The sequence below is a fragment of the Lemur catta genome, chromosome 1 (assembly GCF_020740605.2).
Source record: "Lemur catta isolate mLemCat1 chromosome 1, mLemCat1.pri, whole genome shotgun sequence".
Classification (NCBI taxonomy): Eukaryota; Metazoa; Chordata; class Mammalia; order Primates; family Lemuridae; genus Lemur; species Lemur catta.
The window spans coordinates 260056520-260128608 of NC_059128.1; positions in this window are offsets into that span (position 1 = coordinate 260056520).

The following is a 72089-nucleotide window of genomic DNA, read 5'->3' on the forward strand; positions in this document are numbered from 1 at the left end:
CTTGTTGTTGGAAAGGATTATTCAGCATCATAAATATATCGATTTTATTCAGTTTCATATACAAATTTAGTATAATTCTAATGCAAATAACAAATTTGTTTGCTTCTTTTTCTGGACCAAGATAAATTGTTTTGAAGATCAAATGAAAAAATAAACATGCAAGAATAGCTTAGAAATCCCTAAAGAAGAGGAATTAAGGGGAATGTCTAGCTCTGATGTCTATCCCTACTAGATATTAAAATATACTACTAAAATTCTATTTAAAAGGCCTGATGCTGGCACATAATAGACAGATAGACCAATGAAACACAGTCAAAAGCCTATAAATAAGCCAAGTGCATATGAAAACAGTATAGGTAAGACCTCAAATCACTGAGGCAGACATGAACATTTAATAAATGATTTGGGGGTAATTGGATAACCATTTGAAAAAAAGATAAAATTGGATTCATACCTCACACCATACATCATAAAAAACTTCAAATGGATCTTAAATGCAAGTGTAAACAATGAGACCATATGAGTACAGAGGTAAACGTAAGCAAATTTTTTGTATTCTTGGAGTGCTGAAAGCTTTTTTAATCAGATTCAAAATTCAATTGCAATTAAAAAAAAGTCGGTAAATTTTACTGGATAGAAACAAATCGCATGACAAAGAAACCATAGCAAAAGATAAAGAAAATGACACTGTGACAAAATATTTGGTGTCACAGATAAAAGGTTGATTTCTTAAATACATAAAAAATTCTTTACTATCAAAGGGGAAAAATGTCAGAAAAATGACATTTGAACATGTGGAAAGCACTCAGCTTTACTGATAATATGAGAAACACTAATTAAATTTACTGTGTGGTACAATTTTTTACCTAACAGATTGGCAGCAATTAAAGAGCTTAACAACCCACTCTGTTGGTGAGGCTGTGGAGAAACAGGCACTCTCAAAAATTGCTGGTGTGCATGCAAAATGATACAACCCCGGTGGAAGGGAATTTGGCAATGTCTAACAAAACTACACATGCATTTACCCTTTGATGCAAGAATCCACTTCTAGGAATTTGTCTAAAGATGCACTCCCACAAATAACAAAACTGAAGTTACACAGGCATCATTATTTATAAAAGCAATATATAGAAAAACAATACAAACAGCCATTCGTGGGAGACTGAGTATGCTATAATACAACCATAAAATGAAGTATTGTGAAATCACACACACAGGTACACACACATACACATAAAGAGAGGGAGAAAGAGAGAGAGAGAGATCAACTGACAGAGTTTTTTCAAAGGTATGTGGACCAAAAGCTAAATATTTTTGGGGTAATATGCTTTCTTTTTTTGTAAGAAAGATAAGGCAACAAGAATATGTTTGTATGTGCTTATTTTTGCTAAAAAATAAAAAACACAGAAAGGACAAACCATAAGTTAATGAAAATGGGTAGGAATGTGGGGAGGGGAGAATCAAATATGCCTGGAGCTGAAAGAGAGAGAGAGAATTCTGAGTCGATATTTTCCAAGGCTCAAGCCAGCCCTAGTTTGTTGTGGTGATTTTCCCCCCATAATGTTTTTTGTTTGCTATTTTCTGGCAATGATTCTCAGATTGCTGCTTAAGTAGGTTCCTGTTTGCTGGCCTACCTGCCCAGACGGCGTAGGATACATTTCTTTTTATTTGGACTTTAAATACAAGGTAGTAACATTTATTCTTTTCAAGTCGAATTACACTGCCAAATGACCGAGGCAATTTTCCCCTTTACATTCAGCTCTTTTTCCTGCAGGTTTGTAAGCGTTGAGAAACAGCGAGACTGTCTCCTGTTGTGAGGTAAAGAAATCTAAAATAGATCTTATTCAAACCTAGTTAAGTTGAGGTAAGGGAGAGGCAGGGAGCACCTTTATTTATTTATTGGGTAGTTATAAGAAGCTAATACTAAATCATTGGCTAGGAGACAACACAACTAATTTCCTCTTTTCCTATAAATATTCCACGGGTATTTCCACACAGGCATGGCAAAATGCATTTGGAAAATGATCAGCAAATCCAGATATTTGTACATAAACTCAAAGAACATTTGCTAAGTGCTTAAATTCTGCAGGCATACTGACTGTAGCAAATTGCTGGTCTGTTAGGAATATTTCTATGGAAACATTAAAGTTACTATCAGGAACAAGGCCTGGATAAGGGGTTCTTGACAAATTTTCCTCAGCCAGAAAAGGGTGACCAGCACTTTACTTGGTGAGCAGGTCCTTTGTATTATCAAATCCTTCTCTCCCAAGGAACATCCCATGACGAAAAAGGATGGACTTTCCAAATCCTTTCATGAACCTAACTTTCTGCCACTGCCCACAAATCCCTATATGGTCAGCTCTGCTTAAATCTCTGACACCATCTTGTACCAGGCTTCCCTTTGGTCAGTGTGCTCCACTGTGACCTTTTCCTCAAACATATCACACTAATCCCAACCTTAGACCTGTGCTATAGCTGTTTCCTCGGCCTGAAATGCTCTTCTCACAGATCTTGACATTGCTAGAGACCTCTTCTAATCCAACACACAGCTCAAAAGACTTCACCTTAGATGCTACCTCACCTTACCTTGCATCACATTTTATTTTTTTCATCTTTCTTATTGCTATTTGAAATTGTCTTATTTATACATTTATTTCCTGTTTAAATCCATTTGAACTGTAAAACAAAAATACCATAAACTTGGTAGCTTATAAAAGTCAGAAGTTTCTTTCTTTCTTTTTATTTCAGAATATTATGGGGGCACAAATGTTTAAGTAACATATATTGCCTTTGCCCCACCCGAGTCACAGCTACAAGCATGTCCATCCCTCAGAGAGTGCGCACAACAGCCATTAGGTGTGAATATACCCATTCCCCTCCTCCCCCTCCCACCTGCCCAACACCCAGTGAATGTTACTACTATATGTGCACGTAAGTGTTGATCAATTAATACCAATTTGATAGTGAGTACATGTGGTGTTTTGCCATTCTTAGGATACTTCACTTAGTAGAATGGGCTCCAGCTCTATCCAGGATAATACAAGAGGTGCTAAATCACCATTGTTTTTTTTGTGGCTGAGTAGTACTCCATGGTATACATATACCACATTATTAATCCACTCTTGTTGATGGGCACTTGGGTTGTTTCCACATCTTTGCAATTGTGAATTGTGCTGCTATAAACATTCTAGTGCAGATGTCTTTTTTATAGAAAGTAGTATGGAGATACCTCAAAGAAATTTATTTCTCACAGCTCTGGAGGCTGAGAAGTCCACAATCAGAGAGCCAGCATGGTGGGATTTGGTGAAAGCCTTCTTCCTTCATAGATGGATGTCTTTTCACTATCACTTCATATGGTGGAAAGGACTAGCTAGCTTTCCCCCACCTCTTTTATAAGGGAACTAATCCAATTCATGAGAGCTCCACCTTGCAAAGGCCCCACCTCCTAATTCCATCACCTGGGGCTTAGGATTTTGACATATAAATTTTGGAGAGACACAAACATGCAGACCAGAGCATTCTTAAAATCTGTTTTGTATCTGGCCCTGTTAGATGTAAGTCCCATGAGCATGAATATCAGACTTGTTCACTGATGGCTGAAATGCCAGCCTCTGGAGCAGCACAAAGTAGTCTCAACTCGCAATATACAGTGGGCACTTAGTAAATACTTGCTGAATGAATGACTGAATGCATCACAAAATGCCAGTCTTTGTAAAAGGTCTGTGGTAGGCAGAATAATACACTCCTCCCAAGATGCCCATGGTCTAATTCCTAGAAGCTGTGAATGTCATTTCCATGGCAAAAGGGACTTTGCAGATGTGATTAAATTACAGATTTTGTGGGAAGTTATTGTGGATTATTCAGGTATGTCCACTCTAATCACAAGCGTCTTTATTAGAGAGGTAGGACAGATTCAGAGAGAGATTGGAAGATGCTATGCTGCTGGCTTTAATCCTGGAGAGAATGGCCGTGAACCAAGGAATGTAGGAGACTTCTAGAGCTGCAAAAGGCAAGAAGGCAAGATGAACACTCCCCTAGAGCCTCCAGAAGGAATGCAGCCTTATTAGCACCTGATCTTAGCCCATTGAGACCTGTATCAGATTTCTGACTGCCACAACTTAAGATAAAAGATTAGGCTGTTTTAAGCAACTAAATTTATGGTAATTTGTTACAGTGGCAAAAAAGGAACTAATACAAAGGCTAAGCTGACTCTACCCAGTGTATTAGCATCCTATCCACATATGTGTTAGGGTGCTCCAAGGAAACAGAACCAAAAGGGTGTGGGGGTGTGGCTGTGTTTGTGTGTGTGTGTGTGTGTGTGTGTGTGTGTGTGTGTGTGTGAGAGAGAGAGAGAGAGAGAGACTTCTTGCTGTAGATATATATAAAAAGAGAGAGAGAAGGAGAAATGGGGGGTGGACAGAGAGAGAGAATTAATTTTATTTTTAGGAATTGGCTCACATGATTGTAAAGGCTGGCAGGTCCAAAATCTTCAAGGTACATCAGCAGGCTGGAGACCATGGGAAGAATTGATGTTACAGCTCAATTTCAGAGAATCTGGAGGTAGAATTCCTTCTTCCTAAGGAGACTTCAGTCTTTTTCTCTTAAGGCCTTCAACCAATTGGATGAGGCCCGCCCACATTATGGATGAAAATTTTCTTTCTTCACAGTCTACCTATTTAAATGTTAATCTCATCTAAAAAATACCTTCAAGCAACATCCAATTGGGTGTTTGACCAAACATCTGAGTACTGTGGCCGAGCCAAGTTGACATATCAAATTAACTATCACAGAGCATCAGAGAGACGAGCTACACAACTACTACCATCTTAGCCACTGTGTTGTTGCTGCTCTGGTGTAAATTTTTTTTCTTCCAGATTCTCAGGGACAAAAATTATTCACAGGAACAAAGCCATAAATACAAATTATTTAGGCACTACTTTTCCCGCACTGCACTGTCTGCTGAGCTGGTTGGATTTAGATTAAACTATATATTTTCTACCTATGGCTCACTACCTTATATAGGGAATCAGGGCTTATAGATTTCTTCTCAAATGGGGAATATGAGGAAACACCAGCAATCTATTATTCTACCCACATGTTAATTAGATTTGTACAGTGGGATTTTTGTTTGTTTGTTTGTTTTATGCTACCTGGAATTGGTTTACTTTTCTGGTAACAAGATTATCTTGATTTGATTCAGAGGAACAAAACCTCTGAGGTACAATTGTGGTATGAGTTTGAAGCTACTGGTGGCTACTAGAGGGGTTCTGAGAATGGAATAGACCTGAAAGAGCAGATCAGCAGATGGAGCCTGGTACACATCTGAAATCAAGCTTTACCTGGAGCCAGTGCTAATCCTTGGACTGCTCAGTTATTATAGCAACAAATTCCCCTTTTTTCTTAAGCTGCATTGATTTGAGCTTTTTATCATTTTCAAGTAAAAGAATACTAACTGTATTTAACTTAATTCCTAGAATGGTGTATTGTGAAATCTTGAACCTAGATTCTGAAATTGGCTGAGATGAGGACATAGGTCAACAAAGGTTTCTGATCAACACCTAAAATAATCCTTAGGCTCCTGCCATATACCAAAAATGAAGTGGGCTCCAAAAGAGGTATGCCCCCCTGAAAGGGCATCCTCCCATTACCCATCTCTTAAGTAGGACAATGCACAAGGGAGATCCTTCCACAGACCAGAACCAGGAGCTATGGGAGAAAATGGTGATGGGCAATTATCTCAGAGAACAGAGCCAAGGTCAGCCACTTTGACTGATGAAAGGAGTTTGTCCTGCAGAGCAGCAGGTCAGTGCCTTTCCTGCCCATGGGCTAGGATGCAGACTGTGAACTGGGAGTCATTGTGCATTGTTTTCCAACACCCCCACCCCATCCTTTCTATACAAGTGTGTTGGTTATGGTTACTGGGTCCTTTCTCCATTGTTGCCTGTTAGATATGTTGGTGTGATTAAACCTACTCATTAGCCATGGGTCAGTAGACCACGGGGAGACATATCCTAATCTGACTGGGGACACATCACTTAAAGATTTTGAACATGAAGATGGATACATTAACTAAATGAGACCTTGAGCTACCTCCCTTTGAGGTTTCACATTTCAGATGAAACAAAGGGAACACATGGAGGTTTCATCTATTGTTCTTGACACTCATTATCTATTCTCTCTTCTTATGACCACCGTGTCCTAACTTCCCCACATGCAGCTCATGTGCTTATATGAAGCTGACTCTCTCTCAGTCTACAAGTCTGTGGGTGACCAAGGTTAAGTCAATCCATTTGTTCTACTTCCTGGTCACATTGTTTGGGTTAATGACAGGGATACAAGCCAAGTCTGTCCAATCAGAACAATGAGACACAATTCTGGGACTATTGAATGGGGAAGCAGACTCTCTTTTGTGCTGCTCGGAGCCTAAATCTTCTGGGTTACCTGTAGAGCCTGAAAATGGAGCCAACTCAGAAGAAGCAGAACTGAGAAATGAATCTGGTGACGTCATTGAACCAGAAATCAAGCTCTTATCCAAAAAGTCTCTCTCCAAACAAATATATCTCTAGATATATCAGTCATATATTACTTACGTCTTTTTGGCTTAAGTCATTTACAAACAAAAGTATTCTAACTAATATAATTCTTTTATTCTATGGGACTGACTCCTATTGGAATGGGTAAGAGAATGAAGAATTGTTGAACAAAAGAAACTTTCCTACCTGCTGTTCTAACTACTACTATTCTTTGTGATAGGAAATCCTAGTGGCTGCTTCTGTCAATGTCTTTGATTGGTGAGAGATGCATACTTTCCAGCTCCTGATAAGACTGACTCCCAGACACTCACTTTCTCATCACTTTCCCAGATGACAGTTCATGATGGGCCCTGTAGAGGTTGATGCCACCATACCAAAAGGCTCTGCAGGAAAGAATTTTTCTTTTGCTTGTTTTTTTTACTCTGTAAGTTGCTCATTAAGAACATTAAGAAAGGAAGTTTTAATGATTCTTAAAATTTTACAGTTGGAAGATAATTAGTGTTTATCTAAAAATTCAAATTCAAAATTTACAGATACAAGGTTCATGGAATAAACCACAAAAGGTGTATATCAACAAAGATGATGTTCAGCTGTGAAAAATAACGGTCCCAAATGCAATAAGTTAAACAAGACTAAAATAGATTTTTCTATCATGTGGATACAATACTAAAATCAGCAGTTTTGGTGGAGACTGCTCTTTGATCACTAGTAATCATTCTACCCTTCTATTAAAATAAAGTTGCTAGACATAGAGGCTGATTATCTAGCTGGACTACACTTCTTAGCTTTGCAAGCATTTAAATGTGCCCAAGAGAGTATGGTCTCACCAAAACAATGTGAGCAGAAGTGATGGATGCCTTCAGTCATTCGGATATGTGATTCTTTGATCTCTTTTTTTCCCATTGGCTACAAATGGCAAAGACTAACGTAATGTAATGTAGAAGCCATGTGTTGAGGATAGCAGTGACCCCTGCCGATCTGGATCCCTGAGTGGTTTGGAAGAGCACAAGCTGCCTTTCCACCTTGTGAAAGAGAAATGATTTTCTAGCTTGTTTGAACTGTCATATTGAGGGACTCTTTTTTCTACAGAAGCATGTTCCTCTACTATACCTAATACTGTAGTCCAAGGCTGGCATAGTAATTCTACAGTACCTGGAATCCCAAATCCTTCAGTTCTGTTGCTCTTCTTTTCTTGGTTTCCACCAAAGACACTTCATGATTGAAAATACCTACAGAAGTAGCTGCCATTGTATGTACATTTAAAGTGGCAGGAAAAGTACGGGAAAAATACAAAAGAAATGATGCTTCTCCTTTTTAAAGAGACTTTCCAAAAGTACTACACTACACTTCAGTTTACCTCTTATTGGCAAAAGCATAGTTTCTTGGCCTTATTTCATTGCTTTTGCAGTGAAAGATACAGAAATGTATCTTTAACTGGGTGGCAATGTGCCCAGCTATAAAAATCAGGATTGTTTTACTAAGAGGGAGGGTGACTATAGGGAATAAAGTAGCAATTTTTTATGTGAGGGGAAATGAATCTTTAATTTCTTATAAAAGGAAAAATAAAAAAACAACAATAAAGTTCAGTATAGACATGGCAGAAATGAAACTGTTTTCAAACTGTACCATCAGAAGGCCAAGAAGAGAAAGTTTCTAGAATCCTCATTAAAATTTCTATAGCTAAAAATGCTAAGCACCAGTTCCATTTCCAATATCTGCGATGTTATAAAGTGGACCTGAATAGGCTGTAAATTGGGTAGGAGCTCACTTAGGCCAATCCAAAGCTGGGAGTATGCACAGTGAAAATAAGGAGTTTCCATGAAGAGATTTTTATTTTCTGTTTGACCTAAGAGAAAGACAGGATGCAACCAAGACCATCTGCAGAGCTATTCGCCTGCTGCCCCCTCTGAGTACTTTATCTTGTTCTATGAGGAAATATGCACATCAAAATTTTAGGTTAGGTTATGTTCCGTTTTCTTGTCCTCCCTCTCCTTCCTTGAGACCTTCTCTAGGACTTCTCTTGACCCAATCAGAATGGTCTAGCAAAGTCTTTTGCAAAACAAAGGAAATATTTAAGGTCTTCAAATTGTCTTTCCTTAAACATGATCACAAATTCTTTGGGTTGCACAGTCATCAGTTTTTGTAGTTGAAAGACAGAATATTTTGATTTAATCTTCTACTAATATGACTCATTACATTCTCACCATAAAAGGTAGAAGCATTGTAATTTTTTCATTTTAAATAGAAGATTTCCTTTATATGAGAATATGAGAATCATTTTCTTTAGATATACAATGACTAACAAAAATATGTCTGTAATAATTTCTTAACAGTCTCTAATGCCTTTACCTTTATTTTCTCCTCAATAATAACAATAACAATAATAATAGTTTGGTATGTGTGGAGCTCCTGCAGGTGTCAGGTGCTTCTCTAGTACTTTGCATTTTTCATCTCATTTAATCCTCACAAGAACCGTATAAGTCGTATGTTATTGATTCCATTTTATTGGTGAGAAAATTGAGAATTGGAAAGAATAGATACTGAGATAAGGCCTGCGCTGCTGAAGTCCAGTGTGTTCCTACAGCCATGGCTTGCACTGCTCTGTCCTGCCAAGTTGCTCTGGGGTCCCACTAACTATCCTCCTGTCCCTCTCAGTCCATGGCAACTCAAAGACTGCAAGTCCGTTATCAGTACCCTATCTTCAGTTTTAGGTTACTGCAAATTTTAAACTCAGTTCCTCTCCACTCTGGCCCACACGATACAGTCATCCTTTTTCTGAGAAAGGAGTAAGTAAAAAAAAAAAAAAAATTTACCTGATCGCACCCACTCCCCCCACATGAGATGCAAACCTCCCAGGCACAACAGAGAGAAACTATTTACCCAAGTAACAGGGAGCTAGCAACAGCATTATTCTGTTTCCCGGGACTGCTTTCTGTGCCATGCTGATCCCGTATTCCACGGCTGTTCTGGTAGGAGTATAAATTTTACTGCCCCCCAGAGCTGCCATGAGAGCTTGTTAAACAAGATGAGAATTAACATTTTCATTCACTACGTCCTCCCTTTGGAAATGCTTTTTGACTGGCTTAGGCATTTCCCCTAGCAACCCATTCTCTTATTTAGGGAAATGGAAATAAATTACTTGACATTTACTTCATAAAGCAATTCAGAATAATATTAAGGAATATTCTGAGACATTTCTCAAGCTAGTTGGAGGGAACATGGAGTGAACATATTTTCCTCCCGGTGTGGGGTCTTGAAGGATGGTTTACCCTGACTTTGGCAGAAGAGTACCATGTGGCTACCTTCTGTAGTCCCCTAAGCAGAGACATCAAATATATATAATCTGGAGAAGAATAGGAAAAACTGGCTAACATACAACAAGAACACACATATTCCCTACCAGTGATAAACCTCATTTCTCTTAGACCCTCACTAATGTGGACCTGAATTTGCTATCCTTTCTGGTGGTCAAAGTGGCAGCACTTTTCCTGGATCAAATAGGGAGAAAGAAGCCCTTGGGACATTTTTAATAAATTTAGTTTGTAAATTTGACACAATTCTAAAATTTCCTATTCTTTCCAAATACAGCAATGTTTAATAATTTTTTAAAAATTGAAGACTTAGAAAATGAGCAAGAGATATCTAGATAGTATTGAGTAGATTAGATGCCAGGTTACATTATGGCATCTAACAATCATTAGATGGAAATAACCAACTTAACATCCCTACCTAGATATTTTATAGGCATTGCAAACCCAACATGTCCAACATCCAATTCATGTCCTGCCCCACCATGTCTGGTCTATGCTCATTTCTGACGGTCTCCATGAATTCCTTATCACCCATCTGCTTGCACACCCAGGAAACTGGGAGTCTCCCTTGATATTGTCCTCCTCCCTATCCTAGTGTTTAGGCCAGCATAAAGTCCTTTGATTTGAAATCAAAAATATTACTGGGATTTATATACTTTACTAATTGATAGGCTCACCATAGGCCAAGGTGGTCCACTAGACCTCTATAAGCTTCTGACCATCTCTTGCCCTACTTTAAATTTGTTATCCACACTGAAACCTTTGAAAAATACAAATCTTATTATATATTTGTGTGCTTAAAATCCATCAAAAACTTCTCATTACTCTTAGGACAAATGTCAAAGCTCTTTTCATAGTCTTATGGCTCAGAAAGTCTAGATCTCACTTATCTCTAAAGTCTTATCCTTAAGCTAGTTTCCCATTTTTTAGGTGAATGGGGCTGGCTGTGTTCCAATAAAACTTTATTTACAAAAACAGGGTCTTCCCCATGGGGTACAATCTGCCAACCCCTGCTCTAGACCAGAATCACCAGCTGCCTTCTATAAATTTCCACTTGGATTTTCATAAGTTCCCAAACATAATATGTTCCCAGATAAACTCATATTCCCTCCTATGTGTTCCTTCCTAATGAATGATACCACTGTCTACCAGATGTCCAAGCCAGAAATTCAGGGAACATCCTTGATTTCATTCCTCACATTCAATCAGTCACAAGATCTAGTCAATTGTACTTTCTAAACATCTCTCTAATCCATTCCCTTTTCTCTTTCTCCACACCTTCTCTGAGACCCATCTTACCTGCCACCTCCTACCCAACCACACTGCAGTCTGAGGGCTCCTGCCACTCTTGGATTTCTTTGGTTAAAGTCTGAACTTCTTGAAACAGTGTGAGAGGCCTGTGTCAAGTGGACCATTTCTCCCTTTTAGCCCAAATTCATTCCATTTGCCTGACCTCCTGCCTCTAGAGACTTGTATGTATATTCCTTCTGCCTGGGGCATGCTTCTCTTTTCTCATCCTCCTACTGCCTTCTAAGTCTTTTTGTTTTTTAATTTTTATTCAGAATATTATGGAGGTACACACGTTTTGGTTACATAATTTGCTTTTGTACAGTTTGAGTCAAAGTTATGAGTGTGCCCTTCACCCAGATAGTGTGCATTGCACCCATTAGGTGTGAATTTACCCATCCTCTCCTCCCCCTCCCACTTGCTTGCCTTATGCACTGCTGGTGACACTGCAAACTAGTGCAACATCTATGGAAAGTAGCACAGAAGTACCTCAAAGAACTAAAAAGTAGACCTACCATTTGATCCAGCAATCCCACTACTAGGTATTTATGTGAAGGAAAAAAACTCATTTTATAAAAAAGACACCTGCACTCAAATATTCATAGCAGCACAATTTACAATCCCAAAGATGTGGAAACAGCCCAAGTACCCATTAATATTAGGTTGGTGCAAAAGTAATTGTGGTTTTGGATCATGAATTATAACTAGGCTCAAACACATCTTTATTAATCAAAGTAGGAACAATTACAATCAACACATTTTTTCCAATGAGAAATAAGTTTGTTTATTCCCGTAGCTTAAAAATCCATGCTTTGGGATTCCATGAACTCTTGGAAAGCATTTTCTGCATCCTCCTGGTTGTGGAAGCGTTTTCCCTGCAAAAAGTTGTCAAGATGCTTGAAGAAGTGGTAGTTGGTTGGCGAGAGGTCAGGTGAATATGGTGGATAAGGCAAAACTTCGTAGCCCAATTCATTCAACTTTTGAAGCATTGGTTGTGTGACCTGCGGTCAGGTGTTGTCGTGGAGAAGTATGCGGTCCTTTCTGTTGACCAATGCCAGATGCAAGTGCTGCAGTTTTTGGTGCATCTCATCAATTTGCTGAGCATACTTCTCAGATGTAACAGTTTCACCAGGATTCAGAAAGCTGCAGTGGATCAGACCAGCAGCAGACCACCAAACAGTGACCATGACCATTTTTTGGTGCAAGTTTGGCTTTGGGAAGTGCTTCGGAGCTTCTTGGTCCAACTGCTGAGCTGGTTATCACAGGTTGTCTTGTATAAAATCCACTTTTTGTCACACATCACAATCCAATCAAGAAATGGTTTGTTTTTGTTGCATACAATAAGAGAAGACAACACTTCCAAATGACAATTTTTTTGATTTTCAGTCAGCTCATGAGGCATTCACTTATCAAGCTGCTTCACCTTTTTAATTTTCTTCAAATGCCCAATGACCGTAGAATGGACAACCGTGAGTTCTTCGACCAACTTCTCGTGTAGTTGTAAGGGGATCGACTTTGATGATTGCTCTCAATTGGTCGTTGTCAACTTCTCATGGCCACTGCGATCCCCATCTTCAAGGCTGTTGTCTCCTTCACAAAACCTCTTGAACCACCAGTGGACTGTGCATTTGTTAGCAGTTCCTAGGCCAAAGGCATTGTTGATGTTTCAAGTTGTCGCCCCTGCTTTATGACCCATTTTGAACTTGAATAAGAAAATCACAACAATCTGCTTTTTTTCTAACATCATTTCCACAGTCTAAAATAAATATAAAATAAACAGCAAGGCATAAGTCATTAGCAAAAAAAAATAAAGCAAAAAATGTGCATTAAAATCATATATAACATAACAACATTTATTTAAGAGGGTATTTCAGTATCAAAGGGAAAATGTCAACAATGCTAAAACTGCAATTACTTTTGTACCAACCTTAATACAAGAGCGGATCAATTAAAATGTAGTGTGTGTATACCAAGGAGTACTACTCAGCCATAAAAAGTGGTCATCTAGTATCTTTTGTAACAACCTGGATGGAATGGGAAACCATTCTTCTAAGGGAAATATCACAAGAATGGATAAACAACACCATGTGAACTCAATACTAAACTGGAACTAATGGATCAAAACTTAAGTGCACATATGAAGTAAAACCCATTGGTTTTTAGTGTTTGTGTGTGTACTTGTGCACACTTCTGTGTATGTATTTGTGTACATTGTAGACTTGTTATATTAGGGATAGAGAATTGTTCTCTTTTCTTTTTACCCTAGATCTGTGTTTTGCCCCATCGGTTTGTGCCTCAATTCCAGAAAAGCCTTACTGTCCCTGAGAATTAAGAATTGCCTGATACCAATTTGATTAACAATCTTCCCCTGGTGCCCTGCTGGGATCCTGCAGGTCCATGATCCAGCAGCACCAAGTTCATGCTCAGTGGCACACAAGTCATTTTAGCTTCCTCTGTCCACCCTGCACCCTCTAAGGAGCAGCCTTTTTGCCTAGAGTGTTAGCTTCGGGAAAATCTTACTAATCATCGCAGCTGCAGTTCCTGGGCTTGTTCTTGTCGCTGAGTGCCGAGGGCCGTTTCTCAAGTGTAATGGCCCTCAACCTGTTAAGGAATCCCCCTCCCCCCTTTTTAATATCCTGTCATAAGATTAATAGTTCAAACGTGACGCCACATGCAAACACCCTGATAAGATCTTACTTAATGAAAAGCAAGCAGAGACTTTCTTCCGTGAACATATGTCTTTTGAGAAATTCAAAGCAAATTGGAGATAACACGTAAAATGTCTCAGGAAAAGAGAAAGTTCTAAATGAGAACATTTATCATCATCATAGATTCATGCGGGCTGTCAAGGCACAATAAAGATTTTAACTCATTTTGTTTCAGGCAGCCTTTTCCACGAGGACTTTCATTAACAATACTCCCTGCTTGACCTGTTTCTGTTCAGCCACGTCTCCCACGCTGGAGGACAGGGTGTGAAATATATCTTTTCAAATGGATGTCATTGATTTTAATATACCTTTAATAATATCGCTGCTCAGTGTTTTAATTACTCTTACTTATTGGTACTTCCGCCCTCAGGCGATTTTATCTAATAAATCTGATAAGTTCAGGAGAGGCTGAGGCCCAGATATTAGATGTACGGCTCATGCCGTGGAAAGGCCATTTCCTCCGTGGTGGACGCAGACATGGGTCAAAGGTGTGCCCTGAAGAGCCCACGGTAGGGCAAGGCGTTCCTTTGCTCCGCGACAGCCGGACATTCTTCTCCGCCCGGTGGCAGCACCGCCAGGAGAACCCTTGACAGCGCCGTTTGATTGACAGCTTGTTTTTCTGCAAGCCGTTTTTGCCCAGTCTACTCCAATCACAATGTTGCACTTCTCCTTTGTGCTTTGCTGGCATGAGCACTGATCATTAGTATTTCTGTGTTTTTATTTCAGGTCATTCAATTTGTATGCGTTTTGCTCACCGTTTTAGGTTGAATTGAGCCCCTCCCCTCAAATTCACGTGTTGAAGTGCTCACCGCCCCGTGCCTTGGGATGTGACCTCGTTTGGAAATAGAGACGTTGCAAATGTAATTATTGAAGACAAGGTTATACTGGTTTAGAGCGGACCCTTAATAGGGAAATTTGGACACAGTTGCTCATAAAAGGACGATGGTGTGAAGAAGCAGGATGCAGGGAGAGCACCGCCTATAAGCCAAGGAGGCCAGAACAGATTCTCCCTCACAGTCCTGCTGACACCTTGATTTTGGCTTCAGACTTCTAATTACCATCCATATTGTTCTCAGCCACACGTTTTGTGGTACTTGGTTACAATAGCCCTACGAAACTAATACACCCACTAAAGTATAGATTCCTTACTGGCAAAGATCTCATTTTATTCACCTTTGTATACCTGAAATAGTGCCAACATGAGGTAGTTACTCAATAAATGTTTATTAAACTTAATTACATGAGTGGTGAAGAGTGAATAGGCAGAAAGCTGATTTGTTGGACAATAAGGAAGACTGTAAAAGGAGGAACTCTTTCATTACTTGAAATGATGGGTTAGGAGGAGATGATGACCAAGGAGCAGATATTTTAGCAGGGATGGGCTGAGAAAGGTGGTTCAGCTCTAAAGCCATGAATAGCAAGCACTGGCCCAAGCATACCTCTACGGCATGCCTGGCAACATCAGGAAGGCAGGTAAGCAGGTTCATATAAATTATGCAACACTGAGAGTTAGGAAATAGTTTGTATTTACTCAGCTAGCCCACAATGGGACAATAAACTCAAAAACGTAGGGGAATGGTCAGGGGGAAACAGTGCTCTGGAGATAAAAGTTCTTGCAAAAACAGGAATGCAAATTAGAGGCAAGATCATGGAACACAGAAGACAGAATTGGTATCAAGCAACTGTAATTCCTCTGAGAGTCTCAGGTGTGTGAGACAAGCACAAGGAGTACCTAGGAATTGCACCTGAAGTTAGCAGCCCTGGTGTTGAAGCCTGAGGGGTCTGTTTAAGGACAGATCTGTCTTGAAATAGTCCTTAAAGAGCACTAGTTTTTATGTAGGATTATGGTACACTTGCTACAGTCTGGGATAAAGTAACCCAATGCAGTACATCTATTTTGGGTATCAGTTCACATCTAATTGAAGTGAATAACTACAACTATAAATCAGTGACTGACTCAAGCAGAAATTGCAATGTGGTTGCTCTTATTCTGCAAGCAGCTCATGGTGTTTTCTGTTAGACCTGTACATTTGGTCCACATTCCATTTTTTAAGTTTTAACTAGTTGCCAGAAATTACCATTTTGAGGCGTATTGGTCAAAATGTTGCTTCATTCATTCATGACTCTGGCCTGGCCCCTGTCAACATTTATGTTCCTGATCCTGAACTTAAATCATGGCATGGAACAAACTGAATAAACCCCTCCAGGTTTCCCTAACACTTCAAAAATTCTTTTAAAGTAGGATATAGAATGATGTTGGCCTAAATTGTTTTAATTTACATATATCTAAATGCAAATTCTAGGATGGGATTCTAGAGAAAAATCATAGCTGTCCTACTTGTAACAAACATTTGCAGTGTAAAAATGTCTAGATGAAAATAAAGCATAACTAAGCCAGATGGATGGGGAAGTGATATAACTAATATGAGTTTAAATAAAGTAATTGGTTTTATGATTTTGTAAGTAGCAAGTAAGAATCATAGAAGACTTGAAAATACAGAAAACTATAAGGAAAAAAAATTACCCACAATTCTACTACCTGAAGAAAACAACTGTTGAGGTTTTCCTGTGACTTTTCTCTATGTCGAATGTCACGTTCCTTTTTGTCTTTAAATCAAATTAAATCGAAGTCCTTGCCAGCAGAGTTGGAAGAAAATCTCAGCCATTATTAAGTCCTCTGGAGGTTGGGTGAAGGCGATGTCTTCCAAAAGAGTTTTGTGCAGTTCTTTACAGTCAAGAACGTTCTGGGAAGGAATTTTTTCTTCATTCCACGCTGGTCACCACAATTATCCAACTTTTTGAAGCCAGGCGTAGGGACCTTTGATATGAGTTCCCAGTCCACAGATTTTAATATTTTACCTTCTTCCCGAAGAAGCCTGTGGGGGCACCATACACTTGCACTATTGCCCCAAATAGTGGTTTAGGGAATATTACTAGGTGGTTGAGTGCCAACATGTGTGTGGACATTGGTCTCCACTAACTGAGGAATCTGGAAAAAAAAAGCAGCCACTTCCCAGTGATGGGAGAAGCTCCCTAACCTCTCACTAATTCTCTTATCTCTGCCTTTTCTCCTCCAAAAATACTTGCCTCCCAGTGACGTCCCCCACCCTACCCCACAATTTAGCACAGTCTCTTCCAGGAGGCTGGAGTGGACGTGGGCATGACATCTGTTGAACATCTGGCGATTCCTGCTTTGAACATTCCCACAAAATCTCTACGTAGATAATAGAATACAAAGAATCGATGACCTTTTTGAAATAGCAAGAAAGAAAATACCCAGTAGCAGGAGGAGCCTAAACAAATTAATTTCTCATGAAACTTTTCTGTTATACATATTTGATATGATTAGGATCATACCATACATGCAATTCTCAATTTATTATTTTATTTACATTATAAATAAGCATTTCCCAATATTGTTGAAAGCTCTAAGCAAACATGGATCACAAGCTGCATAGTGTTTAAGTGCCAGTATGCACCTATGCCCATACGATTAGAAAGGCAGTGTGACAGAGGCATCAAAAGAGGAAGCCACAGAGCCAGACTGTCAGATTCCAACCCAGCCCTGCACTTGAAACTAGCATAATCCTGATATGTTAAATAACCTCACTGTGCCTCAATATCCTCATCTGTAAAATGGAGGTGATAACAGTCTGCATCCAAGTTGTTATGAAAATTAAATGAGACAATATATGTAAAGCCATGAGAAGAGGGTCTTGCACAGTGGAGAAATGCTGTTATTTCAGTACATTGCCATGCTATGTCATTAAGATGATGTGCTCTAGACAGCCCTCAGTGTGAATCTGAACTCTACTTTCTATCATCTGTGTGTCCTTTGGTAAATTACTTAGTTTCTCTGAGCTTCAGTTTTCTCATCTCTAAAATGAATATATATAGTAGTACGTCTTTCAAAGGTTGTTGTACCAATTAAATACAACACCAGAGTTGAACCCCTCAGTAAAATTCCTGGCATAAAGTGTTCAATATATTATGACTTAATCTTTCCATATCTCCTTTGACAAACACAAAGCTTTCTAAATAGTAAGCGCTTAGAAAGTGTTTGTTGAATAGATGTTTATTGATTAAAGAACTGAGTCACAATTTACTAATGTAACTGTAAATGTTTATAAAAGATCTGGAAGGATACACACTAACTTGGTAATAGAAAATGCCCATGTGAAAGAAGATGGCAGGAGTTAAGAGAGTTTCACCTTTTTTCTTCTCAAAGTTTACGATGAAAGTAAATTCATATTTTAGTTTTACTACTTAAAATAAAATTTTTAAATAAATCTTTAAAAAAGGCAAGAACAGGGTCTTGCAGAGTCCTGAGTTGAATGTACAGTCACATTGCTACAAGTGGCATGTGTGTTCTAGATCTTTCCAAAAGGCTCCAGATCTTACTTTCTTCTCATCTTCCCATTGACCTCAAACATACAGCCTACCAAAAATGGAAATTTTTTTTCCTGAATGAGTAGTTTTCACATATACATAGAGATACAGATTTTCTCATAGATTGGGCAAAATTTTTTTAAAGGATTAATTTTGTTTCACCATTCAAGGGACATAAATCCATCTTGGAGTAATATCTTAAGTTTTGATACACTGCTCTCCAGGTGAGATGCTTCCATTGTAATATATCCCATTGTAATACATTTCATTGATATATTCCATTGTAATACATTCCATTAAAGGTTTCTTTGTGTTGAGGTGAAGTGGCAAAAAATTGTTCAGTGTTTCTGTGGGAAAACAGTTCAGCACACTTGGCGAGATCATGAATTTCCCAGAGCTTCATGTTTCTCTGTGTGCTGATGGTTGCCCAGGTCTTGTTAACAACCCCAGTCACATGTGGCCCCAGTGAAGAGGTGATTAGTAAGCTCTTCAGACTCTCTTGGGTAGGTTAAGCCACCACAACTAGTAGCTGTTCAGATAAGGGCACCATGCCCAGAGCAAAGCATGATGTCCACAAGAAGGGTTGACCATTCATTCATTCCACTTGTCAGATCATGGATGGAAAACTCTGGCCGTTGGTCATGCTCATCTTTCTCCTTCTGCCAGATCCCAGTTCAGACTAGGTAGGCTGTCAGTGCGTCTCTGTGCCTTATAGATTACTTCTTTCTGTGGAGGAACTCTGTATTTGGCTGCAGGTATATTTGAAACTGTGATCTGTGGCCTGAGGTATTTTTGGGTCCCAGAGAAGGGAGAAAGCCCCGGATGCCAGGCTGATAGGAAGACCTGTGTTCTTTGGCAATGTGTCTTATAAGCCTGAGATTTCAGAGAAATCAACAGATGAATGGAGAAATAAAAGGTTTTATATGCATACAGTGACATTATTCAGCCATAAAAGGAATGAAGGTCTGATACATGCTACAACATGAAGAACCTTGATGACATTATGTTACGTGAAATTAGTGAGACACAAAATGACAAATTTTGTATGATTCCATTGATATGAAATATCTAGAATAGACAAATTCATAGAAACAGAAAGTATATTAGAGGTTACTAGAGGATGGGGAGACTAGGGAACAGGAAGTTATTGCTTAATGGATACAGAGTTTATGTTTGGGGTGATGAAAAACTTTGGAAATGGATAGTGGTGAAGGCTGCAAAATGTTGTGAATGTATTATAATTAATGCCACTGAACTGTAAATTTAAAAATAGTTAAAATGGTAAGCTGTGTGTTATATATATTTTACCACAATAAAAAATGCTTTACAAGATAAATATATGGATTATAATTTAAAAAAAATTTTGAATAGTTATTTACATATTCACAGTTAAAAAATAAAAGCAATAAACATTGAAAGAATTCTTTACTCCTCTCCGCAATCGCATCAATTTTGTTCCCTCCCCATGCCCCATAGGTAACTCCTGTTATTAATTTCTCAGGTATCTTTTCAGCATATCTTTATGCAAATAGCAAGCAAGAATAGATATGAATTATTTCCCTCTTTTCATATATGAATATAGTAACATATATGCACTATTTTATGTCTTTATTTTTATCAGATATTTCCAGTACATAAAAGCTGCCACTTTCTTTTATACTGTTGTATAATGTTCCATTGTGTGGATATATCATAGTTAATTTATCCAGTCGCTTGGTGATGGGATTTGAATTGTTTTAAATTTTTGATATTTATAGAGTTCTACAATGAATAATGTTATAGACTTGTCATTTATGTGTGCAGTTTTTACCACAGGATCAATTCTCAAGATTGGGATTGCTGAAATCAAAGAACGATCACATTTGTAAATTTGATAGCTTTTCCTACTACCCTTCCACCAGGTTTGTAGCCACCAACAATGTCATGAGGATGCCTACTTGCTCAAAGTTTCAACAAAAAATGTGTTAAATTTTGTTTGGCCAATATCTTTAGTAAAAATAAAATGGTAACCGAGTGTCTTTTCCATTTATATTACCCTTACAAGTACAATTGAGCATCTTTTCATATGTGTAAAGGTCATTTCTTTTCCTATTGATCTAAAAGTTTCCAGAATCCAAAGGAATAAATGCTAATGGCAGTGATTCAAACTGGGACAGGTGGGAGGGAGGTAACTGGAGGAATGCTGTCTGTCTAATTCTCCCCATCTGCATTCCCAGGAAACACAATCTTCCTTGGGCAAAAGCTGCTTTTTAATATCCTGGGAGAGGCTGCTTTTGGCTGGAGTGGAGTGAGGTTTCAGGGAGAAGGCAGTGTACCCTCTGTGCACTAGAGCACAATTAGTATGAAAAGTGGACTGTGAGTCAATAAGCCTAATAAAATCACTTTGTCTAATGTCCTACCAACCTTTTCATGCAATTTCCAAAGAGCTCCCTGTGAAAGTCTCCTCAAGAAAGATGATCACCTGAGCTTGCAGATTTCATCCTATATAGCTCCACAATTTCTTGGGAGAAACCACAAAGCCATTCAATCATTCCCTTTGAGATGGGAATAAATAACAACAATGCCACATAAATAGCATCAGTTGGCTGTGGGAGCAAGCTGTCATTTCCAGGAGAGGGATGTGGTTTTCTACCCAAGGGTGTAGCATATGATCATATTAAAAAATTCCAAAGATAGCAGAATTCAAATGGGTTGGTTTTGTCATTAAGCTGCCTGCAGGTGTTCCATTTAGATCAGATGCCACATTTGCAAAAACCAGAAGGAAAAGAGTGGGCTTTTGCCTAATTCAGTGAATCCAGAAGAAAATGAACATTTTTTTTTCCCATGACAAACTGAAATTTGCCTCAGATGAGCTTGACATATTGCCAGCCTGCATTCTAACTTTGTCTGAGAATGTCACTCCACTCCTCCACAGTTGCCAGGATCAGAGGCCAAAAGGAAAAAGAATGGGGCTTTTCTAAGACTGCTGGATGATATCTTCCCCACAATCCATCCTGATGTGTCACTGCAAGTGTCCAGGGGACAAGGGTAAGAGAGAAAAACAAAAAGAGAGGCATTCTTAAGCCCAGAAATGACTTTTGGTGAGATGAAATAACCAAGGGACATGATCGATTCAGGACACCTATAACCAACCTGGGCTGGATCAGCATTTCTAAGTTTTTAACCAAGAAATATTGATTTATGTTTATTATGTTTTATGGCACTTTAGAGCAATTTATAACACTTACATTAAGGAATGGATGGGCCGGGAGAAAAGCCAATATGAGCATGAGAAAAGATGAAGTGCTGTCAGGAATAGCAACTTTCAAGTATCAGGTACAATTTCTTGCTTTTGCATCTTATCTGAACTATTTAACGTGAAACAAGAAAATGATTATTGATTGTAAGTTACACAAACAAAAAAAAATGAGGCAAATTGAACAAACCTAAAAGAATTATTAAAACACACACACACCTATATATATAAATATATACGTACATATGTATATCCTCAATCATTAAAACCAAAAAACAAAAATAAAACCCTTCTCTATACACTTATTTTAAAAAGGTATTTAAGTAGTGTTATCATGTAAAATGAAGGGAACAAATAGTACTGTATAAAATGTTTTTATTTCAAATATGAGTTATTTTAACAAAAAACAAACAAATGCAGCAAAATACTTTGGATCTTTGCCAAGACAGTCACTTTTATTTCCTAATAACTTTTGATGAATAAGGAAAGACCTCGGAGACCAGAGACATTTTCTTTGTGTAAGTCCCACAGGAGCAGCTCCAGGATTTTGGCATTAAGTAAACAAATGAAAATATGCAAAGCAGTCTCAAGAGGCATTAGTAATGTGTATTGAGAAATATAGTTTTACAGATACAGAAGTTGTTCATTCTTCCCATGATTATCTATTAATACCATCAATACTTATTATTAAGAAACATGTTCAGAGCAAGAAATTGCCAAAGACATTTATCTAATTAATTACTGTTACGTTAGCATTTTTAAATGGTGTGATACATTTGCTAGGGTGTACTGCATGTCTCTTTCAAACATAGCCCTAACTCTAGAAAGATTGTAGCTGAGATAAGGATAATATAGTAGCTGGGAGTAAGGTGCAGCCCAGTAAATATGTTTAGGATGAATATAGTTTTTAATTGCTTTAATTTGGAATTTTTCATTTAAGAGAATGTCTATGATTCTTTAGGAATAGTATACATATACATCATAAATTAGTTGAGTTTTAAATTGAGTTTTGAAAGGCTTGAGAAAAATGGTTTGATAATCAAATGAGATACATGTCTAAGAAAAGTGAGGCTCTCATCAGAGAGAAAGTTTAGGTTTGGTGGATGAGAGATAGAATGAGGGCTCCCCAATAAACTTACAATAATAGGTATTAACAGGCAATGTCACATCAGCATAGGACGCTGAAGACAAGATTAAATGTGACTTCATGCATGTAAACAAAGAATCAAAAAATTAGGAAGGGAAAAAGCTGACTACAAGGATAAAGACTGTGAAAGAGTAAACCTCAGCAGAAATTGGTTCAGTTTGATTTGGGGGAAATCTGCTCCGTAATAGGGAAATGGGTGGGACCAAGGAAGACTATATTCCCCAATTGTCTAACATTGTGCTCTTTCTCAGCCCAATATCTACACTGTATTCCACTTAATGGTTTGCACTATAGAATTTAGGCTGACATTCAGGGCCCTTTAAATTTTGGTCCTAATCTAACACTCCAGGGACAGGCGGCCAAGAATGAGGATCGATTCCACATACAGATATTGCAAAGATAATCCAGTTGCAAACAGGAATTAGGGATGAAGAGCAGAGTGAAATTTTTTGTGAGTAGGTCTGTGTGCACTGCTGGGTTGCTTTGTTCAGGGCCAATGTCCTGAGGATGCAGGTGTGGATGTACAGGTAAGAGGCCATAGCAGTATATCCAAATTAAGTCTCCAAAAACAAGTGGAGTTGGCTTATTGTATTGTGTGCTTGGTTGGGGAAGATGGGTGTGTACATGTAGAGTAAACAGTGAAAAAATAAATTAAAATATTTTATATTGAAATGTTCCTTTAGGCAGTTAAGGTATAATCACCCTCCTCTAACAAAACAACAACAGCAGAAAAGAGCTTAAGGCCATAGTGGTGGGGTAGGAGTGAGGGGTGGTGCTCTGAGAAGCCAAAAGTTCTAGAGAAATATCCCTGCTGAGATCCCAAGAGTCTAGCAGGGGCCTGAGGTTAAAAACCATTAAAGAGGTTCAAATGAAGTACTAAAATAGAGGATTTAATGCCAGATTTGGAGAGCTGGAAGAGCCGGAAGATTGAAGAGCTGGGAATAGCAGGTCAAGTAGCAAAGCCTGAGGGTGTTAGGCAAATATTTGAGATGAGTCTGATATGTGTAGTTTGAGTCCATGCTCTCTGCACCGTGATGTGCGAGTGGACTAGTTACATTTAACAGGCTGGGATGGAGCCTGTTATGATCAGCTGGCTTCACTGGGTCATTTCATTCAGCTATAGGTTGAAGTTTTAGGGACAGAAAATTTGTGACATTGGAGCAACCCTATTGTCCCAGATACTCCACCGAATAGACAAATTATTTTCCTGGTTGACTGCTCCTAATCTACCTGATGAAGAAGTGAAATGTCCTGAAGACTGACTTGATCCTTTGAAATCTGAGTACCTAGGTCTGCTTTAGCCCTCCTAAAAGGTGGCAGTCTAGGTGGCCAAAGGTGGTCTTGACCATTAAAAGTTCAGCTTCAGGGTTTGGCGATTGACTTTCATCAGTACCATTTCCTCACAAAATCAATGCTGGGAAGGAATTTCCTCCTCTTTCAAAGTCAGAAGCCTTGGTGTCTCTATTATATTAGGTAGAGTAGACCAGGATCACAGTACATGTTAACCCATTTTTTAAATACCAGAACTTTACAGATATGACTAGGACCCAGCAAACACTTTTCTTCCCCAAGGAGATCATTTCCAACATTAAGGTAGAAAAATGGACAAGTCAATAGTAATCAACAGTGAACCACAAAAAGTACTATCTCTAATCATATTCAGGGACATACTATCAATTTTTAGACCAGCATTGTACAATTGTGTTAGCAGGAAAAACATGGCCTAAGAATCCCATTCAGGTTCTTAAACATGCATTTCTTAGTGTAGGTCCTGGGGTAGTGCTCCTGTTTATACCTGAGGTTCTTGCAAGGTTAGATTCATTAAACAGATCAGGATTTTGTCTAGACAAGTGATAATCAGTCCTTGATATAAAGCACCTTGAGGGAGGAAGGACACCAGCCTAATGGCATTCCGAGTTGCTAAGGGATGTCTGGGTGTCTGCCTTCTGTCCAGTGCCCTTTCAGACCCAGACAAGGTTGTAGGTGCACCGAATAGCCAATAATTCGTTCACCAGAGAATCAAGAAGAGGCCATGCCACCTGGATAATGTGTCTTGTTTAGCTTGGTCTAAGGGAACAGGGAAGACAGAAGAGAAGGCAAAGTTCTACTTCAGGAAGGGTAACAATTTCTGCTAATGCACTGAAAACCAGGTGTGGGGAAATCACAGCCAGTATCATGTGGCCCCAACGTGAGACCCAGGCAGGGTCCAAAGATGGCTCATCTGAGGGTGGCAGCCTGGGCTCAGGACACTGAGGGAGGACGGCTGTCTGAAGCAGTGGGACTTGTGCGTAGCTGCTGCATAGATGGCTGACGGCAAGAGGTGAGAAATGACTCTGGGGTGACCAGAGAGAAAGCATCTGACAGATGGAGGAGCATCCCACCAAATTCAAATAGCAGGGGTCTGGAAGGTGACAGTAGCTGCCAAAAAGGCTGAAAGCAAGAGTCTGGGTTCTGCATGAGCCCCTGAGAACAGAAGAGAATTGCTGAGGGAACTAGGATTCCAGCAGTGACACTGCTTGAGGTCCCAGCAAACAGGGAAGACAGCGTCCTTTCACCATCAGGGATCCTCTCAGTTCTTTCTATTTCCACATACAGCCTTTCCATGCTATTGACAGGCAGAAATGTTTCAATACTTTAAAAATAGTGCTTAACCTAAGCTAGTTAGTTATCTGTCTTATTGGAACACTTACTTTATAGACAGGATTCTTTTTTCCCCACCTCAATAGTACTAGTTGTTACTCATTATTTTCATCTTTGTACTCTGAGACTCATTTTAGGCAAGATCTCAGTTTGTATCAAAGAATGCCAATTTCTGACATCTTTGCCAAAGAAAATCGTGCCAAATTTGAGATCAGTTTTGAAAAACCAAAGATAAATGTACATGTCTTAAAGGTCTAATTGTATTATTTCCCTCTTTATATTTGGTTACTTTGACAGATGGGACCTTCACAATATACTCATTGTTTGGCTGGAAACCCCATGAAGCTGTAACCTGAAGCCCTTGTCCTGAGGCCACTGAATGGCCATCCCCATCCAATGGTGTCTGTGAACCCCAGCAGAGAGGTAAGTAAAGAGTTATTAAGTCACTCGAAATTGCTTTTAGTGTGCTGAAAAGTGGTTGGGCCATTTCAGGCCATAGCAGTGTGGCAGAATGCCCAACTGCCTACGTCAAGCAGTGTTTATAAATTAGAAATTACCAGCCATTTGGTTCCTTGCTGATCGGCCAGAGTCCCTGGAAGACTGTGCCGACGTGCCTGGGGCAGAGTTGTTACTGGACCGAACAAAGCATAGCTCTTGGTTAATCAGTCATGATTTGTCTACCTGGTGGTGTTACTGGGAGAGATTTGGAAGTAGACATCTCTTCAATTGTAGTGCTATGTAGCTAATTATTCCAACTAAAAGCAACTATTAAAATAGTTCTTTGAGAGTTCTCTTTTCAAACACAGAAAACTGACCATAAATTTCAATTCAGCATGATAAGTGCCTGTCGTATTTCACTCATTTCGTTAAGAAAGTTTTACTGAGCAGCACCTACTATGTGCTACATATAAAGCATGATTGCACTAGTCCTCTTCCTTCATTTTTTATTGAGTCATTTTTCATTGAGTCATTATCTGAAATTATATTAAGCCCTTTAGGACACTAATGGATTTAATCTTCACAATAACCCTAGGAAGAAGGTGTGGCTAATGATCCCATTTTACAGCTGAAGAAATTGATTCAGAGTTAAGTAAGTTTCCCAGGGCCTCCATGGCAGAAAACTATGAGTGCAACAGCCTGGGCTCCTTCCTGCCTTCTAGTTGGTGACCTGGATCACCTCAGGATCTGTTTAGGTTTCCAAGAATCTTCCCTGACCAGGTCTGGACAATCCCTATGATGCCTGTCTTCCTCTTCTGGCAGCCTGGAGCGATCCCAGCCTGGAGTAGTTATTGCTGACCCATTGCCTCCCATTCTCAGACCAGCCCAGAGTCCCCCTAGAGTACGACTGACACCCATAGCCCAGGCTGAGGTCAGGCCTCCTCTCTCAGTTCCTCCCTGTCCCTCTACTGTGTTGAAAATCAGTCATGCTATGACTTCACAGACGGATGGCGGGCCACAGTCACTGCTTTGGAACACTTGGAGACTTGCGAAAAATAAAGAGAGGGGGAGAGAAAATATTTTTTCCAAAGGAAAAAAAGCTAGAAGAAACAATTAAACAGACTTTAAACTAAATGTGGTCAATGAAACACACATGCTTATTTTCAAAAGCCCCCAAATGATAAGAACAAGAGAAGAGGAGCAGAGAAAAAAGCAAATGAGTCACATCCACGTGGTAACTCACATAGACTTGAGCTTTCTGGGAATGCACACTCCTGATGGAGAGAAGCCAAGAGCAGACCACAAAGCCCTGAAAAGACCCAGGGACTGGAGTCTATGGTGCAGCTTAGAAAGAGGAGATGGGAAGGCAGCTGACTCCAGAAGGATAGAATGAAACATTGTAGGGAATGGTAATATCCCTACATGCCTTTTCTTATTCCACACAGCTGATCAGCTTCCTCTCCCTGACTCTGGAAGAAAGGAGAAGGTTACCATAAAGATCCTCATCAAAGTAAAGTTCTGAACAGGTGGACACAAGACACCCAGACGACGGAAGGGAGGCCAGCACTAAAAGGGAAGGCACTGGCTGACCATCTGCATTCTACGTGGTGAGACACCTCGTCCACTCTTTTTCCTCCCTTGCCCTGGAGGATCCAGATTGCAGGTTACCAGGTTTGTATCCCCCTTGGCAGGAGAATAGAGGACCAGCTTTAGCAGAATTTATTAGTCCTAGAGAAAACAGTGGCAGTCAGTGAGCCTTGTGTCCTTCCTTAGCTTAGTACCAGCTCTTCAGAGCCTCACTCTGAAGTGGAGAGATATTTAGTCATTTGAGAAAAGCTGCTACTATTAAATATGGAACCCAAAACAGAAAGAAATAAAATGTACAGAAAACAAGAAAATTGGAAAAAAAAACTTCAAAATTTTAATTACTATAATTAGTTAAGAGAAGAAGTTGTATTTTTTTAAAAAAAGAACAGAAGATAATTTAGGACATCTCTTGAATAGGAGACTAACTAGAAAAAGAAATTGAAAATAGGTGAGAAAAGGTAAGAAAATTGGATAATCAAATCAGGATATTTAATAGACAGATAAGAGGAGTTCCATAAACTGAGAAAATAGAAAATGAAGTTAGGAAATAGGAAATAATAAAAGAAAATTTCACAGAACTCCAGCCACGAGTTTCTAAAATAGTTCCTGCATATAGTAAGAACTTGGGAAATGTTTGGAATACAAATTCTAAAGAATTTATTGGCAGACATTGCAATAAATGAAAAGAACCCTCACCAGGAAAACCTGAGACAAAGAGAGTGTCTTAAAAACTTGCAGAGAAGGATCAGCATCCAAACGGTTTTGGATTTCTCAATGGCTTCCCTAGAAGCTAGAACTGAATGGAGGAAAACCTACAAAATTTGAAGGAAAATGATTAAAACATAAAATTCTATACCAAACCAAATTATAAATCAATTATGAGGGTAGAATACAGACATCTTCAGACATGCAACAAAATTTCAAAATAATCATCCATCTCTCTCCCCAGCCCCGGACACATTCACTTTCCTGGGAAGATGCTGGCTTGTGTGTTCCAAATCAATGGAACCAAATCAAGGAAGACAAATGGTGGGAAAAAAGCTAAGGGAATTCCCAGGATGAAGAGGAAGGAAAGTCCCAGCAAAATAACTAAACTGAGACTATGAGAGCAATCAGGCCTGATCAGAATAGAAAAACAGAGGGTTCCAGGAGGGGTATAATCAAAAAACCCCACAAAACTATTATGCCTGACTGCATTTATAGGGGGTTAAAGTTCAATCAGACAGATTACAGAGACATTAATGATAGATACATGCAAATAAATGAGGCAATTATTGATATTAAATCCTGGAAAAACAAAAAGTTATACAAGAAAAAAAATACAACCATGTTTTCTGCAAGATTTGATATGAACAAAGATGTAACTTAAACCTAACAATGTAAACACCAAATCTAAGTGTTAACATGTATTCCAGAACTGTCACAAAAAGATGAAATATATGTGTTAGCACTGATGTAAGACTACTAAATCCTAGTCTGTGTTAAAAGGAAGTAAATATGAAATCTATAAAATTGGAAAAAAAATCTAAGAACAGTCCAAGCTTGTTATTTAGAAATATGAAGGTAAATGGCAGAAGAGACAGCAAGGCAATAAAAGGCGATTGCCCTGCAGCCCGGACTAGCAGGTGAGATGTGAGTGAGGCATTATTCTTTGTAGTTGAAGGAGCTCTACCACTTGACTTTCAAATCAGATACATAGTTGTAAATGAAAGTTAGATTAGGAAGAAAGAGAGAGAGAAGAAAAAGAACAAGAGGCGGAGAGGCACCGAGGGAGGAAGGTGAAGAAAGAGAAAGGGAGGGAAGGGGCATAACATATTAGAAAAGTATCCAGTGAACTGGTGCTGCGTGCTTTGGGTTCTCCAAGGATGAAGGGACGTCCACACCAGTACAGTCAGTGCAAGGTCTCACAAAGGTGGTGAAACTGAAAGGACAGGCTTGGTTTAAACATGTGGTTGGGGGGTGGTTTATATAGCCAAGAGGCAGGGCATGAAGTAGTCGCTGAAGTAAGTTTACAGGCAGTGTGTTTAAGGCCTTTGGTAGCCCACAGAATGATGGCTTTGTTGGGGCTCAGAAAACAATACCCTGGAATATGGCACTGCAGCACGCTGAGCATTCTGAAAAGTAAAAGGCCTTAGAAACAGCCTGAGAACCAAGAACTTTCTACACTTTGTTTCCCCTCCCCCGAGTTCCCCCTCTCTCCCTCTCTCCTCCCCCACCCCTCTGTGGAAGTTCCCTTATCTGGCTGTGAAATGCAATTATCTTAAAACCCCCTCCATGGGAATCTCATCAAGTAACCAGGAAAGACTAAGCACCTGAGAACAGACTAAAAGACCTTTCATCTATTCTTCTGAGGGCAGCTCCCCGAGATTATGGGAGACTTTATCTGCGTGATAAGACAACCTACTTTCACAGTGAAGTTTTGCCCCTCACCTTCCTGGAATTTGTTGCCACTTCCTTCAGAGATCAGAGGAGTCTTGTCCCAGGACATTGCCTGTTTTCTGGACTCTTTCAATGTTGGTGACATTTACTACTCTTCAAAATCCCTCAATTCCCTCTCCCTTTTGAAAATAGTATTTAAGCTTCAGTCATCTCACCCTTTTCTGAGTCTCATATTTTGTGTAACTCCCATGTGTACTTAAATGTTAATAAATTTGTATGCCTTTCCTCCTGGTTTTCTATTGTCAGTTTATTTTAGCAGACTTTAAACTTCAGAGGGGGGAAAAAAATTCCCATTGCCCTATAATTTCATATGCAATGAAAAGACATCCCTAAGATTCGGTAATTTTTCAAGGTGAGTAATGATATAGGGGAGCACTGTCTTTATGGTGTTGGAAATCTTCTAGTATTAACAAAAGAAAAAAAAAGTAAATGGTGCACTCTTGAAGTAGGTGCGGCCCCACCCCGTAGGCAAAAGGCTTGTGAACAGGTGATAAGCATGTGCAAATTTGGATGTTGCCTCTTCTTCCCGGAGGGGGGGGGGGCACAATAACATGCAGGGCACATGGGTTGGTGAACAGAGTGTGAGAAGAATTTCAGTTTTCTCTTGCCCCCCTTGGCTGAGTGATTCCAAATTCCCCGCTCCAGGTCCCTGATTCTCACTCTCCTAAGCCTGCCACTAGAAAGATCAGAAACCACATAAAGTAGGCAAGGAATGTGGCTTCTTCCCACCCGCTTTCTGCCAAAGGCTTCCAGGCATAATGCAGTATTGAGCAGTGAGAGAAGAGGAGAACTAAATAGACGTGAGTTTGGAGTTTGGGTTATGACCCTGTACTAGATATTTCAGTTGATAAAATGAGATAATATTTATAACTAAAAGTGAGTAGATGAGTTTTTATTGTGTGAATACTTGAGATGTCATCCAAGGGGTAGAACAGAACACGTTTACGGGCCAGGTTTAAAAGGACACTGGGCAAGAAATCAAAGTTGTTTTCTGGGTCCAGCTGGTGCATTAAAATCATTATGAAATGATTAACATTACTATGTTAATGGAGGTATATCTATTACTATCAGAAGAACAACAGATGAATCAGATATATCTTGTCCATTACTGTATCTGCTAGATATTATGCCTTAATACTTAAATATTGGCCTAGGTAATAGTACCACAATCCTACACACCTAAAGAGCAATTCAGAAGAGGCTATAAAAATTTAACATGATAAATAGAGAAAGTCAAATAATTTCATAATGGTATCACATCATTTTGACAGACTTAACTTCGTTTTGAGGTTATTTCAACCTAGTTTCACTTAAATTAAAAAGTACTTTGATTTATACATCAGGATGTTTTAAAGATGTGTATACAGACATTTTTTAGAATATCTATATTTTCAAAAAGACCTCAGAAACGCAATGAGCTTTAGAATTTCCATCATCTTCTGACCGCGTACATAAGCCCCTGCATGGTTTTGTTTTTTTAAACATCCTTTATTGAAATATAATTTACATACCGTAAAGTTCACCAAATTAAGTGGCTTTAATATATTCTGAGAGTTCTATAACCATCACCACCACCTAAATCTAGAGCATTCCATCACTCCAAAAAGAGATGCCCTGCCCATTAACCGTCATTCCCATTTTCCCCACGCCGACCCCCCAGGCAGAGGGATCCCACTCAATATTCGTCACTATAGACGTGTCTATACTGAACTTTATATAAGTGGAATCACACGATATATGATCTTTGGTAATTGGTTTCTTTCACTTAGTATAATGGTTTCAAGGTCCATCCCTCTTGTGGCATGTGTAAGAACTCCATTCCTTTTAAATGCTGAATAATACTCTTTTGTATGGATACTTTCAACAGTTGATGGACACTAGGGCTCTTTCCACGTTTTGATTATGAATAATGCCACTATGAACATTTATGCACATGTTTTTGTGTGGATGTATATTTTACTTTCTCTTTGTTATGTACCTAGAAGTGAAATTGCTGGGTCATAGTGGAGTTAAACAAGGTACTTCTCTGCCTCTATGTTTACCTTTATGGGGAACTTTAGAACTATTTTTCAAAATGGTTGCACCATTTTTCCATTTCCACCAGCAATGTAGGCTTCCAATTATTCTACATCCTCACCAACCCTTGCCATTTTTCTTTTTTCCTTTTTTTTTTTTTTTTTTTTAATTATAGCCATCCAAGTGAGTGTGAGCGGTTTCTCATTACGGTTTTAATTTTCATTTCCTAATGACTAACAATTTGAGCATTTTTTTCATATGCTGGTTAGCCGTTTCTATATTTTCGTTGAAGAAATGTCTGTTCAAATCCTTTGTCCATTTTCAAAGTGGATTATTTATCTTTTTATTATTGAGTTGTAGGACTTCTCTATATAGTCCAGATACCAGCTCCTCATCATATGTATGGCTTACAAATATTTTTTTGTCTTCAATGGGTTCTCTTTTCACTTTCTTGACAATATCATTTGTAGCACAAAAGTTTTAATATTTATATAGTCCAATTTATCTGCTTTTTCTTTTGTTGCTTATTACTGTAAAGGCAGAGGAATGCTGGGCAGGGGTTCAATGCTAAATAAAATGTAGCTTATGATCTAAATGAGTATATATGACAAGGGATGCCATCACTGGTGTGATAAAAGTGTATAGAATATTCTGTTAAACAGATCACTAATCATTTCATGTACAATATATTCCCCCAACCTTTCTGGCTTGGCTAATATTACACAGCCTTGAAGTTTCAGGTGAAACATAATTTCTCAAGAAAGCCTTCTCCCCATGAGAGGTACTCTCCTGTGTGTTCTCGTATCACCTGCCATTTTGTTTGTACCATAACCCTCTTGCAGTGGTATGATCATCCGCTTGTAAAGATGAGGAAACTGGTAATCACTGTAATTATATAGTGAGCAACTACTGTGTGTCAAGGGACATGCTACTTGCCGTACGTGCATTCTCTCATCACCTTAAAACGTCATTGTATATCATTATCAGCCCAATCTTAACAGATGAGGAAGCTGTGGCTCCAAAATGGTAAGGAATTTCCCCAAATTTATGCAAGCAATTTGTTGTGGAGCTAATATTTGAACCCAAGTATGACTCCAAAGCTAGTAAAGATGTTGATGTTATTTACTATATTGATAATGGATTTATAACCAGGTAATGAGTTTTAAAAGGAGGTGACAATCCTTTACACTATATATGAATTATATCATTTCATGCACAAAAAATTACCATGTGATTGTTCGAGTTAATAAGTTATATTTCATGAGTAATCGGTGTAACTATAGAAGCTTTTCAGGAGACTGATTGGGAAATTATAATGAAAGTGAGATAAGCATTATCTTTTGATCTATGTAAATTCTTAGTAAGTGCTCCAAATTACAGAGTTTCACTGTGTAACTCTTACTAATCTTCTCAGAAGATTTGTGTTAGAATTAAATGTACAAAGATTACACACTGACACATCTTTAAAAGAACAGTGACTTTTAATATGGAAAAAAGGCAAATATTGGGAACTAGAAATATGTCTCTGGAACTGGAATTCAAAGGTGAAAGAAGATTTTATATTAACTGTATTTATATTTGAAAATATAAAGCATAAAATATAGTACATAAAAATATAAAACACAAGCCATGATTCTTAAAAGATATTAATATGATTGTATCATTGTCATAAGAGGCTATATTTGTGAGTCTACCCACTCAAAATGTGACTGATGCTGAATGTTATGTTACTTCAACCGGTATTTTTCTGATATGTCATAATGATGAAAAAGTCACAAACATTTAATTATTGATATCTCATAAGAAGGGTCAGTCAGATTCAGAAAACTGACTCTTGTGCAGTATGAACTCACCATAAATCACCAACAAACGGTAAGAAAACTCAATAGTTTCTGTGTGCCTAATACATCCTGTGTATAGCATACATGATCTAATATAAACTTCGCAATAATTCTGCAAGGTAAGAATGAGTATCCCTCTTTCACATATTCACAGACTGGGGCTCAGAGAGATTGTAGAAGTGGCTCCAGGTTTGGAGCTGGTTAGATGGCAAAGCAAGAATCAAGTTTAAATCATGCCCCATTACCCATGCTTTTCCCACTAGGGCATTCCCAGTCTCAGAATTCCTCACCTCCAGCCCCTTATTTAAGCCACTGGTTCAAGCTGCCTCTAGATGCGAAGATAATGTGTTAAGACGCTGAATGCTGACATTGAGATTTCAGTCCTGTTCAGTGACAATCAATTTATCAAGAACTGGAGCAAACTCAAAAGCTCCATTTTTGGATGATACTAGTATAATCACCAAAAGTGAGTCATCCCTTAAACAGTAATAATTGGCACAATAGTAAAGGTCCTTTGTTCTGACTGCCAGTGTTTCCTAGGGATAACACTCCACCCTGCATTCATTAAGAAGCCATGTGACATCTCTGTGACCTCTGACACTAAGGTCTGACCTTTCCATGAACCATTCAGGGTGTAGTCACTGACATCAAACATTCTTTCTACTGTGTCATTCCATGTTCCATGGCTCTTATACAAGAAAATTTAGTGAAATATCGTTTGTAAAAACCTAAGAAATCAAAAGTATTCTGTTATTAACCTTGCCTGAAATAAGTTACATGTTTTTGGTGTGATAGATGTGTGTATGGTAACAGAAAGCCAAGCATAGCCTAAAAAGTTTCCTGTGAGAATCTTCAGGAAAACTGAAATCTAGGAGTATTTAATAATTTTGAAGTCAAGTTTGTGGCCATAAATGTACTGTATTACTCAGTATAACTGGGCACCCTCCTAGGGCAAGTCCTAAACAGAAACTTGGGATGTCAGGAAGTGAACCAGAGACTATTCTGAGCTCAATGCTTCCTAAAGGCCTCCCGGAAGAATCTCAGCCTTTACGACATCGTTGTCTCTTGGGACTTCCACATTTAGGTACTTTACCCAGAAAACATCAATGTTTTCCTGCTTTGTCTGTTTCTTGCTGTGGTCCTTTGTACATGTGTTTCCCCATTCTTCTGTGTTAAATGAGGTTTTTGGAAACAGCCTATCTGACACCTTGTCTTTCTCGATAGCACCTTTTCTCAATTCTCCCTTTCCCAGCTCCATCTGGGCTTCTGTCATTGGTGGGTAGGGGAGAAGTTGACCTGCAGTGACAAAGGCCAACCAAAGCCTCGGCCTTTCCGGAAGGGAGCTCTGAAGAGGGGATTACTTGCCAGTGTCCCCACTGTGTGGCTTACATAGCTGGTCTTGAGACTCCCTCTCACACACCTTTGCTCAGAACTAGATACGGTAGACCTGCAGAAGGTGGGACCTCCAGAGAGGGAGGCTGCACTCTGTAGCTGAGGCCAGCCCTGAAGGGACTGTTAGCCGGAGGCTGTCTGCTGCCCACCTGCCCTGAAGCTGGGCAGCACATCCTTCCCCGCAGAAGGATCTGAGTGGCACATTTAGATGATCACCATACTTCCTATGCCACTCCAGCAAAAATGCTCTTCCTTACCACATATAGATTGATGTCTACTGAAATCGCATCTTCCAGACCTTAATTTTAATGCAAATATTTCTGAGAAGTAACCCTTTAAGCTGGTACCTGCTATTGATTTTTTGGTGAAACAGCTTCCTTCCTTTCCTAAGAGGTTTAGAAAGGATCAAGAAGGTGTTAGACACAGGAACCAAAGAGCATGGTACAGTAGGGTTCAGGGGACATAAACCAATGCCACTATGTCGCATAGGGCCATCTCCTCCCTTTATAGATGAAGAGACCAAAGCCCCAAGAAGTGAGGTGGCCTAGGCAGGGCCCTCTAACTGGTGAGGTCAAAATGTAGCCTTCTCCTCTGAGCTCTTCCCTCTCACCTCCTTTTATCCAAGCATTCTGAGAATTGCAGGGTCTTTGCCAGCACAGACAGGGTATTTCTCTTTATTGTGCAAAACAGGGCCTATACCCTGAAAGAGTCATTTGGACTTCACTTGGAAACAGAATAGAGCTGTGGTGTTGGGAATGAACTCATTGCTATGCATGTGTAGACTGTGAGGAATAATGGTTTACTAATGTGGGAAAAACACAAAAACAAGAACTCTCCAACCTTTTTAAATCTTAGTTCTTCATTGCTCAGGTGGGGATAATGAATCCTCCTTGCTTACTTCCCAGTGTGGCTGTGAAATTTTAAGAAGAAAGAGCTAGTGAATATACAGTATATTATTATTTAACAACAGGCAAGCACTTTTTAAGAAATCCCTGTAGATGCAGTGATAATTTAAAATATCAAGGAACCAAGACTGCCTGAATTCTGAACAATCTCAATGAAGTCCGTCTGTAAACCCTAGTCCAGCTGTACCATTAAGTGCCCACTAAGTGAAAACCAGACTTACATTTAGGGTTAAGATCCCAAATCATCCACACATGTATTCTCCTTGATATGACATTTTCTGAAATGTGAGTCTTACCAAAGTCCGTTGGGCTGAGAAAGTACTTTGGATGACTGTGCAGCAATGCTTTGTGTTTGCCTATTGGATGTGCTTTCTTAAGGGCAATTCCCATCTACTGGGCTCTTAGGAAATGTTCTTTTCAGGGTTATTGGTCTTATTTTCTATTGAGCATCTAAAGTATTTCAGATATTTATAGGTTTGAAATTATTTTTAGCACCTAAACATTTGGTACAAAAAAAATGCTCTAAGAAAGGCAACAACAACAACAACAGAAACAACAGCAACAACAACAAAAGCAGCAGGTACTATGCAAAGCAGGTGGCAAAGAGAAATGGCATTAACATAGCACATGGCCAAGCAGTCTCAAGAGGCCCTGACTATTGGCACTGGATGCGGATCCTTCAGTAATTACGGAGCTCAGTGACCTGAGAAAGAATCGGCAGTGCGCGAGCTTGCCTCGTCATGCATCCCACCCTGCGCCTGTGCCAGCTGGGGGCCCTGGGCTGGTTTACATTCTAGCAAGAATCTCATACCAGTGCAAACATTTACATAATGCAGGGTATTTATCTTGGCTTCAAAGAAAGGTAAGCAAGCATCTTTTGGAGCTCACCTGACACTAAAAAATGTTTAAACTTGGGGTATTGGCCTGTTGAAATTATCCCATTTGATGTATTTGTGATGATTCAGGATTTTTTTTTTTTTTGTAATAGTTATTCCCCAAGCTTAACATTTCATTTGTCTGCATTTATAGAATGGGATATACGGTGAGGAGGAGGGACAACTTAAAGGCTGAGTCTGGCTGTATGCATCCCTTAATAGTAGCTGTGATGTCCTCAGGATTGACCTGCAAGGAATTATCACCGTACATCAAAAAGTGATGTGTATGACCTGCCAAGAGTAGGGCTATGCAGTAACTTGCTTTTTCAGTGGTGCTAGGTTCTTCTACTCTCTCCTGACCTCTCACTGAGAGCACTGGAAGATGTTAAGAGGCCAAAGAGTGGCTACCGACAAAAAATGCATTGCTCTGGCCTCGTTAACACAGTGCTCAAATCAAGGGAGGCAAATGGTTTAGAGAAACAATTTCCTTTCCAATTTCCAATACGGTTGTTCTATACAAATTATCTATGTACTTTGTGACAAATAAGGTAAAGGATAAAAATAGAGAGCTATTTCCTTGACACCTAAACATGAAAAGTCTCAAACTGGGGGAGAGGAAGAAAATTGTAGGGAAGTTCAGACTTTCACTCTGAAGGTTTGATGATTGAGTCTGCCAAAATAAACTGGCAATAGAAAGATGAACAGGAGAAAAGGTAAACAAATTTATTAACGTGCTAGTGCACAGGAGTCACACACGTATGAAACTCAAAGAAGGGTCACATGGTTGAAGTTCAAATAGACTCTTCATAGGGGAGAGGGAAGTGGGTGATATAGGTAATTCTGTAAATTAGACGAATGGACCTGAAGAACAGATAATAGCCTGAGACAAAGTTTCTCTGGGCTCTGGGGGAGGTGGTGACAGGTTCTGAGAAGGTGAGGGGTGAAACTGCACTGCAAACAAAGACTTTCTTAATATGCAGATAAAGTCTCTCAGGGAACAGGCCTCAGAAGAAAAGATAAAAAGTCTGTCCAATGGGTGTGGTGATGATCCTCATTTTCTTCTTCCATGATTAATCTTCCCTGGTTAATGAGATTTCAGACAGGGGATTGAAGGCAATTGTGTTTCTTTGGAAGAACTTCTCTCAGTCAGATGAAGGAACTTCAGAGAGAGCTCCTGCCTGCACTTGGGGAGATAAACAAGGGAAGGTCAGATAGACCTTGTTTCTACCTTTAATGCAGAGTGCTCAGCATGCTAAAGCGCCACTTGGGGTATCATTTTCTGAGCCCCAACAGAATCAAGCTAAAAAAAGAAATCTCCAAGCTTTTAGAAATTTATAAAAATTGAGCGAATGTGGCATTGAATGTGTATATATAATCACCTTTACTTCCAGCAGTATCTTCCAACTCTAAAATGTTATGATTCTAAAACACATTCTATGTAATATCTTTCCTTAGAAAGATATATTTTCTTTTTGATACCTAAAGTCCTTCCCTTCAGATAGAGAAAAAGTTTTCTTCCTCTTAAATACATGCATTCGTCTGTCATTCATTCATTCATCACACATTGATCAAGCAGAATATTGCTGGTGCTTAAAAGTAAATAAGCTGTAGTTACTGTCCTCAAGAAGCTTACAGTGTTGGCAAGGATATATCATTAATTAATTTATTAATATGCTTTATTGGGAGTTGAGTAAATAAAAGTACATTCTCTAGTTTTCTCTTTCACACCAAAATGGGCTGTCACAAAGAGCTACGGAGAATTAGACTCAACCTTCATCCATAGTACAGACTAAACACATTTAATTTCAGTGATGACATATTTCTATGATTTGTTTTTTATGAATGTAGCTATCACTACATAGGCTCCTTGATAACGCTAATTGTTCAAAAATAGGGATTAGCACCACAATAAAAAGTATAATTTTCTTTTTTGGTAGAGTATATACTATAATCATTATAACATAGAATGGTTTGTCATTTAAAAAATATGTAAGTCATGTTTACAGGGATTTAAAACAAAATGTCTTGACCATTTTAAAGTAATATAAGTGCTAACGTACATGCTGAGTAATTAATTTTTCTTTTCTTTCTTTTTTTTTTTTTTGGTGGTTGTATAATTTAAATCGTTCTTAATTTTAAAATGTATTTTTGGCCAAGACATTTAATGTTGAAAAGTGGCTATTCAGCATGCAAGAGACTGTAAGTATTTTCCATAAGAATTTTTTTTATAAAGCAGTGTGAATTTTAAAAATAGTTATTTACACAAAAGGCCCTAATAGCTCTAATAGTTTATCAGATCAATAATCAATGTTCTTAAAAGTCACTTAATTCAAATTTATGTAATCTGCATTATGAAAAGATCTTATATACATATTTACAGCATAACTCCTAGTGATTCCTTCATAACTATTTCTGTCCGCAGTGTCATTTTATGTACCATTATGATAGAAATATTTTTAATACCAAAACCATTAGAATATCAAAAGATAGTATTGCATAAACAAGTACATGAGAAGTTACCTGAGACCATGACAATGCCACTATTATAAAGATATTCAGTTGAGTCCTTTTTCTTGTGATTTTCCTAATTATGAATTCTGATGGATCAATCATGTGAAGAGTATAAGAAAATTCAAAGAAAATTGTAAGTGACTTTACAAAAAAATATTTCTAGTATCTTAGATGTCTGTCAAAACAACTTATATGGGCTTTGTTAGACATCATACTGATGAGAACAAAAGCCACCATGGCAACTCAAAACTTTCCAAAAATCTGTGGACATATGAGTCTGCTGTGTGTTTTTTAATACTTAGAGCAAATATCACGTATTCCAGTCTTATAAAACTGATACCAGTTCAATACTGCACACACATTTAGGGCCTTTGGGGACAACAAAGAACTCATTAGTTTTGTCCCCAATCTCCAATTTATATTCCTCTTCAGATTATGTGTTATCCCTTGGGTTTTGAAAAGAAGCACATATCAAAACGTACTTCTTTTTCATGACTCTGTTTGATATGCTTTTTTACTTCTCCAAGTTGTTCGGCCAGTTAGTAATAGTACTATTTCCTCAAAATTAAGCCCAATTTGAATGAGACAGCCTCTTTGTGTTTCCCATAACCAAAGCACATATATTGATATTTGTGCTGGGCTGTAATAAAGGCATGCCTTGCCATGCACACCCCCATCCTGTTCGCAGAGAATTCCTGCCAGACAACTCCAAACCTTAGCAAGTCTGGTTTCTGGTTACAGTCTCTTTAAAAATTATATAAAACTTGGGATTTTTTTTATCTGGCTTTTCCCAGTCTTCAAAAACAATCTCTAGTGAATAGTATCACACAAAAAAGAACAAAATGTAAAAAATTTTTATTTTTTAATGACTTTCTTTTAACCTACCCAGTTTCACCCTAAGCCCAAACTTTGTAATTCATGGCCTTTTTAGAAATGTTATATTATCAGTTTTTTCTCCCTCTCGTGGGCTGTCCTCTTTTTATTTCTTCAAGAGCCCTATAAATCTTATGATTGACTTTCAAGCCAAGACTGGTTGATGTGAGTAAAGGAAATTTAATTGGAATACAATCGCCCCCCTACTGCTCTTAACAGTTTTTTGTGCATCTAAATGTGATCTGAATTTCAGATATGGTTTTGTATTTGACATTTATTTTCCTCCAGCATAAATGTGCTACATCTTTACCTAAATTGGGCTGTTATCTTCTTCTGCCTTTTTGAACTCAATACCATAAATTAACTATTATCCTGCTGAAATGAACTCCTTTGCAGATTTTATGTATATGCAGGGTATTTCAATTTCACTTGAGGCTAAATATTGAGTTATTGTGTTCTATAGAGTAATTTATTGATCTTTGAAAACAAAAACCTCCAGTACAGTATGAAAAGGATTTTACTGTTAATTTTTAAAATAGTATTTCAAAGTACTTTCTTCACTTAAGGGAACAAATGCTCACTTATGTCAATAAAATAGGGAGTCAGATCTCAGGAGATAAAAATCTGATATTCAAAATATGTTTTTATTAATTTTAAAATAAAAGTAAAGAGATCCATTGACAAAATACAGTGAATTTTGGTAATTCCTGAGACTGTTTTGAGTGGATCTGGTTTAGAAAGTCAATCTAGTTGGTCCTCTCCAAATTCCATTATAAATCACTTCTTTTCTCACCCCAAAGTTAAATAATAATCTATCTGGAAATTGATGGATCCAAAATAAAGCAATCACTATTATCAATTAAGCATTTTTATGTTTAAAAACTTAAAATAAATCCCCATTCAAAGACAAGATGTACCTTTAAATTAACAATGATGCAAAAATATTGATGATATCTAGACTACTTCTCAAGAAGTAGCAGGAAGTTTCAGTGAAATTAGCAAGAATTACAATATATTCCACCTTGAAGGTAAAAAAGAGACAAAGTTGTGATTACATAAAAAAACATAGGAAAATTTATCATATCATATCACACAACCCATGAAACATTAATTTAAAAAACTATACAAAACTAAAATTTTCTACTGTTTTTTAGCTGTGAAAGTTTGGTGTGTTACTTTTGAAATTTATACTAGTCTGAAAATCATGGCCAAGTTTGAGGCCTTAGGTACCAAAAGACTGGGGAATTCAGTTACAGTAATGCAGATAAGAGTAATTTTTTTTTCCCACTGTCCTCTGTGTACATTTCTGCTGTTTAAAAAAAAAAAACACATTCTGAAAAACCATGCTTGGCCAAGGAGGTAGATTTATGTCTCTTTAGAAATCTACCACATGGAACATGGGGGCCTTTGTGGTTAAAGACATCTAAATGACAATGAGGCAGTATCACAAAGCAGGAAACAGACCTTGGCTCTCTTCAATTTTGGGTTATTGGGGTTTGGAGAGGGAAACTTATGTCTCCTGCCAGGCACGATTTTTAAACATTTATAACTTGGTTACCCGTTATCGCTTTAAAGCACTTTGTCCGTGAAGGGTGACATTTATGTGGCAAGTCATATTTTATTATTAGGTGAAAACTTTTTTGAACAAGTGAAAACATTTGTCTTTAATAGTGATTAAATGCCTGACAAGTTAGAATCTTTATAGAGAACAGAATGAGCTAAGTGCAAAAACAGGTTTCTAATGCTGTTTCTAAAAATAAGGAAATAACAAAGGAGATGAATGTACCAAGTAAATTGGAAAATGCCAAACATTTTAAAAGTTAATTTAATGCTTTCTTAATAAAACCCTACAAAATACGAAAATAACAGTGTCTTCTCCAATGTAATGTATGTAATTATCAAAATATTGATCAATTCTTTCTTTTTTTTTTTTCCTGTTATAGCTTCCTTTCATTGAATATTTTTACCCTGGCAGTACATCTACCCTACCTAAATCTCTGTTTATTAATTAGTGCAACTGCTTTCTCTTCAATTCAGAATAGGACCCATGAAATATTTTTTACTTGGTCTTTTATTGGATTTGACCTATTTGAATGGAAACAAAATAGGCATTAAAGCTCTGCGAGATTATATTTGCACAGTACAAATCACAAGAAAACATTCAACAGAGTAATTTTTGAGGTTTCCTTCCAAATCTTGTCTATCACTGGTTACCAAAAAAAGGTAAAAGATTAAGTTTTCAGTATTAGGCAGTGGAGATGAAAAAACTCATGAAGCAAATACTCATGTTGAATGTGGACAGGGTTGAAACTCATGAGTAAATATGTAGCTATTGTGTCCATTCCCGACATTTTTTTTCTTTGTGATTCCTTGGTCACATTAATTGAGCTTAATCTCACACTTTAATTGTTATCTCTCTACACTGCAAGAAAGCCTTAACCTAGGAGTTTAAATGTGTTGTTGTTGTTATTGTTATTTGTGAAATAGAAGAACTAGCTTTGGAATTAGCTCCAACTTTCATCCTAGAGTAGTTAATAGGCCTAAATCTAATTACGTGTAAAGTTTGCTCAGCTGATTGGTGGGTGATAAAGCAATATATGCTAATTAGTCACAAAGACAGTGGCAAGAGAAATGAATTTTATAGATGGGTAAAAACACATGGATTGAAGTTGAAGCTCTTTATTTTTCATGAAACTATAGAACTTATGTTTTTTTAAAAAAATTTCTTATGGCACTTACAAGTTTCAGTGTGCTATAATGATTTTCTCTTCTACCAGATTGCATCTTCCTTGAAGGCCAGATCCATGTCTGATTTATACTATCTCCCTGCATCTAGTGGCGTTCTCTATATAAAGTATCCATTCAAGTATTTGTTGAATGCAGAGCCCATATGGCATCCTTTTGCAACTTAGAAATAAAAGCATGTTTCCTCTAGGAAAATGCCACCCTGCATCAATGGTGGTTGATTGGCAAATATTATTCAGTCTTGAAACAACCTGTTCTTGAAGTATCTACCTCTCTTGTGTCCTTTTTGAAATTAATTGCATAAATTCAGAAATGAGAAGGGATGTTTTTATGATAGATCCTTTAGAGGAAAGTAATGTACTATGTCAATGTTCCTTAATTTGTGCTTAAATAATGGACTGGATCATAAGTAGGAAAATTCCCATGGGTTTAAAAGTCTTATTTTTTCCTATACTAAAGAAAATAATAGTGTAATGATGTAATTATTTTTTTCAAGTGTTTTGGGATGAAATTAGAGGGGATATGATATTTTAGGGATGATGGCCTTTTCTTTATTTGAACATGCCTAGTCAGAGGGCCCTGTGTTCTGCTGAAGACTAAGTAGTTGTTACTCTACTTATAATAATTCTCATGTCACTCATCATCAGCATCTAAACAGCTTGCCTTGGAAAATTACAAAATCTCAGAGTTAATGACCATGTTTAAACTTTGGCCAAGCAATCCAAACTCTTGTCTTCAATTTTCTACAGTAGTTGGATCTATTCTAGAGGTAACTGTATTAGATGTGAGAATTGATTAGGAGCAAAATACAAATGGATATATATTATACAAAGGGGATAATGATTCCTTATTTGTTATTTTATTTAAGTGGAAATTCCCTTTGTCTTGATGAGTAACTCAATAGCAGATACTGTAAACTACTTAGTGAAATATGTTGAGATAAATAGTATTTTAAATATCTCTAAATTCTTATGGATAAACACCCTGTAATCTGATTCTGACATGCCAAATCAAACTTAAGTAATTTATAACCATTATTTCACGAGTGCCTAAATTTAATTTTCCTTCTTCATATTTAGTACCCACTGTGCACATTTCTATATTAATATACATACATATATAAATTATTATAACATTCAATCTATAAGAATCATCAGGTTTATTGAAAGTATACAATAAAATGCACAAAACTTTTTCTCTAGAAAGAGAACTCTCTCAAATATCCAACTGGGTCACATATATAAAGCATAAATGACAAATTTTTCACTTATTTATTTTGTCACATGTTATTGTTATTCTATATGTGTTGTTCATTTTCCAAATATGAAGGATTTGGCATTATTAAATGGAAAATTATCTTCAGAAATGTAGAAATGTCGTTGATAGGAAGATGATAGAAACAAACAAGTAGCTTCACTCACTAAACCAAATTTCTTAAATTTCAAAAAGACCTGTTGTCCAAAGGTCAAAAGTGTGCCCAAATCAATAAACAGAAAATACTGAGGCTTAGTCATAAGCAGTAAAGTGGCTCATCTGGCAGGAAAGATATTAGAAATGAAATAAAATGAGATATTGGCCATCTTGGACTACTCCTATCTCTACCCTCACCCCCCTTCACCTAGGCGCATGCTGAACGAGCACCAAAAACCACCAATAAATGAAAGGAAACTCAAAGGTCACTCGGGGTCATTATTTTCACATACCTTTGAATAATGAGAGCATCACATGTCAGCTAGAGGAGAACAAAATGTCACATTCTCCAGCTAAAGGTTGGCCTTGGTCAAAGGTCACAGAAGGGAGGCCAGGAAATAACCTAAGAGGTTAGGCCGGGTGCACAAAGGAAGGTCACCAAATGTCAATGAAAGCATGCAGCTGTTGGGAGATGAAACAACTGAGGCACCCTTTTGTGCTGACATCGGCTAGAAAAAATGTCTCTGCTGACATTTTTTTAGCTGGCAGTTTTATAGGACATTGACATTAATGTACCCAACCCTGAATTAGCCTTTTTAAAAGCAACAGTTTGGAAGTTAAGTGCAGCAGTTTCCAAAGAGTCATAACTGTGACATTTTTATTTCAAATGATTAATAATACAGCAATGGACTTCTAACACCAAATTTAGATTTCGTCTGAGCTCTTTCTTTGTGACAATGTATTAGCAACTAAGCCTCAAGACAGGTAGCAATCAGTAACAGTATTTTTATATTTTTAAGAACTATTATTATTTATTTAAATAAAAGGTACTCAGAAACAAGCCTCAACCTGTTATAAGATAGGAAGATACGAGTGATTTTGCATTTTACTAGGCCTGGGTGTTGGCAGTTCTTGTCTAGTAATAAAATCCATTCCAAGGAAAGAGAAAGGACTGATAAATCTGCAACCTGATTTTAAAGAAATCTGCACAGAATAAATCCTTCCCTACCTGAGTATTAATCCCTTTCTCAAACAGATAATTTCCATTTTAAATACCAGCCCTGAGAGTAACAACTCTCAGAAAGTGGTAGTGTTCCCAAATACTCTCAGTCATCAAACTCTACTGCAAAGAAGTTTAGAAAAACCAGGCACCTTGAATAATTCAGATACTTAACTTACAGTTGATCCTAACCAGCAGCTTCAGTTTTCTGTGTGTAGAGGTCTATTTTATACACACGCACACCTAAGACTGATCCAACATTAGCAGCTGTTTCCAGACAACATTAGAACATTTCACATCTATAAACATCCTTTACTGATTCACAGGCACGAGACCATATTTTAATGCAAGATGTACTTTTCCATCCTCAGGGTTGCAACAAGTGGCCCCAATTTATGACTTAAGCAGCTCCACTTTTTTCCTCAAATTTTTTTGAAACAGTTGAGCCACCTTCTTAAGGTCACCTTTGTTCCAATTCAACACGCTCTTAAAAAAGAGAACATTGTGCATTTACACAGTAAAAATAATAATAATAACAAAAGTTCACACAGAAAGAAAACCCTGTTTTGAAAAGCAGGAGCAAACACTCCCCGAAACATCTATTCCAGGTGATTCCCTTTTGTTTGTTCCTTCATAAACTTCAAGGGAGACTGCTGAACAATAATGCTCACCCCAGGATGACTTCAGTCCTTTCCCAGAGGTAAAACTACCTTCCTACCTAATGGGCCCTAGACATATGAAGCCTGTCAGCAGAACATCATAAATCATGGAGACGGGAACAGAGAGGGCAGAAGGAGCCACACAAACCCTTTGCACTTAGGAGAAAGAGTTATTTAACACATCAGGGAAGTGCATTTAATAAATGAAGTCAGTGACTTGAACATGTCATATTCGATCTATATGGAGGTTGCTGAACTTTCTTTAAAAAGTCATTTTTATGCTGGTTGCTTTTCTTATGAAATTTTCTACACCTCTAGTGTATAAAATGGATGTGTAAGCAGCTGATTGAGAAATGGCTAAGGTCAAAGTTAATAAGGAAAGCAGAAGGTCTAAAAGCAGGCTGTCTTTCTTTCCCCTTAGAGTTCAAGAGACTCCATATGATGTGGGCATGACATATTAATGTTACTGACACCAGGCTTTTTTTTTTTTAATCTGCCTTCAAAAACTGATACTTGGGCAGTAATAAATGTGGAAGGTGTCTCGTCGCTGGAATTACAAAAATGAACTTTCCCCTTCTGATTTCATTCATGGGCCAATCTTTTATCTTTAAAGTTACCGTGATGGAGGAGCTAGTCTGGAGATGAGTAAAACAATAATCAAAGACTTGGAGAGATCGAATATTGCCTTAATATGTCAGGACCGTAGAAGTCACAGAATGTACAAGCTGGAGAGGAGCCAAGAAAATGGTGGAAACGTAGGATTAGGCGCCCCTTTGAAAACAAAGAAGACAGCAAAAATATTCAGCAAGTATATCAACAAGTACAAACTGCATGTCTATTTTGGGATATGTTTTTGTATCTCTTCAGTCTTTCTGGATCCCTTACATTTTAAGTTGTGAGAGTCTCTGGGTTATTTTGTCACATAAAAGAGTACAACACCCCCATCAAATCAACAAATGGGTTTGCTGCCCCAGAAGGGATTTAATTGAAACTTGGAACATATACAGTGAAGTTCATCAGATAAACATGTGCCAAATATAAGATTTATATCTACTCTAAAATGGATGCTATAGCTTCCCTGTAAAACTACTCCCTTCATCTTCAGATGTAATAAAGCTTGATATGATGCTCTTGAACTTTGAAATAGAAACCACACTTGGCAGAAAACAAACAAACAAAAGCCCTGGATACCGCAAAGGAAAAAAAAATTTTACTTGATTTTAGAGGATTTGAAAAAGCCATTATTATCTTACTTGATGTACATTGACAGAAAAAAAACAGAAATCTCCATACCTGAAAACTTGTGTGGTTGCACATTTATGTGCAAATTATTCTCTAAGTAGCTTGAAATAATTGCCTCTTCTGCTTTATATTAACTTGACATATTTTTTTTGTCAAGTCATGGTTCTTTTTCTAGTATCTGAAAATGTGCCAAACTAAATGTCAGTGCCTCCATAAGGAAGATTTAGAGTTCCTTTTGGAGCAGATAGAAGCCTCAAATGACAAACATGCTTATCCTGAATGTCCCTCCTGCAGGTGTGACTTACCTCAGAACAAGGTCAAAGAAGTTGCTGGAGAAGAGCTATGATTTGTTTGACTTGACATTCCCGGTATTTCCCTTTGGTATCCCTGTATCATCATTTTCTGGCAGAGAGAGAGCAAGGCAAGCGCTTGCTTTCAGGTGTATCTGGCCGACAGCCCTACATACCACAGAGAGCTGCTGTGGATTTCGCTGTATGAAAAGCTTCCATTTGACTTTAATGCTGTTAAAGCATTGCAGACACAAGTTTTGAAATCTTTCCTCAGGCCAAATTCTAGCTGAAAAGTTCACCCCATCCTCCCCCTAAAACAACTCTTATATAGCCTTGTAGCTAAACTTTAGCAACCACACGCCATAGCACAGTGGCTGGCATGGCCTAGGCTAGGCGGGGGTCCCGGCAAGGCCCAGTTTCCTCATGTTCATCATTTCTAAGTCTAGAGAGTGAAAAGACAGAGTCAGGCATGGGGATATTTTTGCAATTAGTCAACAAACATCACTGTTTACCCATTAGAGGACAAAATTTGTTCTGAGCACGGGGAATACCAAGTCACAAAGTCATGCTTTTAATCTTCAAAATGTTTAATAGAGAATAAGCGAGGGCTGGAACACTCTACCCTGGAGGTCCCAACCACACTGCCTGGTGTTAGATTTGGCTTTGCTCGTGGGCCGCCACCATCTTAGGGCCCCAAGGGTCAAAAAACTCATCTTAGTGAAAAACAGTTTCCTCCCTGACTCATTGCTCCCTCCTCCCTTGGCCTCACACAGTGGCATACACTGATGGTTTGGGGGACATCTAAAATAACATTGGAGAATGTAAGGGTATAATCTATAGATACTACACGAATAGCATAAATTCATTTTCAATGAGCTTAGCAGAATAAGTTTCAGAGCCATTCCCCCTAAGGCACATTCCTTAACTCTTATGGAATCGTCTAGTGTGTGAAAAAAGACTTTCTGTCAGACTCTTCTTAGTCTCAACAACAAGGCCCACCCATACAGAAAATTTCCTTCCCTGTCCTTTTGCTCCTGTCTTCCAATCCCCTTTCGTGACCATTTTATCAGAGCGTCAGAACCTACCTGTACCTGCCCACTGTCCAGTTGAATTGCTTCTTTGCTGGAAACTATTTCTAGTGCCCACTCCAACCTACTGCCTTTGGGCCTTCCATGACCTACCTCTGCATTAACAAAGCAATCCCAACAGATTAACACCACACATTTCAAACACTGAGAATGACATTGATTTTGAAACTCAGCTACACTATGTAGAGGAACTCCCTGAATACACCCAATCACCCAATTTAGGGAAGTAAGATTTCTCTGACAATGTGAGAAGGAAATGACCTATTTTAAACTAAAGTATTGAAAATTTCTACTTATTCTCATTCCAAAGGGGACAGAAATGAAAAAATGAATCATAAAGAAAATGAATGATCTCCTTTTATAACCTTTCCATTAAAGGAATGGACAATACTTGGGTAATGATGTTCAATTTATTCATAAGAAGACAAAAGGGCATTTTTCTGTATGGCTCCCTTGGCAGAGACCCTTTGACAATGGTGAGGTTTTTCTAAAGGTTTCAGGGACAATTTCTTTATGCAGGTTTGCAAAGTACCTTTCACTTCTAGCATTTTCTCCTACTGTTTTCATCTTTCACTTCTAAGTGAGATGGATGTCAATGTATATATTTTTTCCCCAAATACAAATGTGGAATGGCAGATAAGTCCCATATACCTGAGCTTTAAATTAAACACAGTCTTTAAGCAAGGCTTGTGAGGTCCTGGATCCCAGGAAGAAATGAAGATATGTTAATGACAGGACTTTTTCCAAAAGTGTAGGCATAGGTAGAGTGTCAGGAACGAGTAAGGGCTGGTGATTTACCCAGGGACTAGCAACACTACCACCTCTGGGCTAAAGGGACAAGGAGAAGAAATAATGTGACCAGAACCCAGTAAGAACTAGAATCATGGAGGAAGGGCTACCCAGCTGTAGCTGTAGATTAGGAGAAAAACACAGTAGCTACCTGAGTTGTTGTGCTAAAGCAGGGAAGGATCAGAGAAGAAATACCCTGGCTTTTCTCCCCTACAACCCAGTGTGTCCTGTGGGCCATAGTAACATGCCAGCAAAAAGATTCCTTGTTAGGGGCTAGCCTCCTGAGGCAGGGAAGGCATGGGTTGAGAACGAATTTGGTGTGGAGAGTAAGGGATAACTACCACCAAACTTCTTTAAATATACAAGGAATAGAGTGAACTCAATCATAGGATCTATAACTAACTTTCATGAATTTAAAGAAGGCTACTATGTGGAAGGCTGATGCTATGGAGTGAATTGTGTTCTCCCAAAATTCATATGTTGAAATCCTAATCCCCAATATTAATCACAGCAAGAAGGTGGCCATAAGCAAGCCGGGAAGAGAGATCTCACCAGAAACTGAATCAGCCAGTACATTGATCCTGGGCTTCCCAGCCTCCAGAACCATGAAAAATTAAATTTCTGTTATTTGAGCCATTCAATCTATGATATTTTGTTATAGCAGCCCACATCAGCTAATACAGTTGTGTCAAGTATTTTATTTATAAATAAATTATATATTGTATATATATTTATTAACATATAAATATATATATATTTATATAAAAAACAAGAGAAGACAGGCTTTGAGTCATACAGACCAAGATATTAAGACTTGACTCCTTCACTTACTAGTTGATAGATTCTGGAAAATAATCTGAACTTCAATTTTCTGGTTTAAACAATAAGTACAATAATTTCTACATCACTGGAATTGTTAAAAAATCATATGTCTTCTTGTATATTGTCCTTCAAGTATATTTTCATTTTTCCTGAAGTACATCCCTTACAATATCCTTTGCTCCCCAAAACTCAACTTTTATTTATGTGATCATGGCTTTATTTTGACTAGTTTCACCTACCATATAATGTTTTGATAGTTATTTTCTCTTGGCTCTTTGAAGATACTTTTCATCATCTTCTGGCTTCCATTGTAGCTGTTGTCATTCCTTTGTAGATATTTCACCTGTGCTTTGTTTCTGGTGAGCTGCAATATCACTAAGGTGTGTTCAGGTGTGTGTTTCTTGTTGTTGCCATCTACTTAGATTTCAGTGAGGTCTTCTGAATCTGTATTCTAGTCTGTCATCAATATTGGAAAATTCTTAGCCATTAGCCATTATGTTTCTATACTGACTTCTCTCTATTCTCTCTATTCTCTTGTGAAATTCTGACCAGATATGAGCCAGATTCTCTAACTTCACTCTAATGTCTCTTGACCTCTGTTTCATGTTTTCCAAATATTTACTCATTTTGTATTCTGAGTCATTTCTTCTGCTTTATTTTCCAATTGTAAAGTCTCTCTTCAGCTGTGTCTGCTATTCTATTTAAACTTTCCATTGAGTTTTTAATCTCAATAATTGTATTTTTTACTTCTAGAAGGTTTGGGCCTTTAAAAAAAAATTTATCAACTTTGCCTGATCAATTTTCAGTCTCTTATTCCTGTTCACACATTTGATGCCTTCCTTTTTTTACTTTAAAAATATTGAGTATTCTTAATTTTTATATTCTAAATTAAATAATTCCATATCTAAAGTCTTTATGAATATGATTATGGTCTTCATTGTTTACACTCTTTCTTGTTCTTGTTGTTTTATTTACCATTGTGTTTTGTTATTTTTGTTGTTCTTGTGAGCTCAGGCTTAATGAAATTTTTTCTGTGCAGCTATTCTGTGTCCTAGATTGAGAGTGTACTCTTCAGGGAAATATTTGCATTTTCTTATGTTATTCATCAGTTGGCATTACTGATCAGGGGATGGTATAAATTCAGAGTACAATTCTACATTAGGCCCTGCTATATTTATAAATTCCCAGTGGAGGCATTTTTTATTTAGTTTTTGTAATTGAGATTGAAATTCCCATAATATGAAACTAATCATTTTAAAGCATATATTCAATGGCATTTAGTACATTCACAATGTTTTGCAACCATCACCCCTGTCTAGTTCCAAAACATTTCATTACTCCAAAAGGAAACCTCACACCCACTAAGCAGTTTCTTCCCACACCCCTACTTCCTACCCCTTGACAAACACTATTGTACATTCTGTCTTTATGGAGTTACCTATTCTGGATATGTCATTTAAATGAAATCATGCAGTATGAGATATTTGGTGTCTGGCTTCTTTCATTTAGCATATTTTTCAGGTTCATCAATGTTGTAGCATGTATCAGTACTTTATTCTTTTTTATGGCTAAATCCATGTACATATAACACTTTGTTTGTCCATTCATTCACTGATGGAAATTTGGGTGGGTTGTGTCTACCTTTTGACTCTAGTGAATAGTGGTGATATGAACATTCATGTACAAGCTTTTGTTTGAACACCAGTTTTCAGTTCTTTTAGGTACATATCTAAGAGTGCAATTGTGATAGTATAGTAAATCTATGTTTAACTTTTTGAGGAAACAGAAAACTGTTTTCCACAGGTGGTTTTACCATTTTATACTCTCACTAGTAATATATGAAGGTTTCAACTTCTCCACATATCTATAAACACTTGTTATTTTCCTCTTTTTTTATTTGTTGTTGTTTATAGCCATTCTAGTGGATGTGAAGTGGTTTCTCATTGTAGTTTGGATTTGCATTTCCCAAATGACTAACGATGTTGAGGATCTTTTCATGTACTTTTTGGCCATCTGAATATAATCTTTGGAGAAATGTCCATTTAAGTTAATTGCCCGTTTAAAAAAGACATTAATTGTTTGTCATTTTGTTGTTAAGTTATATGAGTTCTTTATAAATTCTGCATACTAGACCCTTATCAGCCATGTGATTTGCAAATATTTTCTTTCATTCTGTAGGCTTTATTTTCACTTTTTTGATAGTGTGCTCTGATATATACAAGTTTTTAGTTTTGATGAGCTCTAATTTATCTATTTTTTATTTTTGTTGTTTTTACAGTTAATGTCATATCTAATAATCCATTGCTAAATGCAAGATTATGAAGATTTAACTGCATATTTTCTTCTAAGAATTTTATAGTTTTGATTACATTAAGGTTGTTAATCTGTTTTGAGTTAATATTTGTATATGATATGAAGTAGAGATCCAACTTTATTCTTTTGTATGTGTATATCTCATTGTCCCAACACCATTTGTTAAAGAGAATATTTTTTTCCATTACGTAGTCTTGGCACCCTTATTGAAAATTAATTGTTTATGGATGTATGAGTTTATTCCTGTACTCTCAATTCTATTCTATTGGTCTATGTATCTAACCTTTATGCCACTACCATACTGTTTTGATTACTATAACTTTGTAATAGGTTTTGAAATTAAGACATGTAAGTCCTCTAACTTTGTTCTTCTTTTCCAATATTATTTTGGTTATTCAGGGTTCTTTATAATTCCATTTGAACTTTAGGATAAGCTTTGCCATATCAGCAGAAAAACGCCATTGAGATTTTGATACAGATTGCATTGAATATGTAGATCATTTTGAGTAGTATTGCCATCTTAACAATATTAAGTCTTCTAATCCATAAATACAGGATGTTTTTCCATATATTTATGTCTTCTTCAACTCCTTTCAGCAATATTTCATAGTTTTTAATATACATGTCTTTTACCCTTGGTTAAATTTATTGCTAAGTATTTTATGCTTTTTAGTGCTTTTGTAAAAAAAAAAATTCCTTTTTAATTTTAGTTTTGAATTGTTTACTGCTAGTGTATAGAAACGCAAATAACTTTTGTGTTTTTCTTGTATCCTGCAATTTGGCTGAATTTATTAATTTAGGTTTGCTTTTATTTTTTTTTTCTTTCCATCAAGACAAAGAACAGAGTAAATTTTCCTTAATGAAAACCTTTACAAGACAATTGTTTTGTTTTGCTCTGTTTCTAGCTAACCATTTCACTGAGGATACTTCTGGAGTTCCAGCTTTATTTGAAGTTCTGAATCAATTCTCTTTCTTTGGAAGCTCTAGGTTTTGTCTGTTAACAACATGTCTTCCATTAATATCCAAGCTTCTGTTCGGATAATTCTGGAAATCACCTAGAGTTCAGCCAGCACTTCTTGCTCTCAATTCATACTTTGGCTTAATTTTACCTTTCTTGCCAGCTCAGCAATGTGAGTGTGGCTGTGTTTGTATATGTGTGTTTTTTCTTCAGTATGTTAAATTTTTTCAATAGTTGAGTTTTTACCACTGTGTTGCCAGAAATGAAAGTCTCTCGGAGAGGGTATTTGTGGCAATTAAAAGGGATTATATACACTAAAAAACATAAGATGAGGCCTGTCACATCAATAATTCCTACTCAATTGATGTCATTTCATTTCTATATATGTTGTTACAGAATGTACAAAAGATGTTCAATAATGTATCACTGGTTATCATATTTGGGAAACATAATGAGTAACTTGAAGCTGCTATTGTGGAAAATTCAGTGTAAACATACATCCTGCTGTAGATGTGTGATTTTGCTGAAAGTAGTCCCTCAAACCCCACTGCCACACTGCCCCTCTACAAACAGTTCACCGACAGGGATGGCAACAACAACAGTGATAAGCATATTGTATTATTTTTGGTGCATCTTTTAGAAATTATCACTCTGGTTTACCATTTTCAATTTGCATATTCTATGGTTGTCCATTAATTAATGAAGCAAAACCAGCAAGAAGTAATCTGAAGCCAAGTTCAAATATGTTACTCTGCTGGGTTCCTAGGGGTGAAAGGATGGCAGCTCTTGAAGAAGAGCAGAATTAAGTTCCAAGGAAACCCCCACAGACTGTCTATCAATGGGCAAGCTTAGCCTAAGCCAACACAATGAAAGTACAAAACAGGTGTAATTTCATCATGAAAATGACTAAAGCAGGACTTAAAGTGAATTGAACCTCTATTCTGGAAAGTAAAGGTTTTCTTGAAGCAAACTACAGATGCCATTTACTTATTGATCCAGCTCAAGCATGGATAATCTTGTGTCTGTTCAACTCCCTGACTTCTATCTACTGAAAGTCTGAGCAAGATTTATCTACAGTTAAAATGCTTTGGTTTAGAATAGCTAGCTATTTAACTGTTTATCTATATGCTTTATCTATAGTAATTTTATAAATGTGTCAAGAGATATGTTTATTAAACACATCAATTAGATCATAATGCAAAGTAAGTAATTTTATTCACTAATAAAATATTCATATATTTAATCACATACTTTTTTAAAACAAATTTTAGATATGCACTTGTTCTGTCTACTTACTACTTTTTTGTTCCACTAGCAACACATGTCATTATGTGCCTTTGGATTTGACACATTTGGGTCTTTCTTTTGCTTTCAAACTTAGTCTTGCTATTACTATAGTTTGGGTCAGGCTTACTGTACATGAATATAATAGTTATATCATTATGTTATAAGCAGCTAATTGTATTGCTTGTGCTAATGAATTATTCATGGCATAATCACATAAATTCACTCCATGCTGATGATTTATTTTGCATACTAATTTGAACATAGTGCATTTTTCACATTTTGATCTAGAGATGATCTCGGATAATGACCTGTTTGTGGATATAGGGGTTTACATTGACCTCAATAGTTCTCTTTTCTCTAAACATTGCTCCATAATGTGTACATTTTATCAGGGTGGTGTAGGTCATTGAAGTCAGGGCCCTGATAATAATTTCTTTTAAGGCCCTCCAATTATTTCTTATTAACAGGATTTCCAAGAGAATTTTTTCAACACAGAGTATTGCATTACTGAGGATCTTCCAAACAGCAGACATTCTGCCTTTTGTATTCTCCTTCTAACTCACACTTCTCAAACTCATCACTCCCTCCAGGCTTGCTCAATCCTTGGACTTTAATTACTCTTTTCTAACTTGCACTCATCAATTCATGCCAACAAATTGCTTATAAATAATCCTGAAGTTTTATATAGGAAGTAATGACTCACCTTGGACCAGTGGCTGAGTATCCTAATGGTTTCCCTGACGTGTTCTTCTCACTTTAAACCCTCATATAGTTTTCAGATTAATTCTTCTATAACCTCTCTGCCAAAATATTTTATGGTTTATCACTCGGGATACCCATTAGAACATCTCTGTTTAGCTGTCAAGTCCTCCCCAAAGCATCCACTCTTCCATTGATCTTATTTCAATTTTCATTCCAGTGAATCCAGTCTACTTATTGCTCTAGAAACAGTAAGTTCACATCACTACCCTTTGTTTACCCCACCTGCAATTTCCTATGTTTACTTGTACCCATGACACACTTGACCTTCCCTGAAGTCTCAGCACAGTGCGGTCTAGGTTGTGAAACATTCTTGGACTATCACAACCTTCAATGATGTTTATTAATTCCCCTTACCACTTGCCATACTTCAGCACTTTATTATACATTCCTTTGCACTTTTTGTTTAGTTTTGTTTCGTATGTTTTAATTTTTCCTTCCCAACAAGATTATAAATTTTTTGAAAGTCTGAACCATACTATTAATATATATTAATTCTACTTCTCCCTTTGCAGGGATTAAAAATATTCTTATTGCCTAGCAGAATCTAACACATCTTAAGTGCTAATAACCATTTATTTTATTTGACTCATTATTAATGCCTGTCAAGGCAGAAGTTGACATGTACATAATACTATTAAAGAGGATCCAAATGACCAAGCTATATTTCACATTGAGGGTGGTACTTCAAGAAAACATATTTATCATAAAATGGAATAGTGATTTTTATTTATGAGAGTCTGAAACTGGAAAATTATTTGACGTATCATTCCTGAACGGGAAAGATCTAATATTAACCGGTAGGACGAGAGGAAGATTTGGCTGCACTATCTGCTATCCAGTTGATTACTGGGTGGATTTGGTTCATCTGGCTGGCGGGCGAGGTTTCCCTTTCATTCCTGGACACTGAAATTGTGAAATCAAGTTGAGAGGATGAGCATCCCATTTGGAGGAGAGAACCGTTTTATAGTCAAAAATATAAAAGGAGCTGTACCTTCTCACTATTTTATTTTAGGAGACAATAGCAACAATCAGTATTTCTACACACTAAAAGTAGTATCTATTCCTAGCTATTACACAGATTTGCAAGGTTTTTATTTTTGAATCCTTGAATTTCAATGCCTTAAATTTAAGAAAAAAAGATTTTTTTTAAATAGTGAAGTTTCCTTGGCGATATGCAGGAACTAGACTGCAAATTCCATCAAAGGAAGTTAGAGAGATCATGTCTGTCTTATTTCTAATGTGTCCACAGAGCACAGCAGGATGTCTAGCATTCAGGAGATGTCCAACAAATGTTTCTTGGATACATTAATGAATAAGTATGTGAGAACATAAGTTTCAGTGTAACTCAAATGTTGTAGACTCTACATATAAGTGAGCACAGAGACATTCTCATTGATATTAATATCCTACATTTATTTTTCCTGAACTATCCTCCTATTTAACTGTAGGAAGTCAAGTGTTTTCTAAGTTTCCCTACCCAAATAGTTTTAACCTCTCTAGGAGCACTTGTTAGTCCTTGTTGCTTGCTAGCAAGCCAGTACTCTTTGGCCCTCAGATCCATGCAAAAATGTTCTAAGGTTAAAATATTGTTTCCATGGCCACTATCATCATGGCCACAAGGAAAATCTCCCATGCAATATGCCAGTAAAATTGGGCCTATGGCACTATGACTGAAGGTGGAGGGTCGTTGGGTGATAAAAAGGATGTCCATTTTACGTTAGGCTCAACCAGGGCTCCCAGTGGCAACTTTGGCTGAGCCCCAAGGATTAGGGTACTCAGTACACCATACTCTCACTCACTCCCATACAGCCAGGCTCCTAAAATCCAGGCCCTAACACCAAGGCCACTTCTAGGCTGGAACTCCACTCTCATCACTACCTTGCTCACTTGTATCACACGGGGGCTCTTGCATTCCCAATGTCACTGAAATCAGAACTGGCACTGCCTGACATGCAAAATATTTCTTCTCTGAAAAATCTGCCATGCTTAGAATTTGACACAAGGACACCCATGCAAAGTAAGAGGAGCAGTGTTCCTATTCTTATATACACAGCCAGGGGTCCTAGAACAAAGCTTCTTGAGTTCCAAAGTGTTATCTTGTTATGTTTGATGGATTATTCAATTAACATGTGAAATAAGGTTGTTTGATCCACTTCCTATAATCAGCTGGCAAACTACACTCACATCTATTAACTCCCTCCTTACCCTCTACCTAGGACCTATTGCTAGCTCCAGATCACTGGATTAGGCCACACCTCTCCTTCAGGTGAGTTCCCTCTTAGCCTTCCCTTTCCTTTGGCTTCTGAGATCATTCTCTCCCACCTCCAACACGTCCTTCTGGTGGACAGTCCCTACACAAAGGAGTAATCACAAATGTGAGCGACAAGGTGCTGCGACGGTTTGAATGTTTGTGTCCCCTCCAAAATTCATGCTGGAACTTAAACCCCAAGGTGGTAGTACTGTATTGAGAGGTGGAGCCTTTTGTGATTAAGTCCTGAGGACAGAGCCCTCATGAACGGGATTAACGACATTATAAAAGGTCTGGAGGGAGCTAGCGAGGCCCTTTTTGCCTGTCCGTCTCTTCTGCTCCTCCCTTTGTGCTTCCCCCGTCCACCACGTGAGGATCCGCTGGGAGAGGAGGCCAATGGTGGAACAGACCCTCATCAGACACCCACCCCGCTGGCACCTCAGTCCTGGACTTTCCAGCCTCCAGATATGTGAGAAAACAAACTTTTGTTGTTAATAAATTCCCCAGTCTCAGGTATTCTGTTATAGCAGCACAACGATAGGTACCTACTATAAAATGCCAGAGTTCTGCTATTTTAAAGGTAAATATGAAACAAAATGCATGAGACCCTTCGTAATGGAGAGGTCTGTGATTTGAAGCTACTACAGTAGAATAGTCACGCTGGTGAGAACGTTAGTGACAAAGGCTGCTGTTCACTGTGAAACGTCCCTCAGTCTCTCTGCCTTGCAGGGAAGAGGTGAATGCTGGGAGGGCCAGTGTCTCAGTCTGTTTTGTGTTGCTGTGACAGAATACCTGAGACTGGGGAATTTATAAAGAAAGATTTATTTAGCTCACAGTTCTGCAGCCTGGGAAGTTCAATGGCATGGCTCTGGCTTTTGTGCTGCATCATGACATGGTGGAATAGGTCAAAGAGGAAGCAGACATGTTTGAAGAGACAAAACCAGAGGGGCGTCCTGTTTTTTTTAACAACCCACTCTCACGGGAACTAATCCATTCCCATGGGAACTAATCCAGTCTTGCCAGAGCAAAAACTCACTACTGTGAGAACAGCACCAAGCCATTCCTGCGGGATCTGACCCCACGACCCCAACACCTCCCAACACCGCCACACTGAAGATCAAATTTCAACATGATTTTGGTGGGGACAGACTCAAACTGTAGCAGCCAGGCAAGCTGTAGATGTATTCATTTTATCCTTTACTTTTTCCAAATTGAAACCTTTATATTTGTATTTTTATGACATATATTTAAAACTATTAATCTTACTAATTCATCCTAACCCCAGATTTTCCTAATAAAGCAATATGTTACCTTTATACCATTTTTTCAACTGCAATTTTAACTACTTTTTTTCGTTTAAACAATTATTTCTACTACAGTTCAATCCCTGTTTGTACATACCTTTTATTTAACAGCTATAAAATATTTTATTTAATTCAATCATTTTATCTTTAATTAGAACCTTATATGAAATTTTTGTAGAGTTGGCTGAAGTTTATTTTTAGGTGCTGTCAAGTCATAGTACTTTTCCTTCACCAAGGATGCAGAAAAATTGGTAGTAAGTATTTATCAGAGAAAAGATAAAGGTAAGCAAGATATCAGTTCTGTGGATGCATGACCTCTGTCCTCTTAGGTGCCAGGTAACTTAAGAGATTAGAGGCTGAAGAGGTAACCATTCTCCATATATGGCTTTGGGCATTTGGCAAGAAGTAAAAGGGATGTTGTAAGATTAAGGACTGCAGAATAATTTAGCCTGCCTTATGATATGTAGAAGAAAAGGAAAGGAGAGAGGGAAGACGTGAATGATGCAGTCCAGGATTTGTCACAACAAGCAGAAATCAACAGCTGACACTGGTGCCACTCTAACTGCCAAATATTTTAGTGACTAACAGCAATTACAGCCCCTCAAAAATTGAAACAACATTTATCGGGACCCACAAAGCCAGATATTTTCACATGTGTCACCACATCTGATCTTCATAAACCCTCAGGTATTGCTACCGCCCGGTTCAGATACTGGAACTAGAGCCGAGACCATTTAAGTGATTCCTCCACAGTCCTGGGAAATAAGTGTGAGAGGTAGAATTCGAATCCAGTACAAACTCTAAAATCCACTCCTTTTTCAAACTTAATACAAGAGAATAACTTGGAATTTTAAATATTTCATAGGAAAAAAACTCTAAATTATTCAATTCTAGAAAAGTATTTTCTAAAAAGCAGCATAATCATTGTCATCATCAAGACGAAAAGCAGATCAATCATCTCCGTGCACTTGGCTAAGTGCTAGCAGTCGAGTTAAAGAACTAATAGATTAATTCCCTGGACTATGGTTTTAGGATCACTAAAAAGATATTGAGAAACAGTTATTTTTAGGTCGTTTCTCCATGATTTTGAAACTTAATCTTTGTTGGAACTTTCCAAAACTGTTCGAATCCTTATGATTTAGATTATGAACTTAAAGTGGAAATGAATTTTTCTTTTAAAATATTAATGTTTATATTTAATACACACACACACTTAACCTTAATTGAATTGTTTTAGGATGAGGTTCTGCAGGAAGTGAAGTCAACTCAACTGAGCCTTTCTAGTCAGCCTTGTGGATAAGGAGAAAAGAAGGAAAGGGGGGTAGCAGGGAGAGTTTAATTATGGTGATTGGGTACCTGGAAAAGGGAGGATAGAATTGCCAGATTTAGTAAATTAAAATACAGGACACCCAGTTAAATCTGAATTTCAGATAAGCAAAGCATACTTTTTTTTAGTATAAGTATATCCCAAGTATTGCATGGGGCATGCTTATATTTTAAAAATCACCCATTGTTTATTTAATTTTATATTGACCTGGGTGTCCTATATTTTATCTGGCAACCCTAGACAGAGGCTACCAAAGGACAAATATAACTAGCACTGGGTTCCAGTTGCCACATGTCCTTTGTGCACAGACTGGTAGGCTCTTCCTGGGCTGAAGTAGAGGCTTAAAATTGAGGCCGCTTTTGCTCACAGCTTAATAGTGACAAGCTATTGATAGCCAGGCATTGCCAAACTCTCATTAGTTTCTAAAAGTCAGGAACTACATTTAGAAAAAAGCAGCTCACTTACGGAGAGGTCATCTCTCCAATAACCTCAAGTACCAGGAGCACAGCTGAAGCCCAGGAAGCGAGGGAAAAAAGGCCTCTGAGGATTCAAAATAGAAACCATGCGCTAAAGCTCCTGCTCTCTCCTCTGAGAAGAGGCCCTCAGACCTGCACTCAGTGTGATTTGTTCTTCTTTTAGAGGACGTCCAAACAAGTTTGGTTGTCTGATTTCCCAATCAATGGAGATAAAAAGCAGGAAATTACAAAGTGAGCAGGACGGCTACGTAGACTAGGGGTCAGCTGCGTGGAAGACAATCTGGAGAAAACACACGTGCACACAACACGCACAAACACAGCAGTCCATGTGAAATTTCAGAAAAAAGTATGCCAAAATGAAATCAGTGGTTATTTCTCAATCATGAACTCGAAAGTGGTTTTATTTTCTTCTTACATGTTTTTGTATTTGCTAAACTTCTCACAGGTAAGTTTATAACCAGAAAAGGAAATGCAGATATTTTCAATAAAATAAGATGTAAAAATTATTCTTTGACTCTCCCAGGAGAGCTCTGTTCTCATCTCTGTTAGGAGCATTTACCAGTGGTAATTATACAATGAATGTTTATCTGTCTCTGTCCCCCACTGACTGTAAACTATACGAGGGCAGGGTTGGTGTCTTTGCAGTCTTGTGGCTTTAGTAATTAGCGCAATCTCTAGCATACTAATGCTCAATACATATTTGTTGAGTAAGGGACAAAAGCCAAAATGCATCATGCTATCAGGGACAGCTATTCTTATAATTCTCCACACCTCAGTCTCCCCAGATCAGTGTTGCACCATGACCTGCTTTGATCGTGGACTATAATAAAAGTCTACTCTGCATCCATGATACAAGTTACAGTTAAGATTGCATACTCTGCTTTGAAAGCACAGAAGAATGTAATCATTCTGTCAAAGTTTCTATTGAAATGGTTTGCATCTTTTAAAGTTTTGGTTTTGTAGGAATGACCATCAGTAATTTTGAGAATTCTCGTATTCGAAACCCCTCATTTGCTCAGAGACCTGGCTGTATCTGTTAATTGAGGATGACGGGCCAGGGAGTTAGGACATTGCTTCTGTCAATTGCTCTATAGAGATAAAACACCATCTGTGATTTACTGGCTGCAGAAGACCATGTACCATGTTCCAGAAGAAATGATGGACCTCTATGCATAATGCTTTATGTGGAATCTTTATAAAGCTATAAATCATGTGCATCTTTGCAGATAAATAAAAATGTGAAAAATGACAAAATTCTACTTTCTTTGTGACCAATTTCTTTACAGACCTTTTTCTCAGTACTGCAAAGAAGGATTGAATAAGGTCTTAAAATGCTACTCTTTTCTAATTAGCATTTGTGAATGGAATCCAGCCATTTCTCTTTCGTCCTAATGAATTGGGTTAATCTTTGTTTGTGTCAAAAGTATGGCTATTTAACCGGAAATAAATGTATGGGTTACCACACAGTGGATATTACAGCAGAGATAGCTGACAATAGTATTATTCAGCATCTGTTAATTTTGTTTTACAAACAGTTCTGAAGCACATTTTATAATAGTGACTTGGAAGAGATTCTCAAAGTGGGACAACAGTGTTGCTGTTCCACCGTTGTATTCCTGGGAGAAGGTTGCCTAGCTTGTCCGTGAATGCACCAGGGCCTGCCAGAAAAGTCCATTAACTCCAAGAAGCAGCTATTCAAAATTAAACTGCATGTTAGGACATTTTTCACCACAATCAACTGGAGTGTCAGTGCAGATGAACAACAAAGCTAGCACATGTGAATCAGTCCAGAGGTAACTTTCTATTTTAGCCATTCAACTGGACTCCCTCAAAGTTAAATTCAGTGGTAAAAATTACCGGATTTGTCTTTCAGCCCTTCTCTCTTCCCATTCCTTGAAGGTAATGCTGGAAATAAAACCCCAGAAAAGTAAGTCCAAAGCAGGCAGCAGGAAGAAGAGGGAAAAAGGGTTATATAAATGATGAGCCTCTGGATCATTCAAATTTAATGACAAATGGGAGCTACTTGCAGCTAATAAAAGGAAAACAGCCTGTGGGCAGCAAGCCTAAGATACTCGACTACAAGAGGTGGTAAAGCTGTGAGCACAGATGACTTTAGGAAAGATTTAGAATAGTGTTTTGATTTTTTTTTAATATCTAGACCAATGTGATTTTTTTTTCTTTTTGTCTAATTTTTATTTTTGGCGGGGTGCAATGGCTCATGCCTGTAATCCTAGCACTCTGGGAGGCCGAGGTGGGAGGATCTCTTGAGCTCAGGAGTTCAAGACCAGCCTGAGCAAGAGTGAGACCACGTCTCTACTAAAAATAAAAAAATTAGCCAGGTGTCATGGTGCGCACCTGTAGTCCCAGCTACTCGGGAGGCAGAGGCAGGAGGATCGCTAGAGCCCAGGAGATTGAGGCTGCAGTGAGCTACGGTGACACCACTGTACTCTACCCAGGTTGGCAGAGCAAGACTCTGTCTCAAAATAAATAAATATAACTTTTTTATTTTTAATTATTATGGGTATATAATAATGGTATATCTTTAATAGAGTACATGGGATGTTTCAATACAGGCACCCAGTGTAAATTATTCAAATCAGGGATATTGGGGTATCCATCACTTCAGGCATTTAACATTGCTTTGTGTTAAGAATATTCCAATTCCACTCTTTCAGTGATTTTAAGGTATATTCTAACTTATTGTTGATAATAGTCACTTTATTGTGCTATCAAATATCGTTCATTCTATCTAACTAACTATATTTTTGCACCCATTAACTATCCCCCGCACCTCCCTGCCACCCTTCCCAGCCTCTGGTAACTGTCATTATATTCTCCGTCTCCATAAGATCAATTGTTTTTAATATTTAGCTCCCACATGTGAGTGAGAACATGCAGGATTTGCCTTTCTCTGCTTGGCTTATTTCACTTAACATAATGTTCTCCAGTTCTATACCTGTTGTTTCAAGTGGCAGGATTTCATTCTTTTTGTAGCCATATAATATTCCATGGTGTATATATACCACAATTTCTTCCTCCATTGATGGACACTTAGGTTGATTCCATATCTTGGCATTTGTGAATAGTGCTGCAATAAACATGGGAGTGCAGATATCTTTTCAGTATACTGAATTCCCCTCCTTTGGATATATACCCAGCAGTGGGATTGCCAAGTCATATGATATTTCTATTTTTAATTTTTTGATGAACTTCTATACCATTTTCCATAGTGGTTGTGCTAACTTACATTCCCACCTACAGTGTACGAGGGTTCCCCTTTCTCCACATTCTCACCAGCGCTCATTCTTGTCTGACTTTTTGATAAAAACCATTTTAACTGGGGTGAGATGGTATCTCTTTGTAGTTTTGATTTGCATTTCTCTAATGACTGATGATGATGCGTATTTTTTCATATACCTTTTGGCCATTTGTATATCTCCTTTTGAGAAATGTGTATTCAGATCCTTTGTAGACCAATGAGTTTTTAAAATGTAGAAAATAATGGAATATATTCCTAACATTTCAAGGAAAATATCAAGAAAGGTAGCAAAGACTTCCTAAATCACAACCCTTTGTGTCATTCCCAAAGACATAATAAAATTTCATATCCCAAATGAAAATCGTTAGCTATGTAGTGACTAAACTTTACTGCCCCTGCCCAAATCACCACAAAATGGAGAAAGCTGATATGCCACTGCCCAGGGGACCGTTGATGTTGTTACACAGGAAGCATCATGGCACCCAAATTTTTGACCAACAGTGAATCTGCTTGCTAATTACATTCTGAGCAAGGAGTAACTTTTTCTACCAAAGGGGATTCAAACACCCTTTCGACACTATTGCAGAGATGGGAATTCTGATCCTACAGCCACCAAATGAAAGATGCATAGCACTGAGTATCACACAGCCTCACCCAGAACTCTAAGAAATAGTGAAGAAAAATAAATCTTCCATAAAAATCAAGTGAAACTACAAATACTCAAAAACTTCATTTGGAATAAGTACATGTAAGGAGTAGGTTTGATTAGTAACAAAGTCTTTATTAAAAAAAAAAGAAGCAAGTATCTTAAGGCAGACTTTGTAAGGCAAAGAATAATTTTTAAAAATACCATTCCTTCAGTGATGCTGGTTAAAGGTTTACTAGCTTCTTACCCCAGGAGAAGTGGACAGGCAAACTCCAATGCCCATAACTGCACAGAGTTTATCATGTCCAAGAAATTATGGTAAATTTTGGGTCAATGTCACTGTCAATAAATCCATTTGTCCTCTTCATAAAACCTGAGTTGAAGAACCCTCTGCTGAGGTTTGATGGACAGACATCTACAACAATAGACCCAGTGAATATTTGCTGAATGAATAAATCTTAGATTTGGTACACCCTCCATACTAGACTCATGCTTTTGATCTTCTGAATGGGAAAAAAACAAGTAAATACTAATCGTTAAAATATTCTCTGGTGACAGGGCTTATTTTTTCTGTGTGTGCTACATGTCACACTGTGTCCTTCACATTGGAGACCAAATGAATACCATGGAGCAAATATCCTGACAAACTTCATCTCTCTGGCCTTGACCTTTTAAATATATTTTGGTTCTGGTCTTGGCTTTTGGATTAAGTATCTATACAGAGCTTACCCACCATGGCCAGGCAAATCTGGCTGAACATTATGTCCAGTAGAGGGCCCCCTGGGAGACTGATTTGGCTTGGGAGTCCTTTGGTTCATTCTATTGGCAAGGTTAAAGAATTCAGATAGGCCCACCCTCATCTTTTCAACTATCTCAGATCTCCTGTTTCCCTGAAGTGTATCTTTTTCTTTAGTGGTGTTTTTTTTTTTTTTTTAAGAGTTCTTTTGAGCAAAGAAAATTAGCAGGTTTATTAGTTTTCTAGGGTTGACATACCAAGTTACTACAAACTAGTGGCTCAAGACAACAGAAATTATTCTTTCATGATTCTGGAGGCCAAAGTCTGAAAACAAGGTGTCAGCAGGACCATGCTCCTTTAGAAAATTCTAGGGAGAATCCTTCCTTGCCTTTTCCAGCTTCTTGGCTTGTAGATGCATGGCTCCAATTTCTGCCTCTCTCTTCATGTGACCTATCCCGCCTGTTTTCTCCTCTTCTGTGTGTTAGGACATTTTTCATTAAATTTAGGACCAACCAGGATAATTTGAATGATCTCATCTTGAGATCCTTGACTTAATCACCTCTCCAAAGATCCTTTTTACAAATAAGGTCATATTCACAGGTTCCAAGTGGACATATTTTATGTGGGGACCACCATTCAATGCACTGTAGCTGGTGATTCATCTTTAAATTTGAAGAGGTAAATAATTTGAGGCATTACATTTGATGCTCTACAAACTTATTTTAAATATCACCTGCCTTAATTTTGTGTCTATATTCTAAAGTAATCATTTTAACTTATTATAATTGTCTTCATTTGTAATTCATCTAGACCTGAGTTTCTCAACCATGGCACTATTGACATTTTGGGCTGGATAATTCTTTCTCATGGGAGGCTGCCCTGTTCACTGTATCATGTTTAGCAGCATCCCTGACCTTTATTCCCTAGATGCCAGTGGCATTCCCCTAGTTGTGTCTGTAAAACCTGTCTCCAGACATTGCCAAATGTCCCCTGGGGTCAGGAGTTGTTCTTGGTTGAGAACCACTAGTCTACCTCAAACATTTCTGGACGGGACTATTAGAAATTACATTGAAACACTAAAATTCATCTAAATCATAACTTTGATTTCTTTGGCTAACACTAGTGCCCTGAAAATGTTATAAAAATGTTTTATTTCATTTCAGCTTAGAATAATGAGTAAATGGAACATTTTCTTTGTGTGTACATAGCTTTAAATGGCCCAATCTATACTCCCATACCAAATGACAAGAAAAGTCTTGCTCAGAGTGCCCTTTCCAATTTATTTATTTGTTATTCAAAAACAGGCAGAAATCTGCCCACTTCAACCAGAAAGGGGAAATTGAATTCCTGGGTAACAGGGTTTGACAGAGAAATATATATATATATATAATATCTATAAATGAAATAAAATTGCAGGAAAACCTCTGTTTTATACTGAAGAGTACCAACAGGAATAAGAGTACCAAGGAATAAGGATTAATCCTTATTATCATTAGGTTCAATATGAGACACTCAAATATTGCCTCTGTTATTAATTCAGAAACACCCAACCCACTTATGAGTTAAAGCAAGTATTAGGCACAGATCTATGTATGAGCTATCAATATTGTCTATTTTAACAAAACATATCAGAATATATACTACCAAAAATTGTTTCTTCACAGTTGTAGTCACCTTAGTAAGCTTTCGTCACAATTGTAGTCACCTTAGTAAACTACACAACTTAGTAAACTCCAAAACTGTCATTGCCCCCTTTTCCAAACATTGCAGACATTTTAGACCTGGAGTAAAGGCCAGCTTGAACCTCAGCAAGAACTCATTCTTGTTCAGAATTATATCTCATTTTGATTAACTGGGTTTTTATCTACCAGACTTGTTTACAGCATTCAAATCTACATTTAAAAAGTTTAATTTGACTATCATTAGAGAAATTTAAAAAATCCCTAGTTTTCCAAGGCCATTCAAAAACATAAAGCAAAAATATTTTAACCAGTAATAGCATCTTTGCAATAAATATAAGCTCTTCTAAGGTGATCACTCTGAGAAGGACAATATGCATCGGATTTATAAATGTTGGTATGTTTGTTTTTTAAAATTATTTGCATTATTTTATAGATCCAATCTATAGATGATGCATTAGCTAAAAATCCTTTGAAAACAGAAATCAAATTTCTTTATAAAGTTTTAGCTCACAATGCTAAATTCAATAATAATAATAATCGTTATGAGAGAGAATCTTTTTGAGCTACTAATTAACTTAATTGAGCTGTAGCATAGCATACTGAATAAAATCATGGGCTCAGTAGTTCGACAGCCAGGATGCAATTCTCTGTCATTTACTAGCTGTGTGACCTTATTTCCTCATCTGTAAAATGGGTCCAATAATAGTATTAATAACAACCTCATTAGGTTGTTGTAAGGATTAAATGAGTTAATGCACATAAAAAATGAAGAGTAGGGTCTAGCATATGATAAATGCTCAATAAATGATTATTACTGTTATTGCTTCACTTTTCTCATGTCTCTTTTTATTTGATTTGATCCAGTTCCCTAAAGACGTCAATGCCCAGAACCAATGAGGCTGCTTATAATTTCTTTTATTCTGTTAAGAAATAAAACATTTGACCCCAGAGATTCTCTGCAAGCCATGCTTTTTATCTCTTAGTTTGTCTTTATTGCCTTTGGGAGTCATATCTTTCTTCTACATTTTACAAGTTCTATTTCAATCATTATTTACTTTCATTATACAGTAAATAATATTAAGTACACATGAAAATATGTGAAAATTTTATTGGCACAGAACAAAGAATTTAAACTTATCATTAGATAATAGAAAGGGAAGGGATTATTTTGTGTGATATGAATCAAACATAATAAAAAGAATGTAATGCTACCTAATGAAAGTAAGTTTCCACTAAAGGGTTGATGATATTTAAATTCCATAAAATGAACATCTTTCTTTTGATACTCTTGACCACACAGTATTTATTTTTTTAATTTACAGTATTCTTTTGAATGAGTATTTTTAGGGTGGAATTTCAGTGATTAATCCCTTAAGCTTAATAAGTTTATTAACTCTGATAAAGAAAAACTCTTTTCACCTCTAAATATTCACAAATAATAAATGCAATATGACAGTACTATTGCAAATCTTATCCATGACAGATTGAAACAAATTTCTGAGTTTATATCTTCCTAACCCAAAAGAGACTGAACAAAAATGCATATATTATATGGGAAATTGCAACCCAAGTATTAGTCAGAACTCCTTAGTTAGCCAGTTATTTACCTCAGAGAGGTAATAATTTTCAAGCCAAGAAAGAACCTATAAAAAATTTACAAATTATCATAGAAAATAAGGCTACCCAAAGTTTCAGAATAAATTTACAAAGCACCTTGAGGAAGAAAACAAACTTGAATGATTCTGCTTTCTCATTACCAAAAGTTGTTTTAGTGATGAGCCCCTTTAATCCTAAACATAACAACCAATTTAAATTATTATTACAGGCAAAATTTCCAGAATATAAGCAATTTTCCTTATTAACTTAGGTGGTTTCTTCAAAGATCTGTTGTGATCAAGTATAATTTTAGTAATCTCTTCATCTGAAAACAACCTAAGATGTCATAGAGAATGTGCTGAAAAGTTTTAACTATACTTTTATGCAAAAGAGTACTTATCAAAGGAGTCTTTAAGACACCTTGAATTGGGACAAGGTCTTGAGGGATTTGGGGCACATGGCTAGATTCTGCCCCAAGGTGCTTGTAAAGATATAGAGAAGGTAGAAGAGAAAGGAGGGGATACAGAAGTTACATCCTTTGAACATAAAAAAGCATGACGTTATATATATTGTCTCTATGCATTGTTCTTCTTCTCAAAGCTCCAGGAAGGCAAAAGGATAAAATACTCCTCATTTCTTTCTCAAACTTATACAGTACCACTACCCTTTTATGTTCTCACCCCTACACCTCCTTTCAACCTGAGTTTGTCGGATTTAAAAATGATGCAGTAAACGTGTGTATGATAAGGGAGTTACATCTAGAACATATAATCTAAAATATCTAGAATGTTATAGCTGAATAATGAAAAGATAGGAAACCACATTTAAAAAAATTAACAATGGATTTGAATAACGAACACACCAAAAAAAAAGATTCAAATGGTAGTAAATACAGGAAAAGATGCTCAATGCCATCAGTCATTAGGGAAATGCCAATTGAAAATCAAAGTAAGATATCACTACACACATACTAGAGTGGATAAAATTTTAACAACTGAAAATACAAAATTCTGATAAAGATATGGAGCATCTATAACTCATGCATTTTGCTAGTAATGCAAATGATTTTGAAATACAATTTTGAAAAATGAATATACACTTACCATATGACCACATAATACCTCTTATAAATATTAATCTACGAGAATGAAAACATATGTCCACACAAAAACTGCCCCAAACTAAGAACAATCCACATGTCCATCAGCTGGAGAATGGGTAAACAAATTGTGATAACTCTATAAAATAAAGTTCTACTCAGAAGCAAAAAAGAATAAACTACTGATGCAACAACATGGATGAATCTCAAAAGCATTATGCTAACTGAAAGATACCAGACAAAGAAGGCTTATACACTGTGTGGTTCCATTTATATAAATATCAGGAAAGAGCACAGTTACAGGCACATAAATCATAGAGGTGAGTGTCAGAGGGCTATAGAAGAAGGGGGAAGAGACCGCATTACATAGGACTACAGGGGAAACTTTGGAGTAATGAAAATATCCTAGCTCTACTTGATAGCAGCAATGGTTATACAAATATCTGCATTCACCAATATTTGTAAACCTATATGTTTAAAAATGGTGAATTTTACTACATGTGAGTTATACCTCAATAAACTTGACTTAAAAAATTGATGCAGTGTATGTGATATCACCCCACATGTGGGGTAGTTCGTTCCAAACCCAAACTCATTTAAGCAGAACCAAGCCATAACCAGGGGAATAGATGAGGGTTATCATCATTTATTTTGACTTCCCATAAAATCTTTAATATTAGATGCAACCATCCAAATCATGGTAGCACGATTGTACTTGATAAAAAATTAACCATTTCCCTAAGGTCATTGTATTAATCAGGATAGGCCAGATAACTATAGTAGCAAGCCCCAAATCTCAGTGGTTTAATACAGTAGATGTTTATTTCTTGCTCATGTAAATTCTGCTGTGGTTTTCTGGTGACTCTCCAGGGCATCTGTTGTCCATGCAGTCACTCAGTGGTCTCGGATGAGCTAGTCTCCACCATACTGTAGCTGTATCATCTGTAGCATGTACTTTCCTGGTGAATACAGCAGGAAAAAAGAAATGCTCACAGCAGCAATTAAATTCTCCAGCCTTGAAGTGACAACACAACACGTACCACTTCCTCTCACAATACTTGACCAGAAACTGGTTGCATAGTCCAGCCTAATTGCAAGGTCAGAGAAATATAAGTTCCCCCTTTGTGCCAGGAAGATGAGGATAACCAGCTAGCTTTATGCAGCAGAAGTCACTAATGCAGTTCTTTTTATTTTATTTCACTATATGTTTTCTGCTGTTTCTTATTAATATAAATATTTATCTATTCTTATTTTTTTGGACCATGAAGTAGCAATATATTATGAGGCAGACGCAGAATGGTGGCATATTCTCACTGGGAATTTCATCATTTGACCCTCAACATTGTTGTACTGGGACAAATCAGGCCTGCCAATGGCTTAATGTTTTCTCCTGCGATTTCCTGTAGAGTTTTGGTATCTAGGAGCTGATGAAGATTAGCTTTGCACACTTTTGCTTAGTCTTCTTCCGTGGTGGGAATTTGGGAGCAATTTATCTCATCTCTTAATGACAGAGGAAATTATCTCTGTGTGTTAGCTATGTTGCTAGAACATACTCAACGGTTCAGATGGCAGTTTGAACTTCTGAACTTTTGGGGCCACACACTTAATACTTTAGAGATCTCTGAAGACACAAATTAAAGAGGATGAATTAAATTAAAAAAACTTTACCAGAACTCATAAGAGGAGCTTTGAAGTCTCTGTGGAATGAGTCTGAGAATCTGTACAGAATCTCTACACTGTAGGAAGAAGAGTTAAAGTCAGATCACTGGTGAAGGGGAAGGTTCTAACACAAGAGGCAGGTACCAAGTGTCATGGAGGTAGGAAAAAAACTGTTGGAAAAAGGGGCAGTGGATTAATAGTGGGAGAGGATGTGGAACAGCAGGGATTGATCTTTATCTTAAAATGGTGCTTTTGGAGAGCAGTAAAAGTTCAGTGGTTCTTCAATCTGTCCCAATTTATCCTTCTCCCATGGAAATAATGAGTGAACTATTTGTCTTTTGAATCTATTATACAGAGCATGAAAGATAATGTGGTCAAAAGAAGATCCATTCATGGAGACTGAACTATCATGTTCCTCTTAACATTGATAACTCTAGTGGAGACAAAAGCAATAACAAAATATATGTGTGTATGTGTGTGTGTGTGTGTGTGTGTGTGTGTGATCTGAGCACACGCAACACAAGTATAAGCAGGTAAACAGAAAAAAACCTTCAGAGAAGGCAGA